The sequence below is a fragment of the Lagopus leucura genome, unplaced genomic scaffold (genome assembly GCF_019238085.1).
Source record: "Lagopus leucura isolate 7727_CA_CO unplaced genomic scaffold, USGS_WTPT01 Super-Scaffold_100021, whole genome shotgun sequence".
Classification (NCBI taxonomy): domain Eukaryota; kingdom Metazoa; phylum Chordata; class Aves; order Galliformes; family Phasianidae; genus Lagopus; species Lagopus leucura.
Genome location: NW_024962274.1, coordinates 4,239,542 through 4,311,630, shown reverse-complemented (window position 1 = coordinate 4,311,630; position 72,089 = coordinate 4,239,542). Strand labels below are relative to the sequence as shown.

The following is a 72,089-nucleotide window of genomic DNA, read 5'->3' as shown; positions in this document are numbered from 1 at the left end:
ATAAGAAATCTTCCATAGCCATTTTATTTTCAAAGAATCAGGCTAAATGTTACTGAAATTCTACTCTAGCTGTCTGAAAATAGTTTCTCTTTGGTTGCCTCTCTTTAATTTATCCTCAGCTCCAATAAGAACAGAGCTGCCACCCCAGTCTTGTTATTATGGGCGCGATCCAGCCAGTGGCCGAGAGGCCCCACACTGCTCAGAGCCGCTCATTTCAGGGGATGTCCAGCACCTTGCACTGCTGAGCACGGCGTGAATCACTCAAGCTATATTCATCATGTCTCTTCCAAGCCATCCAATCCGAAATCACTTTGTTGCTTTCGCTCATTCATGATTATAGCCATGAACAGCCCAAATGAGCAAAAGATTAATAGTGCTAGCAAACATTTCCAGGGTATAATCAGCTGTCGACCCATAATTACTCAAAAGATCGAATGAGTGGCTTTGAAATTACAAGGAGAGTTACATTCCTGCACTGAGACTGAGCAGCAAGACATGAGTGCCCATGAAAACCCATGCTACGATTTTTGTCTGCGGTCCATTCTCCGGTATTTATGACATGCTTGCTCCAGCCTCAAGGCCCCATCCTGCACTACTGAAGTCAGTGTGCACCGTAAGAGAAAAGTATCCTGCTGACCGGGCCTTAAGCCAGACCTTCTGCACTGAGGGAGGTCTTAGGCATCTGGCCTAAGGCCAGGTCTGATCCCCATTTTTTGCTTTCATTGCACTAATTTGTACATGATTTATGTAAGCACCAAAAGCTGTAAATTAAGCCCTGCAGAGTGCATCTTGTAAACCCTGCTGACCAGGGTTGATCTTGTAAAAACTTCAGTTCCATGATCCCGTAAACAGTAAAATGCTTTGCAGGACTTCAAATGAGTGGTGTTGAAATGGACAGTTAATCATAATGAGTAATTTAAAGGCTTGCATTTGTTAAAGTTTAGGGATGCAGAAAAAAATATAATTGAAAAGGAGCTGACATTCAAGAGAACGGGCTTAAAGCAAAGAAGTTTTAAACATTTACTGTGGGATGAATAGGAACTGGTGGAAAAATGCACTTATGAAATTGCCTGAAACTGGGAGTCTATGTGAGCATTTATGTCTCTGTCAACAAACCATCGTAATGTAAAAAATGTTCCTCTGAAATAAGTCTGTGGTATTAAACAGACTGAAGAGCATCCCATGTGTTCAGCCAGTAGGGGAGGGCAGGTCACTATGTGTTTTCCAAGAGTTACCCTAAAGCTCTCTTTTCTTTTGAGATTTCAGAAGCCTGGTCCAGTCTCCTAGAGTGGCAATTTGGGAAAACCGCTGGAGCAGGGAAGCTTCTCCCACAAGTATTCCCCTAAGGGTAGACATCAGATTTCATATTCTCTGTTACCGGAATGGGTTTTGGTCTGATTTTCTTTTCCTGACCCTGCCCTCTGCGAGTTTTATGGCTGTTCTGCCTGTCCACAGTGATCTCATTCTCTCCAGCTGTCTTATTTAAGGTAAATAGAAACTGCTGTCTGACAAAACCTAGTTTTGACAGGTAGGTCTTTCTGAGTAGTATTAATAAGTAATTAAAGTTAATTTAAACAAAATTGGCATCAATTTAGCCTTATTTCCTACTTCCTGTGTGACCTAAATGAGGAATCCCAGATGGCCCCAGAACAACTCCTGGCAGAATTTCTGCAGAGATGAATTTGAGAAAGACAGGAGATGGGCTGGCAATGATTTTGCTCTGCTAGAGTGCCTTTGCAGAAAGCCTTCAGCCTTCCAGCCTTCAGCAGGCATTGTGTGACAGGCTGACCACAGGAAAGGTGAGGAAAAGCTGAGAGCCACAGGTCTTACTTATTTTAGTGCCTCTCTGGTTGGTCAAAATACCATATGTCTTTGCAGCACACCTCACTCTTTTGCCTTTTGACAAGAAAACTTTTTATGGGGCAAGAGAGTTGGCAGCCAACAAAAACACATTGTGGAAAAAAATATATATATATTTACATGAATGGTTAAATACTGCTACTAGGAAAGTTGGAGACCCTGACACAAGAAAGCAGGCAAGAAGATTTCATGACTGCAGCAGTAGGAGAATATGCTTTTCTGCTTAGAAACATTTAGGAGCTAAATTCTACGTTTGTGGATTTTTTTTTTCCCTGTCATCTTCTCCATCTTTCATTACATATGCACATAGTTTTATAGTTTTATTTGGTAAAAGGAATTTGAAGAGAAGGTGTGTTCAGGTAAGTAGTAGAAAAATATTTCTGCAGACTAGGGTTTGCACAAATACTAGTGTACATAAGCACTGAGCTCCACTTCAGAGCAAACCTGAGATAGGCATAGATTCAAGCCTTTAATTATTAAATGAACAGGAGTGGCTGAAATAATGATTTAGGTTCCAGGTGGTGTACTGTGAACACACAAAAGTACAGATACCTTTTTTTGGAACTGGCAGCTTGTCTGGGAGGCACACTGTGAGCAGAAGCATGGTTCTGGTGGATGCAATCTGCTCTGCATTCAAGGCAAACAATTCATAGTTCAGTGTTCACCTGTCCCCTGTTCAAGGAATGACAGGAATAAATGGAGAAGTTCCAATGGAGCCTCAAGAGGGCTCTTTTCAAAACTTACAATTTTAATTATATTTTAGTGTATCATTCAGCAGGTGCCAGAATAATAGCCACTTTGAATCTTTGAAATAATTTCTCAGCCTTCAATTTGTGCTGCTTTCATTTGGATGCTCAGAAAGATGATAACTCTGATGATTTGTCAGGTTGGCTAAACCTGACATTGGCAGTACATTCTGCTTCTTTAATCTGGGCTGTAGGAGGGTATTTTCAGAGATGATCTGGCTGCTTCTCTTGCAGATAATCCCAGGCCTGTAATGTACAAGGCAACCTATAGATTGATTCTACATTAGGGAATGTGATGGAATGAAATTCCTTTCTATTTAAAGAAAGCTAAACAGCAACTCCCTCTAGAATGGAAGAGCACCATGATCACCGGCAGGAGTCACAAGTAGCCCAGCAGCAATCTCATTTTGTGAATGGCTGTTCATAAAATCACAAGCAGGATTAAGAATGTGTTATTTTAAATTAATTAAAATTGGATGCAGCCTGAGAATTACATGTTGACAAGCCTGGGTCACTGTTTTTCTGCTGTTCCTTCTTCCTCTGGCCATCCAGAGGATATATACAGTTAAGAAGGCTGCAGCCAAAATCACTTTCAGAATGAATCATAGAACTGACAGAAACTTCAACCTAATATTGTCCTTGGGTAAGCTGTGCAGACAGATTCTGCCCCAGGGTACTTAAATGAGGAAGCAAAGTTGGTAGGCACTGAGCACGCATCTCCAGCACACTCCTAGTAAATTGCCAGGTAAAAGCAATCATGTTGTCATAGCGCAGAAAAAGGACAGATACAAGTATTCTTGTATAATCGTATGCATAGTGTTGCCTCTGAGATGTATACACTTTGTTAAAGTGTAGCCTGATAGCCAGAAGGAACTAAGGAAAACCTTATAGCCTCTGTATGGGATTCTGGCAGGCAGCTACCTAGCAAATTATCACCTCCACAAAACCCTTACTTGCAGGAAAGTCTTATTAACATGACTCTCATGTTGTGCTTACATCTCCTCTTAGAATGTAGAACCCTGCTGGAATAAAGCCAGCAAAACTCAGGATGGCTCAGCTGCAATGCTCCCCACAGATAGTGGGGAGTATTGACCTTAATTCTTTTATTTGAGCTCCCAGAGTGGGATTTGTACACCTGAACCAAAGAAGGGAAAAAAAAGGGCTGGAGGGTAACACTGTTCTGGCTGCACTGCTTGGAAAGACTAAAAATTTGTATTAACCACTAAGTGGTTTCCATCCAGATAGATTTGATACAAATTATAAAGATATACATCACTTGCAGAAAACATTTTCATATCATTTCTGTTACATATATTCTCAGCTTTGAGATGTTGCCTCTTCATATTTGCCACTAAATATCTTTTTTTTTTTTTCAAAAATCCTGTGTATCCAGAGCTGTACTAGCACTGCATTAGCCTTGTCTCAAGATATACGCCTCTTTCAAAAGCTCTGAGGGTCAGTACATATTCCATTCTCTTCATTTCAAGACAGAGACACGTGACTGTCTTCAGCTCAGTCCCCTTTTGTCCTGCATTCTCTTGTGCTCTGCCAGCTCTGTATGGAGATGACTCAACTGGTGCTCAGAAACAGCAGCATTCATTTCCAGGTCTTTGGTAAATGCATTGAAAAACGAATACAACATTTCCAGTCATGTGGCCTTCATCTCTTTTCAAGATCCTTCTGAAGTTGTTAGTTCATGAGATTCAAGAAACAGGTCCCAAGGCTATATATCACTTAATCATATCCCTCTGGCTGGAGTTTTGTTTTTGCCAGATGGAGTGTGTGTACCTAAGTGGAACACAGCTCGATGGAGTTGTTGGATCTAGCCTCCAAGGTCAGTGCCATCTGAAGGATTTCAGGCTGCCAGATAACATAAAAGCCATGGTTTCTGCTTCTCAAAATAGAGTCCATGAAAGTCATTTTGAAACTGTAGTGCATGCAAGAAACTAGGAACTATTATCAATGTTTCTAGTTTGTCAACTGAAGGCAAAGTGTTTTAATCCCACCCACCTAGATAGCACATTGATACTATTAGCCCGTGGGAAGCTTTTCAAGATAATAAAAATCTGTAAGTGAACCCAATCCTTCAGAGAGGAACATTAAGGCATCCCTGTAGATTATTAATTTTGTTACTGCCATCACTGTGGTCAGTTCGATAGTGCTTGCCACAGGAAGAGCATCAGACACCCTGCACAGCATTGCAGCGGCAGTATGCAAAAGCACACTTAGCAGCAACCTATCTAGCAGGGGACTAACCATCTGAATGATGAAAAATCTATTGCTAAATATTTACTGAGACATGGGGGCTTCTCAAATCACTATATAAAGATACTGTGAAGTATTAGTATTGCTACAGGCTGTACACATTACCTGGTTTGAAGATTTCACCTCCCTAGAGAACTACTCTGGCTTTCCAAGTCAAAGAGTAGAAATCACTTGCTCACAAAACAAAATATGATCTTAAAATTGTACCATGCTTGAAGCAGCTGCTAAAGCCAGAGAAAACATTATGATTCAATTTCCAAAGGAAAACAAAGGTAAGATAAAGGCTGAAGAAAATCCCCTCTAAATCACAGAAACCCAAGAAAAATCATTTACTGCTTTGGGCAAAATCTCAATTGCAGCCTCTTTTGCTTGTTGGTATCTTGTACATGCTTTTCCAGATCAGGGTCAGAGGATGAAGATTCCCACTGTTTCAATAAGAGCAGGCCATTTAATCATGCTCTTCATATCTTCCTTCTGCTGCTCATTAGCATCCTGGCTTGCTGCATGTCAAAATGCATTCGCTCTGTTGAGTTATTACAAATGTTTCTCCACTTTCTAGGATTTAGATGGAAAATGTTGCAATGTTTATGCTGTTGGAAAAGAAAGTAAAGACATTTCCCCCCCCCCTTCCCCCCCCCCCCCCCCCCCCCCCCCCCCCCCCCAAAAAAAAGGGGGGGGGGGGGGGGGGGGGGGGGGGGGAGGGGAGCATGTGATGAATTAGATAGCTCTCCAACATAATTCTAATGTTTTGTTCCCCCTATGCTCTAGGACTATAATTGAGACATCTGATGGTGCAGCTGAATATAAGCTTCCATAAACAAGCCCTGTACATTTGAACACAACTGCACGTAGGCTATCCACACACTTTTTCCACTCTGGCTGTTCCTTCCTGCAGGCAATTGGGGAAGATATTTTGGCCACAACTCCACTGTAGATTACTCCACATTTTAGTCTGATTGGAGTGAGGAAAAAACTACTGGTTAAATGTTCATGATTTTCAGCCAGCAATCCCTCTCCTTTAAAAGGAATCATCACTCCCAGGCTGACCTCCAAGGCAGAGCTCTGCTTGCAAGAGTGTATACCTTTTGACAGTGAATTTACTAAAGTGATTGAATTTTTATTGGCTCTGATTACTTTTGATCCAGTGCAAACAGAGAATACTAGGCCAGGATTTGCTTTACTATCACGATTTATATCATTTACTATTTCTTTTTGTCCCAGAGAAAGCTAACCTTTTTCCCAAGGAATTTCTCTGAAGCAAGTCACAGAAGACAGCTGTTGCCCAAGCACTTACAGGAAAGATAGATTTACATTTTATTTGGATTTTTAGGAAAACTCTCCTGTCACACCATACATCTCTATGACTAAATTAGGTCATTCCTTTCCTTTTTGCCTCATTGCATTGCAGAAGAGAACAGTAGTGATCTATCAGTCTGTCATCATGCAAGAAGGTTGATTCTGAGTTTGTCCATTCACTTTAAACTCCACACAGACTTCAGTCTGTGATTCCCATCAGCTTGGGGCTCCATAAACAAGACATGACTGGGCAGAGAAAGGCTTTGATATTTCAGCAAGTAAACATGTAAAAACACCTAATTTAGATGATGAGTGGTTGATAGCAAGAAAGAGCAACTCTCTGTGATATGGTCTCCTCCTTGCCCACTGAAAAATATTTGGCAGTCAGCAAAGATTCAGAAGACAGTTATCAGCAAGGGTTTGCTCTTCCACATATATTGTGCCTGAGATGGCTGTCCATGACAGGTCACTGGGAGACAGCATTCATCACTGTTCAAAGCACTACAGCCATGCTGCACAGCACCATTGTTCTCTTCAGGTGCCCCAAGTCTTCCCCTGGCAGCTATGCTATAGGAAATCCTGTGCCTTTTTAGTATTAACAGAGGATGCAAATACTGCTTTCACATAGTTGATTCCTTTAAATGTCTTCAATAGATTATAAATGTATGGAATAAATTTTTAATTTTGCACTAAATGTCATCCAGGAATCACATACATACACTTCAAAGTTCCCTTTTGCACTGCCAAATGCTTAGTTATTAGCAAAGGACTAATGGAACTCAGCTTAGTTACTGCTCTACAGGTACATGGATCTCCAAGAGAGAGGCCACTGTCTAACTACATCTGCTGAAATCATTAATTCAAGTGTCATTATTTAGAGAATTCCCTGACACATGGAAATAGTAAAAATCTAAGATGTGGGGCTAAAAGGAGTGTAACTTTCATAATTCTATTTGCTTGCTTTTATTATTTTGTTTGTTTGTTTTTTGTTTGTTTGTTTGTTTGGGGGGGAATCATAGTTCTTATATTCTGATGCAAGAAGAGGTATTTGATTACCTGAATCAAATGAGTTATGTTAACTCATTTTGGCCCTCAGCTGACTAAACTGTTGATGCCATGCTGACAGCCTGTCAGCAGTCACCAGCTATTAGAGGCATGTTGTGGGAAGACATCTGCAAATACCTTATCAGTACAGCCTTACCTCAGCAGCAAAAAGGACACACAACATCAGTTCTCATGGCCTGACCAGCATGAATATGCCATGTTCTTCCTCCTGGATGAAGAGAGAGCACTTTAATTGGTATGAATGGCAGGTGGGTAGCTCAGGTGGAGAGGAATGTAATTGCCTCAAGGAAAGGATGAAGGTCCAGGAATTGTGACAATTCTCTACATATCTGTAATCAAGTAGCACCAAAGCATGTCTCCAAGGAGAGCGCTCTCTTGCTCTCTTAAGTGTCCCAGGCTGCAGCTTGATTAATATGTAATTCCAAGCTCTTTTACTTTTAGCAACATTCTCCTGTTTCTTATCCATTGACAGCAGGTATATTGAATTTTTAAATGGTCAGATACTAATCTTAAATTTATATTAACTTAAAATCCCTAACTGTGCCTAACAGAAATATTGGTGTATCTGGGTCTGAGCTGAGGCTAGGTGTACTCTGGGCTGAGCAGTTAATTGCCTTTGACTTTGCTGAGCTCAGTAGTATTTTGAGGTCAAACATATTTCATTAATGTTTACACCTCATTACCTCTTTAAAAAGATAAAAACTCAAGTTTTAGTGCTTATTTCTGTTTGCAAATTCATTTTCAGTTTATCTGACAGTGAAAGCATTTGCTGAATTTCACTACGTAATTACTGAATTGCTAACTCCAAGGAAAAAACTATTTGCTGTAAAGATTCCATATTTGCAGCTTAAGAGGTGCTGATTAGTTCATGTTTTACTTCAGTACTTCTTGGTAGTATCAAATCATACATAACCACTGATGAATTTCATAATTTATTTTTCATAAATTTAACATGCACTTTTGCATAAACTGCTTCTGCAATTTAAGGCCATAAATTGAGCACAGACAGCGAACATAAAGTGAGTTGATTTATTCAACAGAGCTTTTATCTTCCTGTCTCTTGCTCTTTTCTCTACGATGGAAATAACTATTTGCTCTTTTCTTTTTTACTTTTTTTTTTTTTTTTTCGCCCAACAGGAAAATATGTGCTGCAACACACAGGTAAGTTCTTGTTCATTTCAATAGCTGGCTTTATTGCTTGGTGCATTTTAATGTTAGCTCACCACCTCTCATGGCCTTTCCAAAGTTTGTTCAGTGGAAGGAGAGGACGGGGCACAGTGAGCCCTTGTCTGTGTTGAACAACTTTGCTTGTATTTCTTTTCTACCCAGCCTGGCAACAAGCAGGATACAGACACAAAATGCCAGCAAGGTTAGCCTCAGTCCATTGAATGGCCTACATTTTCCAGGAGCCACACATTCTGCTTCCTGAAAAATGAGAAATTTGCTGAAACAATAAAGCCTTTTGCTCCATTGTACAGCCATACTCAATGGCATTTTAAAAAGAAAAAAAAATACTGAAGTCACTGTTGTGCATCAGTTAAAAAGCAGGACTGCCTGCAGTAATGGAAGACAACAGGATTTAGCTGCTAAGGTCTAGGTTTTCTGGCACACATACACAGCACCTTTATAATTAGGATTCATTTTGCCAAAGCTCCCTGGGTGAGGCATTGCTCTGTCTCATACCACGTGACTGGAAAGCCACAGCAAAACCTGGAGACAGCACTCAAGCTGATCAAGTGGCTGGGAAAGATCACTAACAAAATGTAAAGGGTGTGGAACTGAGCTCCTCAGTAGCGCACACAACAGCTCAGGTATGCGATGGGCTGCAATGAAACAGAAATCATAGAATCATAGAATCATTAAGGTTGGAGAAGACCTCTAAGATCATTTAGATCAACCCTCCATCTATCACCAGTACTGCCCACTAACCCTCAGTGCCACATCTACCCTCTTCTTGAACACCACCTGGGGTGGTGACTACATATCTTCCCTGGGGAACCTGTTCCAGTGCCTGGCCACTATTTTGGAGAAGTTTTTTCCTAATAACCAAGCTGAAACTCTCCTGGAGCAACTTGAAACCATCCCCTGTCATCCTATCAAAGCCACATTCATGCAAGTCCAGTTACTTTGGGAGGATGTGCTAATGCCAGCTGTGCCACATAGTTCCAGCATTCAGATGGAACTTAACAGTTACACAAAAGGGACTGTACTTTGGAGCAGGGTATCAGCTACAAAACATCATCAGAATGGCATCTGGGGCACACATAGCACAGCCCCATGTTACAGCTTCATGTACCATGTACCTCCCATCCAGCACGGCTGCCCCTGCTAGCTGCTCACCTCAGCAGGGCCTGATTGCTCCTCAATAAACAGTAATCAGTGGAGAAATATTGACTTCCTCATCTGCTTCCAGCTGCTCTGGTTCAATAACTAGGTCAGCTAAAGGTTAAACCAGCAGAAACACTAGCAGCAAGCTTAAATACCAACAAATAAACTAAAAAGAAAACAGCCATTGGCCTGGCTTGCCTCTCTCTTGTCCACTTTCCCAAGTGTTCATGGCCCCGGGGCTGCTCAGCCTCTGTCATGGCCATGTCTGGTGTCTAAGGCCCAAACTCACCTCAAAGGTAAGTCAATGCCATTATACCAGCAAAAAAACCAGCCTGACTCCTTTGATGCATGCTGCTATGATGCATTCATAACTTCTTGCAAAGCTATGAATTATGTCAGAAATCACAGCCCAAACCCAAATTCTTGCATGTGCTATAAGCCTAGTACAACTTTAAAGGCATTACACAGTTTTTGGCAGTGTGTTCTCACATACTTGCACATGCATTTTTTATTTTCCTAGTGGCACATCATTCCATTCGCAGCTGAAGACGTTTAAGCTTTGATGGGAAATATCTCGCTTTGCACACACATGCAGGGAATACATACTTCAGAGATAGTGTAATCTGCAGTTCTTCCAGAGAAAACCGGAGGGAAGCTCACTATGCCGGCCTTAGGCTTGCAGCTGCCATTTCCACGCCGGCACTGCCACCTACTGAACGCTGGGCTGCTTGTATCAGCGCTAGCGGGAAAACAATGGAAACAAACCTACCCCAAGTGGCGGGTCGAATGTCTTTGTAGAACACAGGGTAATGTTTCTCTGGGACAAAATCTGTAAGGTGTCTTTTTTAACTTGCAGATGACACTCAGGATTCCTCAAAATGATCACAGAAACAACGTTGGGAAAAGTCCTCAGAAAAATAAGTAAGTATCAAGACGCCTTACATTTTTTGTTTTGTATAAAGGTGGAGGTTTGGGGTTTCTTCCCTTCTTTTCCTTGCCTTCTATCCAGAACCAAATGCATAGAGATGACCAATCCACTGGCCCAGAGATTCTCCAGTGTTTGTGTGTGCTGGGGAGGTAGGAGGCCCCTGGGAGGCAGCTTTGCTTTGTGTTACTGCAATATTGCTGTCAGCAAACAACAGAAGAAAAGAGAGGATGATAAAAAGAAGAGAGCGTAAAGCATGACGTAACATACCTTTCCAAAAGGAGCCTTATACCAAATGGCCCATCAGAAGCTTTAAGTCTCAGCCTACTTGTTTTTAACTTCTCTACAATGCAACAACATTTAGTCAGCAGATGTACAAGTGGCATGAAGGTTCAGAAGCAACTTTTTGACGTCTTGGTCTAGGTTCTAAACTGTTGCTCAGTTTAGGAGGGGGACTGTAAAAAAGGCATAACGTGGAACAGCACAGCCAAATCCTAGAGTGATCCAACCCGGTCCATAGACACAGCATATATAGGCATGTGTCATGAAAGCTTGAACAGAGCTTACACAGCCCTGATACAAGACAACACCTCTCTCTGCTGGCTAGGTTCGTTGCTGCACCCCAGAAGGGCAGCAGATTTTGTTTTTGTTTATTGCTTATGTTTGTTTAATCTTTCTTACCTCCTGTCTCACTAATTCCAACATCAGGTTCCATTACATGATTGCTTTTTGACTGAATTGGCTTCTTCATCTCACGGTCTAGTTTACTCTCTGCGCAGCAGGTCTCTGTTTCCTTGCCCTGGCTGCACAAGCTCCCCTTCCTGTGAGTCCTCACAGGAAACTTCTTCCTCAGCATCTTCCAATCACCATTCACATTTATCAATTCCTATGTGTTTCTGTCACACAGCATTAGCATTCTTATTCATGCAATGCCCATTAGTAGTCAAATATTTATGCCATGACGTTTTATAATACGTTTCCTCGAACAAAGATTTTCTTTATCAACCCAGCATTCCCAATAAGCTATACCTGAAATACAGTAAATGATCTAAATTTCTTCAGAAGAGACGGGAAAACCAACTGCTTTTCTCTTTCCTGAAAAAACTTTTATTGTTCAGTCTCTGCTCCCATTCTCAGTTTTTCAGCATTGAGAAAAGTTATTCTCACTAGTAAAACCAAGGCGAAGTATGTAAGGCATGTATGGACTGGCTTTGGGTCTACAGAAGCACCTTTATAAAACTCATCTGAGTTCAAACACCTTTAGAAGACAAGCTGTAATACACTATACCTTTAAACAGTGGCCCTCCTCTCCTCCAGTTCGCAAAATTCTCTTTGATCAAGTAGCAAAACTCCAATTTTGTTTTAAGGCTTCGGAAGGGGTAGATGATTTTTCTTCCCTCTTTCTTATGATTTCATTTTCTGAGAAACCCAAACTATCTACACATTATTTTACTGAGAAACATCATATAAATTATGTTTTTCTCTGACATATAGACCCTAGGGTTTCATTAAGTGACTGCGACTTCTGAACAGCTGGAGATGAAAAACTTACAGGGATGATACAGATGGAAAGGTCATTAACAGAACACAAGAAATCCATCTGCAAATCTCCCTTTGTAAAGGTTTTATGTAACAGTTTTCTCTAACCTAGATGGAATTGAATAACATGCAGTGTGCTGAAAAACTTCTCATGTTTTCCAAAGCCTGGAATATGGATAGGGGATAAATCATTGTCTTGTTTGCGGTCTGATAGATGAAAGTGGGAATTTCTAGAGCCTGTTTTTTTTTTTTTAATCAAGTATGGATGCTACTGTGGGTTCTTCGAAATACAGACAAACTGCTTTTAGAATGATCGATTCTGCATTTAGCACAATCTATTTCAAAAATGCACAAACACACTTGTCTCTTGAAGTTCTTGAAAAAATAAATGAATAAGCATTCCACAATGAAATATCATTAGGAAACAGTAATAGATTATGACAGTGGTAGCATACTGTTTGGTGAACAAGAGAGTTATCCTTTGGTAGCTTTAGCTATGAATTCTCAAGTAATATTTTCATCCTCACAGAAAACTATTGTGAAGCATCTTGCAAGGCAAAAGAGCTGTGGAACCAGCACCATCACTACCCAGTTAGCCATCTGATGGAAAGTTCCTAGTCCAGTGGTCCCTGTGTGCTTTAATGAATCAAGACTGTAGTTCTTTCCTGTTATTACACCAGTTCTGGCAAATGTGTGAGGCTTAGCCAGGGTTTCTTTCTTATAATAAATATTTTCCCTGTATAGTTTGATCTGAGAGACAGATGTGATTGTTTTTGTCTAATTTTGCATGCAGCTTGGACTGAAGGTGTTTTCAGGCCTTACACTGAACATCTAAGCAAAGCAATGCACACAAGATCTTGAGTTACATGGAGGAATGAACATAGGCTCCCAGTTAAGTTCTGTTAGCCCAATGTTCCTAATACCTTGCTTATATTTGCATTCACTCTTAAAGTGGTCCCATGATATAAAATTGATGACAAGATGCTTTTCAGACAGTACTAGAAACAAAAGCCAGTGGCTTCTTCCTTTTAATAGTCTCCTCTAACTTCTAACTTCACTAGATTATTATAATTTTTACAGCGAATTTTGATAGTTCTGTTTCTTTAGATTACTTGTCTTTGAATGTATTTACTTGGTAAGCTGGAAACAACAGAATATCAACATCAAGCCAAAACTACCAAAGAAGTTACATAGAAAACGATCAGAACCTCTTTATTAGGCTGACTGCTTATATTATTACTGAACAAAGAAATAGATCTCTTTTTTTAAGAATTAAGTTTTTAATACAACAATTCCAAATTTATTGGAAAAAAGGCTGCTATATATTTCTATACATTACAGTATTGATCTGTACAGACAAAAGGTGCTTATTTGAATACAACGGTGTCATTAGATTACAAAACCAGAAGCTAGACAATAAAGCCTTTAGTTTATAGAAATATAATTACAAGAGTAAGAGGTCCACTTCTTCCACTTCTCACATTCTCACTGGAGCTCTGTAATCCACTGGGAAGTGGGTGGTTTATTTTCTTCCTTCTAAATACAAAGTTCTAGATTTCACTGCCACACTCCCGCTCGCTGTTGGCTGTCACCAATACTCTCAAAAAACATGAAATCCTAGGAAGGAAATAAAAAGCAAAAAAAAGGAAACAAAAAATCCTTTTAAAATCTAGATCTTGGTTGGTGGTTCTTTTGCAAGGTACTCAAAGCAATTCCCCCCAGAAACTTTACGTGATGAGAAGCAGCTGGAAGTACCTCTCTCCAACCTAATCCCTGAGTCTCTTGTAACAAGAAAACAAGGCACCTTGAAAACAAGGCATTCACAAAAAGAGAAAAAAGTGGTGGAAGACTGGGATGTTTATCATTATCAGAAGGCATGCTTCCTTTACTTAGGATTTCCATCCTAACTTCCTTTAGCCTGACTCAAGTCCCTTCAATTTTACCTCAAATTGGATTCTACCATAAAGGTCACTATCTTTACATATGGGAGACCCGTATTCTGTGCCTGAAGTCCTTGCTTCTTCATATTCCCTACTCTTCACCTACATCCTTGCACCTAAAAACACACAGTTAAGGAAAACTTAGTCCATATGCAGGGCAATAAAAGCTGGCAAGAACTTTCCAAACTCAGATGCTGCATAAGCCTGTTTCCTCCCTTTCTGGAGCCTGACCAACACAGGAAGAGTGCACTTTTGAAACAGTACCTGATGCTGAAGTGCACAGGTTAATTGGAAACACAAGCATGCTAGAGTCAGAGTGCTGACAACGATGGCATGAAGTCAGGTGTACTTTGGCCCCCACAGAAGTCTCTGCCCACAGAAACAACTCCTCTCAGAGCATTTAATCCTACTCATCTTGGTGCTTCACGTATTTCCAAGAAGAAGGATCAGGAGGAGCTGGATGCAGCACCTATCTGTCCAGTCCACCACCTCAGTCAGCTGCTCTGGCATTGGTTGGGCCTCCTGGCTAATGCTGTTCTGTACGTTTCTGTCTCACCACCCACATAAACATGCTTGCCTCTGCTTATGAGTCTGTAGAGTTGTCTTTTACAGGGTTTGTTAATCTGATTGTGAAAAGTTCTTCTTAATATAGTCAGCACTTCATGTAGCCTCGAATAAGCTTAATATCCAAAATATTCCCTCCAGGGTTAGCTTTACACACAAGAAATCCAGCAAAAGCTCTCAAACACTTTGAGAAGCCTATAATCAAAACCTTTATCAGCACAATTTAAACACTGAGATGAAGTCAGTTCATATTCAAATATCAGTAAGCTACAGACTTACGATAAGGAAGCAAGCGCCGAGCATGACAGCTTTCATTTTTACATCAAGGTCCATTGGAAATGAGATTCCAAAGTTATCAGTATCTGTAAATGCTTCTTTCAAAAACCCAGACCACTGCTTAGAAATCCTCCCAATATTAGAAGCCTCATCCAAAGTCTTCACCTGTTTTAACAGAAAATTAAAAAAGAAGTTGTTCAAGAAAGCTTTAAATTGTTATTAAATTAATGCAGTCACTGAATGCAACTATTGGTACTGAAAGACAAACCAGACCATCAGAAAGTCAGAGTGAAGTAACACAGGCATCAACTTAATTCTACATCTGACTGGAATTCAATGTTTTAATGGTATTGCAAGTCAGCTACTGCATGCAAACATGCACGCATGCATGTACACACACACTGTGTTGGGAGTGTTGTCTTTTAGCCAACGGAGTGAATTAGTACATCCTGCCACGCACCAGGAACAGCTCAAGGGAAAAGCAAACATTCTCTTGTTCCAAAAGAGAGGTTAGCCCTTTCTTAACATTGTTTCCTAAAGTTACAGTGTTCATAGTTCTATGAAAGTGTAATCTCCCAAAATAAAATCAGACTAAACTTGCTTCAGCAATTTACAACATCATTTTAAACAAAGTTTAATTAGTTTATCTACTAATTAATTTGTATGAAAATGCTACTGCATTAACCAGTATTGTTTTTAAATAAAAGCTGTAATTCTTCTGTCATTCCAGTGTATATTTTAGGTCCAAATTATGACTTACTTGGTTAGTGAATGACTATTAAATGATTGGATGAGTGGTTGTGGAAAATCATCTTAATAAACAGCTAATACAACTGATAATAACTTTTTTTTTTTTCCTGTTTGGGAGTAACACCATGGATTAAAAAAGATTTTGCTTCCAAATTTCCATTAAGAGATTCGCATGCAATCACAAGGAATCAGGTCTCAGATGAGTGTCTTTCATATGTGATTTCTGGAAGTTTGCCAGGCTTTTCCAGAATGATCTACCTACCTAGAGAACTGAATTGACTATATTAGCATTAAAAGATTACGTTCTAATTATTTTGTATATACCACAGTATAATTGTAATAAGAGAAGCAACAGACTACTATCAAAATACCGTTTGAAAGGAGATATATACAAACAATTCTTAGCATTACATACCTCAAAATTAACATCCTCACAACAGCTGCAGACGACACAAGGGCCACTAATTTTCAGTACATCCATTCTTTTCTCATCCTGAACAGTAAACTTGGGCAAGCAGGGATGCCAATTCTGGACAACATAACCTACCGGTGTTCCTGGAGGTGCCTGAATTTCTATCTTCAGAGGAAAAAGAAAATCCCCACGTGAGCAGTTTTTTATGCTTGAAGATATTCATTAGACAAAAAAAAACACAGTAATATGCAAACTGAACACAACTTATTCTTCCATAACAACCCAGCTTTCCAATGAAGCCGCACTAGGTTTTCTGCAAACAATTTCAGAAAGCTGAACACATATTCCAAAACCAATACGCAACTTCAACCTTCACTGAAATCAACAGCATACTCCTGAGCTACAGAACATATAAGCTATGGGTCTAAACTGCAAAGATCAATGTATGTGAAGGAAAGATTCTAAGCATCCTGAAAGTCAAGGCCTCATAGGGTGCAGCTACTACACATCTGTCAGTAAGAGCTCTGAGAAGGCTCAGATTTGAGACTCCGTCCATAATCATCACCTGAGATTCATTAATATTAAGGAAGATCTTATCCCTCATAGTGAGAAGTGACTCACCTCCTGTAAGCAGCAGGGGAAAAAACATGACGAACACCTGAGGGGTCTCTCCAGCCGTATCACCTCATGACCCAGATTGTCCATAATCTTTATAGTGAAAGGTCGTGCTGGCCCACAGCAGTTCCTTGTGCAGCAATCAGTGTCCTCTGCTGCAAAGTACACCCTTTGTCCCAATGAATTCTTGATTTCATATTTGTTGTTCGATTCCAATCCAATAAAAACTGAAAAAAGTAACAGAACTGTTAGTTCCTGAGGTGCATCTGCATGAACAACAAATAATAAAAGTACCAAGCTAACCCTAACCTACTGCTTGGAAAAGCCTCATTTGGAGACCATCAGAGGCAGCTCTGATAGAGGGAGCAGTGGGGAAGGGCCCTCAAGCAGAGAAGCCCAACAGAAGTTCAAAAAGGACAAGCACTACGAACATGGTGATATTGAAAGAGTATGGAGACGTCCATCAGTTCCCCTCCCTCCAGTCACGGGTGCCTGCTGCAAGAGCAAGCATTACCATTCCTAGCCACACAGCAGGAAGTTTCTTAGGGAACAGCAGAAGGTATGGTGAAGCAGAAAAGGGCTCCAGAGGGCACAGTTAAGTTCATATTCAGAAAGCCACAAAAAGGCCTCACAATCAGGATTCATAGCTAAACAAATATAAGATGTCAAGAGTCAATCATATAAGCCAATCTGCTATAAAAACATTTCACTTACTCTCAAGAAGTTCAATTTGCTGATGAATTAGTATCTGGTCAATCTGTTCATGGTTGAAAAATAAAACAGAATAAATAGTTAGCAAGTTGTAACTAGGATATACCAGTTTTAAGAAACGTTGCTTCATTTCAGAATACAGTGTTAATGTCAATACATTGTTCAGAGATTGATATCTATCAGTAAAGCTGCAGACATGACTCATGTCTCTCTCTCATTTTAGCAGAACAGTGCTACAAGCACCAGAGCAGATGATGGAAGCTGTACCAGACTGGTCTGGCTACAGGCATGCAGGTCTAACGTACTACTTTCACAACTTGGTGTGACTCCGTAACACTACAGTCTGAAATCCCCATGTCAGATGCCTGCCTCAGGAGTCTGCACAGAGAAAAGCAGGAACCATTAGGAGGAAATTCAAAAATTTTAAAGCAGAACCTCAGCTACTGCTCAGTTCTGAGTGAAACTAAGGAAACACCAAGTTTGGTATTGGTTTATTTTCTGAGAAATATGCACATCCATAAACATCAGCATAAGGCCTTTGTATTTACTCCAGTGATGACATAAACTACACTTTTAGAGTCAAAGGGTGTTTCCTGTGATATATACTGCAACATGGGAGCAATTTTCATTTTGCTGCGAACATTTTCTAAGTTTGTTACGTTTGACTGGAGACACTGAGAAAGCATCATGTAAGAAAGCAAGCTCATATATTGTGCTACAGGTGCCTGTATACGTATACATATAAATGTAATGCATCTTGACAAATTGCATTACATCTCCCAAACAGTAGCTTCAGAAATGGGAAAGATATGCAATTGCTCTGTGCCCACTGTCCTTCAGCATCACACTCAGAAGGAGTGGGTATCCCTCAAAGTGCTCTGGCCATAACAGGCACTTCCACACTCACACGTGCATCACTCACGTTACAAGAGGCCTCACACAGCAGCCTAAAAGCAGCAACTCATGCAGCTGCAGTAAAGACAGATGTGTTTTCTTGCTTTCTCCCAGGTGCAGGCTGCTTCTCAGGTGACCACCTGTTTCCTGGGGAAGGATAAAGGGTGCAGGTACCTGTGTGAGATATTCCAGTCCAGGAGGGCAGTTGGGAATAGGAGGAGGGATGGGCATCCAGATGGTCCCGGGAGGCTGGTTCTGGATGGGTGGAACAGCAGCTCCGGGTGGGTTTCCCATGGGATGTGCCTGATAAGCATAGGGCCCTGGTGCAGGAGTGCCTGAAGAGACAGGAGAGATGCAGTTAGGGAACTGAGGACCTTCAGAAGAAAAGAACATATAAATTATTTTGAACTACGCAGATTCTCATACCTACAATATATTTCAGTTAGGGATATTACAACTGTCATGAAGGAAGTTATGCCGGATTGGGATGCTCTGATCACACCAGACAAAACTAAATAAAATAAACAAATGCGTCTCTCTTGAGCATAGTATTCACTATACTGTTCACACGGAGATTGGTTACAATTGTTCGAAGGACTCCCTCCCGTGCGGCAGCGGGCCGCAGCACCTCCGCAGCAGGGAGCCCTGCGGCGTGCCGCCAGGTGGCGCCAGCAGCCCCGTGCCGGGAGAGCTCTGACGTCGTCACCAGCAGCTGCGGAACGGGAAGGGCGAGCTGCCCCCGTTTACCGTTACGGCAGGCTGGTGACAGCTCCAGACAGATACACAGTTCTGTATTTTGCTCAGAAGCACGCAGGAGCTTGCAAGGAGAAACCAGCATGAATACTTTCGTAGAAAGTCCGAAGACAAGTGGTTCCAGAGATGTTGCCTCATAGACCTCGTGGTTAACCTTAGCACCAGTGCCTCATTATGTTATAAAACACACTGGTTCACGTGAAAGGTGACGCTGCGGCCATAAACCATACAGCATGCAGGCGCGGCGTACAGCCCCGGAACAGCAGCACCGCCCACCGCAGATAAGGACCCACCCTCCTGCAGAGCTGACGGCTATCAGTGTGTGTTACATGCAGCATTCGGGTAACACAGCCACTCCCTGGCCCTGAGCACAGCGAGCACGTGCTCGTTCCTGGAAGGCTGCATACTCACAGAACTCGGATTTCCTAGCTGAAAGACGCACAAGGTTTAATGTACGCACAGCACAGAAACTTAAGCCAAACACTTTGCACTTTATAAATAATTTATGCCTGGAGCCTGTTAGATACTGTTCAGCTGATCTGGCTCTTCAGAAAGCAGTTTGCTGCCAGAGTGATAAGCTATTTGTGAGTGCTCTGTTCTGAATGGGGAGCAGAAAACGAGATTAAAAAGAGGAAATAAATGGAAGGTACAACCACATGCAAAGTACAGCAGCAGGAAAAGAAACAGAAATAGGATCTATGCAAACGACAGAACTTTGAGAGGAAAACAATCCTTCACTTTTGGATTACTAGAGAAGAAGAAACTGAAGAACTGAAACAACATTAAAAAAAATAATCTGATCATCAGCAAGAAGATGCCACACATTAATTGTGTTGCATCAGTAGCACTTCCCTACTAAGCTCACCCCCAGCAATCACTGAGGAACAGCTAGCATTGCAGACTTCCTCCACTGCTGGACTGCTCAGCACACATAAACATGTAACACCGAGAAGGAAAGAGTATGACTTTCCACAGGAACAGATATTAACAGAAACATTACAGAATTAATACAGAATTGTAAATCGGAGATGGCTGCTTTGATGGAACCTCCTGCTTCCCATGCACACCTCATAACCAAACAGCAGATCTGTAGCCAGGCAACCTACCGTAGAAGTTCCCAGCTGCATACTGCGGGTGGCCATATGGGGCCTGGTTTCCTGGTGCATAGCCAGTATTGGAGAATCCAGGTGCTGGTGCTGGGTTATTTGCTGTAAGAATGCAACATACGCTTTGAGTACTCCTCTCACACACGGGAAAAGGTTCCCAACACTGCCTTCTTTTTCAGAGTAGGTGTACAGAAATTAAGCTGCTGTTTCCTGAACAGCAAAATGAGCTTGTATTTTATCTATTGAAAATATGTGTATTAAAGCATGACATAATTCAAAGGGGTTCTGATTCTTAGCATGCTTTAAAAAGGACAGTTACTGCACTGTCATGCATATCACAAAGAATATCACAAAATAACAGAACTGGGATTTGAACTGTTTAGCTGGAAGCCACACCCAGAGGTCACCTAGCCAAGCCCTGCCAAGCAGGATCAGCTCACTGTCCATCTGCACCACAGGGACATTTGTTCATTCACATTCACAGGAAGCTTCAATGCAAAGAATTGTCCCGGAACTGACAGGCTGCACTCCCGTACAGAACAGACTGGTCAACTACAACTCCTTCTCCACTACATAAAACTTTTCTCCCAAGTTCTTCTTGCTAGTAATGTGCTAATTTGTCAGCTAACCTGCTGACTTCAGAGTTATGAATTTAGTAACGTTTATCAACATCAGCATGTAAGCAGAAGTAGCCTGTGTTTCAAGATGATTCAAGATTTGAAAACATTGTGTAAATTATTAAATTTTGACATTTGAATCCAAACATTCAGACATCTTTCCTAAAATTATTAGGCAAATTTATATCTAAACTAACACTGCCTGAATACTTAAGAAAGAATATTATCTTTACTATAACACAAGACAACACTGGCGTGTTTTACTCACCTTGCATTGCTACGGATCTGCTTGTAACCGTTCTGCAAAACAACATATTTATTTATTGGTTTTTGAATATACAATTTCACAGAAAGGCCACTCACCATTCTCTATTAATTAGCAGTAAAAGATATATGAATGTCTAAATTATATGGAACTGTTGAATTACAAATAGAAGCTAAAATAACTGAATATCTCAGCTTCCTCCTGGGCCAGGCCACCACAAAATAACCCTGCATTGCCTTTGCCTGCTGCACTCCTGCTTTGTGTATCCTGAAACCATGCTCAATTCGTTGGAAAGCATCGGTTATTCAACTGCAACACAGGATGACATTGTGCAACTATCCAAAGTCACTGTGCAATTCATATGAACGAGTATAACAGTAATTTCAGAGCAATTAGTTTAGTTATCCATTCGTCCAACAAAACCTGCTTGGGAAAATCTTGAAGCAGCTGCCACTAATAAACCTCCACACAATTTCACTTTTCAAGTAGCCCTGCTAGATATTATACATGAAGACAAAAATTGCATATATGATAAGAGGTAGGCTAGCACATGCGAGTGAGCATCCACAGCAGACTGCCAGCAGCAAAAGGGCCAGCTGTTTGCCTTTTTCTATTGTTCTAGGGCTTCCAAAAGGACTTGAATAAGCAAAAGAATGTAGCAAAACCTAGAGATATATTTTATCTGTTACAGTTCATCCAGCTAGTCAAGTTCAGCAAAGATGCTCATACAAAACTGGGAATTTAATCTGAAAGCAGTTATTGAAAGCAGCTTTATTGAAAGCAGTATTTCCCATTTCTCATTCTCACAGCAAAAGTTAGTATTAAAGAGGATGCTGAATGGCTGTGGGACAATGTGGCTTCCAGCTCACTGCCCAGCTTACACACAACATCCTCTTTGTTTAATAAATTAGTTTTAAAAGTGATCTTCTCTATATCCTTTTTCTTCTTTACTAGCATACCCTGCTAACAGAAATACCATGCTGCTTTATGTATTTTAATTGGATTCCAGTTCAGTATGTGTATAGATTTAAAAAAAAAAAAAAAAAGTAATCTAAAAAAACGCATCTTCAAAAATAAAAGAAAAAATCTGAAATAATGCATTAAAACTACTAATTAAACCTTGTCCTTGCTGATGATAATCTGGTGTGTCACATTTAATATATGACCATATTAAAATATACTGACAAAACTTTCAGCTTGTGGGAATACACAAATTCAAGGTGATTTAAATATTTACATAAATGGATCTTTTGCAAGTTTCAATCTATCAGCTCACACTGTGAGATGTTCTGCATACCTGAACTTCTGAAAAGTACTAAGAATTACAACTGAACCCTTTAGTAAAGGTCAAGCAGAGGCAGAACCATAGGATTTATTCAATAAAAAGCCTTTATATTAGCCCAGAGTATTTTCTCTCCCTACAGCCACTCACACACTCCTCTGTGTGACTGAAGATTCAGAAATACTTAGATGAGCTCTACAGCTAGTAAAGACTTTACAAAATTCACCTCCCATTTCATCAGACACACTAGTGTTGACATTTCTTTCACTAATGTTATTTCTCTATTGCTTTTATCCAGACTCCTGCCACCTGTGATTCAGCTACCATGTCACAGCACTGCCAGTCACACCTTGCTTTTCATCCGTGTGATTTCATCGATTGTGAAATAATGTAAAATTCTGAAGTACCACAGGAACAAGGAACAAAATCTCATTTTTCTCAATTGTGTTACACAATAGATTGTTCAGCCATTCTCATATGCATGGGGAAATTCCGACCTGGTGATGAAAACGTAGCAATGAGCAGACCAGTTGCTTTAAACCTTCCCAACCCACGTTATGCCAGGATTGTAAGGATCCTTCAGATGCCATGCTGGGTGCCACAAAGCCCCGCTGATGGCACATCCCTGTGGAGAGGACCTGGCTGGGGCTCTGGGCCTGCCCCACATTGGAGCTATTTGGGGTCAGGGCTGGGAATAGGACCATGTGCCCGGAAGACGTCTTCCGTTCTGGTCAAGCACTGCCCTTTCCTGGCTGAGATTCCCATGGTATTTCATAGCTCTGGGCTCACAGGGGATATAAATACCCTCCCCTGGTAGAGGAGAGACCTCTCAGGGTTCAGTTTACTCAGAGAAAAGCAGGAGTGATTTTGCTGGCAGGTTCCAGTAATGACACTCATGAAATGGTTTCTGGATCACTGGGAAACCTGACATTTCCAGGCAGAACCAGCCCTGCCACCAAGCAAAGGTGGAAGGGAACAGGCTCTGTGCCTTCAGGAGTGAAAGGGACCAGGCCCAGCAGCCTCACACACTGCCCATGCCCGGAAGCACTGTGCTGCCCACCTGCCTGCACAGCAGGAGCTCCCAGGCTTCTCCCTCTGCTCTGACGTGCTGCATTCAGGGCCATCCACAGCTTAAACTCTGTCAACCAACAACAACAACACACCCAACCTGTTCTTTATTTTCTCAAATCATTAACAAGTACCACAGAAGTGGCACTGAGGTGCAAGGCGCTGCATTTTTCCCTCTCGGGGAAGTTTGAGCCCAGGCACCTAAGGTCAGCAAAAAACTTTTGGAAAGGAAATTGTGGAATTATCTGTTCTGAAGGAAGTCAGAACAAAGCAGTTCCAGTTTAGAGAACAGTATGGGAACACTGCCCTGAGACCAACCCCTTTCAATGGGCCGCACAATGCCCATGCTGCTTTTCCACCCCTTACTCTTCTCAGAACTGCATTACACAGCCTCAGTTTCTAGATCTTACCCCGATGCACGTCTGAAGCGATGATGCACTGCTTTCAAGACCCCTTAATTCACTTAACTACAGGGCTTCTGCTTTCTATCTGAAAAGCGGCACTGCTTCCATTCGTGACCACCAGCTCCATCTCCAACCCAGCTGTGCACAATGCTGCCAAGAGCACATTAACACGTGTCCCCAGACACAAACACTATGCACAGTGCCACTTACAGACCCAAACAGGCCCTTTCTGAGAAAGCACGTGGTTTAGAAAACAGACTTGAGGAGCCAAATAGCCATAAGGCAAGCATTAGTTCACCCCAGCTAACTTTATAGCACCTCTTTCTATCGCTCACTATTTCAGACTGTTCAAACGCTGGATTTTAACCTTGACTGCTTAGACTTTAACCCTGTTTACCTAATTAAACAGGTGGGGTTTTTTTGTGGGTTTTTTTTTTTTTTGGTCAAAATTAACAAAATAGCTTTTCAAGAAGGAATTTAACGACCTGCAAGTGACACAAAATTATTTTCTGGTACAGTGACATACCTCCTCCCTTACACAGACCTCCCTGATCCCCAGGGCCCTGCATACAGCCCTGGGGACATCGTGCAGAGCATCCCGGCTCAGTCCCACCCGGGTACCACCGAGCCCCCAGTGCCACCAGGACCACCACGCACCCTCAGCACTGCCAGAAACGAGATCTCCCCATAAGCCCACCTTCGGAAGGAGTTACTGTGCCACTTCTAACAGCCAGCTATCCTCGAAGAGAGAGATTCTCTATTTTACCGCACAATCCCCCAGTGAAAAACGTGGCCCTTCTGATCATTAAGCATCCCCGTGACGAAAATACAGATACCTTCAGAAGTACCCGGAGGAAATCCTATGCGGCGAGCACACGCCCCGCCAGCACCTACAGACCGCTCCGCACTGCCGCAGCGCTCAGCGCGGCTCTTAGCCCAGCGGGGCGGGTGCGGCCGGGAAGCGCCGCCGCCCCCGAGCAAAGCAGAGACCGGCGCGGCCGGGAAGGGGCACGGCCACGGGTGCGCGGAGCCCGGCGTGCGTCACGGCCCCGCCCGCGGCTGACCTGAGCTCGGCGCTGGTGGCGGAGCGCGAGGGCGAACACTAAAAAAGCCCTGAGTATTTCTAGAAGGCCTTGCACGGCTCGAAATTTAAAGTGGTAATGGCTCCCTCGGTATAACTTCTGGAACTGAAGTAACGCAGGTGCTCTTTAAGGAGGTTTGGCTGTTCAGCTACTTGTTTCAAATGCTATTTGGCAAAACCAGCTGGTTTATGGGAAGCATTGCTCAGGAAGAAAACAAAATGAAACTGCTTTTGATTAGTGCTTATCCTGGATGCAGTTTGTGCATAGTTTCCCGAAAACTGAAAAAAAAGCTCTGAGCATCTTGAGTGGTTCTAACAGCAGTGCTTGGAGGGCAGTTATTGCACTCCTATACTTTGTAATTCTAAAGTTCAAGCTGGAATGGCACTTGGTCTTGCTGAACCAGGTGGGTCGTCTCGTCATAGGAGAAGATGAGGCTGGTCAAGCACAACCTGCCTTTCATGACCCTATGCTGGCTGGGCTTGATTCCCTGATTGTCTTGCACATGTCGTGTGATTGCACTCAGGATGATCTATAGATCCTGTAGTCCATGCTAGGGCTGCTGTTTTCCATCTATATATCTGCAAAGCAAGCAGCACTTAATCTAAAACAGGCACATCTAATTGCAGTAATTTGTGCATGCATGAATCCCAAGACTGCAAATCAAATTAGAATCCTTACCAGACAAAAGAGAAATGAGTAAACGAAGGTCACTTTGTAACCTTATATATTCTACAGCTGCCCTTTTCTATCTCCCAAAATAAAGTCTTCATCTGAATATTCAACAAATATATATATATATATATATATATATATATATATATATTATTCTGGCCATATTTTGAAATTCATCTAGACAATGGGCATGTCAGAGATTTGGGGATTTTATTTTGGTGGTTCTACCAGCTACATACAAATCTAATCTGGAGTTGTCATTATTCCGCATATCTGCACTGAGTCCACTAAGAGAATTAATACTGGACACCAATTTTTGTCAGGAACAGATATATGTATATTTTCATACAGTTGGAAAATCAGAAATATATGGTAGTATATGATAATATTTTTTCTTTACAACAGGAATGAAGTTGTTAGCTAGTTCGACTTACGTGCAAAGATTTAAATACTCTATTTCAACAAACATGCTTGTTTGACATAGGGATGAATGTTGTTTCCTGCATAAGGATGTCTTTGTCCTGTCAAGGAGAACAGCAGCATATCCTTCCTTTTTCTCTCAGACATTTTTCTGGAAGAAACCTACTCACCTGCAGGGGCAGAAGAAATATGCCATGTTTTACACAACACTAAGTAAATGGCCAGCCTGCCATACAGAACAATACCCAGCTTGTTTTCTCCAACTGAGATCACTGGAGTCACAACAGGCTGTCAGTCAGATCACATAGTGCCTCTTTATTTGCCCCAGAGAGCAGATTTAATCAGTGCCTTAAACATTTGAGAGAGAAGTTGGAATTGCTTCAAAAGAAGTGAGAAAGGCACCACGCTCCTTCTTCAGGTTTATCATGTTTAAGTGGAATTAAACATTATTTGTAGATTCCTGATCCCATTTTTGAGATATATTGCGTGCATTCAGAGTGCTTAGAATATCACAGCCACTTCAACCTCCAGTCCTCCTAAACTCTGGCACCTTGGTGGATCCTGTAGCATCCAGACCTCAACCCTGTTGATGAAACATGGCGAGAGTAACATCAGATCACCACCACTGTGTCAGGGATGAACATGTAGCAAAAAGCAGCTTAAATCTAAGCATATGAAAAATAGATAAATTACTATTATTATTTCTCTGGTATGGAACTGGGGCAAACAGATTCCTTCGCAGCAACAGCTGACAGACAGAGAAATGAGCCGATGTCTTCCACATCCCAAATTGTGCTCTGTTTTTGGTTCAGTAACTGGGCCTTGACTAAGATAATAAAAGATGTATTCACAAAACTAGAAGACACAGCTGACACAATAAGTCAGTATTAAAGATTTGTAGCTGTGGTAACAGGACTGTTAGCTTATTTGATTTCATTTAACAATGTCAAGTCAGCATCAAGCTTGCAGCCTGACTAATGACTTTCAGGTTCTCCTTTGAGAAGGGAAATGGAGAAAATAGTTTTAATACCATTGCATTTTTTGTTAAATCAACATTCTAGTAACAGAGTGGTATGGATAAGAATTCTAAATTGCTTGGTTCTTCCATGTTGACCTGCTAGGTGTCCACTTAGGCAGACAGGGACGGTCATTTAAACAGGGAAAGCAATTCCCAGAGTGAACAAGCAAGTGTTGGCATGCATCTTTTCTCAAAATGTTGGAACAGAAGGGGAAAAACAATAGAACAATGAAAGAATCAACACAACATACTGGATTTTGCTACTAAATGTTTTTCTGCCAAACCCATTTCTTACACTGAGGAGAAGGCTAAATGAAGTTTTGCTTCTGCCAGCCAGACAAAATTTTGAATGCCAGCATTGCAAATGAACGGACGTAAGCTGCTTTAGAGTAGGAAACCGGGATATAGAGTGGAAAAGAACAACTAGGCAAAAAGAAATACTATGCTACAGCTTGCAACATTTAGGATTAACTGGGATACTACAAATGTTAAATGCAGCTTGAGTAAATCCTGTTTTCTGCTGAAGTGTTCTTTATCCGGCAAATAGGTATTTATGAGCAACGTTCCCATAGGCATGATTTTTTACCTAAAAAGCATAAGTAATTCAGGCTTAAGAATAAATCAGGAAAGTCAGCTCCAGCCAGCTCCTGTTCCCTATCCTGCAGGCACACAGTGTGTGTGTCAAAGTGCACACTCCAGCTTTCCAGGCAGTCTAGAGCTGCTCGCATTTGTGTTTAAGCTTATTTCACCATCAAGGTCTTGCGTTTAGGCTCTGTTGTAGGCAGCCTTAGAGTTCCCAGCACTGACAAGATGCCTGTGCCCCTGCACGCTGCCCTGCTGCCATTCAGATACTTCCAGACCCAGCGTCCCTGCCAGTGCACGAACAGGGAATTGCAGCTGGTCAATTCTGTTAGGCTGCCTGGGGCCTTGAATTGCATTTACCTCCATTTTTGAAAGCCACGTGGGAAAAAAGCACTGCAGACAGCAGCCATCCACACCACAAGGCTGCATGGCTGCAGTGAATAGGTTGGTGTTAGGCATGAAGGGGTCTGCATATGGGTCTCCTCCACTGCCCAGCCTCACTTTGTTCCAGTACAACAAAGAGTATCTGAAAGCACTCAGCCCCACACCTGTTTTTATTTACAGTTAGCTAGTCTTATACATCCTAGCATTGTTTTTGAATTTGAGCTTTTGAAAAAAAAAACACTTCACTTTGACTTTTCTGTTGTTAAATAAATCAGGGGACGTTTGGATTAGAAATTTAGATATTAAGAAGAAATTCTTTACTTAGAAGGTGGTGAGGCCCTGGCACGGCTGCCCAGAGAAGCAGTAGATGCTCCACCCTCCCTTGAGGTGCTCAAGCCCCGGGCAGCTGAGCTATCGGGGGAACAGCCAGCCTATGGCAGGGTTTGGTAAGTAGATGGCTTTAAGATCCCTCTCACCCAAACTGGTCAGTGATTTTATTATATGATGTGATAGTTAATCAGGTGCCATAGGTCAGTAAGAGAGGTGCTGAAACATGGAAGAGTCACAAAGGGTGCTATTAGGGCTGTGCCATGAGGTACACTGTGCACTCACTTCTTATCAGCCTGAGTGTGAATTTTGCAATACCTGAACACATAGCCAGATGGAGAACAGAATGCACATTTTTGCATAAGTGACTCATCTGATAAGAATGTTCTGGCATCACTGAGGATTTCATTAATGAAGTAGATTAATTAGGAGGTTGTGAAGGTAAAAGAGACACTAGATCTGCAAAGGTTTATGATGCAGACCGACAGGTCAATTAAGAATGTTTCAAGGAAACCCAGGACAAGAACTAGGAGATACAGGAGGCCAGAAAGGGGAAAACATTGGAAAAGGAAAACAGATATTTACATCAAACATAAACTCTATTTAATATTAAGTCTTACTTAGATGTCAACATCAGGTACAGTGAACTCCCTTATCTCATTAATTACTTTGGATGTGGAGTAATTACACATGAAGACATTGTTTATCACAGAATCATAGAATCGCTCGGGTTGGAAAAGACCTTGAAGATCATCGAGTCCAACCACAACCTAACCATACTACCCTAACTCTAACAACTCTCCACTTGTTTATCAAAGCAGAAACCTCTCTCTCACTCTGGGACTGTTCTTTAGAAATCCTGAGCACAGTTTTCAGGAGATTTAAACTTAGTCCTATTAGTTCTTAAACTAAGAATGTCAGATTTGTTACTCACATTTCTGATGGACTTGATCAATACATGGTGTGATAAATTGTATTTGCCATCCAGTTCCTGATTCAATTCTTGAGTATAATAGAGCTGCGAGTCGTCAATGATTTTCTTAAAACATTTTTTCTTTCTTCATCATCTTCTCTCTGCGATATTTCTTAACTACAAAAGAGCAGAGTATTATGGCTTGAACAGATCAGCAGTGCACTAGAAAAATGACTTCACCAAGCAGATGTTTGTTCTGTAATAAATCTCTGCCATATTTTTTCCACTGAGCTTAAATTTTTAAGGATGTAATTAGACTTAACAAGTAGTTGAAAGCATTCTTTTACTTTTGCCATAAATATTTCATTCTCACCTTGTCCTTCTTCGCTCCATGTCCGCTCTGTTCTGCGATGGTCTCAGTCTTTCCTGGAAGTTACACTATTGTTTCACAATTATTCATCTTCGTCAAGTGCTTCTCTGGCTTCCCAGTCATTCCACCTTTCATAACACTGGGACAATGCTAACCAGGGTGGTGACAGCTCAAACTAAACACACTGTTCCTAAAACGTGCCAAACCCAGTTCTGACAAGGGCAGACAGAACAATTGACCTAAAGGCTTCAGAGAAAGCTGAGGCTGCTTGTGCAAGCAGGTCACTATGGGGTCAAGTCTGATGTATGCTGATTCTTTCTCCTAGCCATATAACTGCATCTTCTTATGCCAACAGCATTCCAGCCAGTTTCAGAGCAGGACTCACATGCACACAACTGTTAGAGGAGATGACTTTTCTGTTGAGAAACACATGAAAATCAAGGCAAAATGGCTTTCTGCCACCAGTTCTGCTTCCTGCAGCTAAAGCAAACAATTTTAGCTTACAAAAGCTTTTGTGACTTGCATATGTACCCTTTCTTCAGGTGTAACGCTTACTGGCATGCTTCATGTCAGCGTCAGCCCCAGGTTCTCCACTGTTAGGAACAAAGCATGCCAGAAGACACACCCTGCCCGTTTACACTGGCACTGTTCCCTGCAGTTCCTTTCCCATTTCCAGTTTTTTTCTGGTCTCTTACATTTTTGTCTGAATTGTTCAAGTTACTCCTTCACTCTGCTTGCTGGTATCTAGCAATTTCTGGCCAGGAAGTATTTCTGTATGGAGCAATGGTAGCTTATGTCTTTTTTCTTTTTTTTTTTTTTTAATACAAAACAACTGCACTGCAAGTAGAGCACTTACCTGATGTGGTTGTCACAGAGTGAAAAAGTCCCTGAAGTATCTCAGCGTGGAGAAACACACCAAGGTAACACACCCTGTTGACACGACTTATAGCATAGAGAGTTCAATGCAAATCTGAAGCTTTCAAGTAGACTTTGAGGCTATCAGGATACATGAGGACAGGGCTCTGATTCCTACAGAAATACTAATCCTTTGCCAAGAGAGAACAGAAGATAATGGGGATGAGAGGTCTCTGTTATCATTTTTGCAAGAGAGTGGAATGCAAGACCTAATTGTGAATTTAGCTTAATTTTCAGCGGCAATTCTGGAGATGCACAATCAGGAAGTCACCTACAGGTCTCTTTTCAAAGTGCCAAAAATTTCCTATCCTTTGAGTTAAAGGAATTGATGTACTCGGGGTACAATCACTGGGCCTGCATCAACCTGCCTATCTGAACTTTATTTTGTGAAAGGTTAGTATTGTGTTAATAAAAGAACATTAACAAATATGGAAAGGAAAGCAGGAAATTGTATCTAGCCTGGACTGTCTCAGTCCAAAAAATAAGTATTCATCTCTTTTGCAAACTGATTTCTTAGCTTCATGTGAGAGGAGTGAAGGAATTAACTACTGGTAAATAAACAAGTCAGTCTCATGGCAATTGCTAATGGGAGCGATTTGCTTTTGAAGATGCCATTCCTAAGAGAGATTGAATTTAACAAAACATCTTGCATTTCAGAAAAAACAACAAATCTCCTTTCACAAAATATGGACTAACTTTTCCTAAGGATCTAAAGCTTCAGCTCCCCCTGCCCCACCAAGGGTGCCACTTTTCAGGAAAGAAAAGTACACATAAAAACCTGTAGCTGCTCTTTGAGTTAAAGTAATATGCATGATTCTAACTTAGAATATATCATCCTAATTGAAAAGAAAGCAATACAACTAAGAAGAGAGTCAAATAGGAAGAATTATTTTTTTTTTTCCTCTCAATACAGGAAGCACTTACCTCAATTAGAAAACATTGTGTTGGGATCATTTCCACATTTGTCTAATTATAGAACAAGGAAATTAAAAAGCTTTTGTTTTTTTTTTGATTGTACAACATCTTCAAAGAGACATACTTTCATATCCCCAATATATTAGATAACGAGAAGATCTCAGAGCTTACAGAGATGCTGTGTTGCCACTCTCTTCCCAGGTATCGTTGTCATCTGGGGTTGTGGCAGTACTGGGGGTTTCCACCCTCTGCCCCAGGACAGCACACTGCAAGGCACCATGATGCTATGGGACAGGAACAAAGGTATTTTACCCATAGAAAGTCCCTGTTCTTCTAGGGAGCAAACCACAAAGCAGCTGCTTTTAGACACAGTACTTTGTTTCTGCAGAAGGTGGGGAGTGCCCTGGAATCAGAGCTTTTCCCTCCACCCGAGGAAGATAAAGAGATATTCCAGGTGCAGAAGATAGCTTTGAGGCTGACCAAAGTAAATGCTCTCTTTGACATAGACTGGCTCCTGCCCATGTTACCTCATGAGATATTTGTCATCTGTAATCCAGCTATAAAAAGCAGGCGATAAGAACAAGCCAGCATCTTGCACCAAAGGTTTTATATCAGGCAACAAAGAAAAAAAAAAATCTTCAGTTAAGGGAGAAATAAGAGGTTAAAAGTGTGTTGATCTTTAATCAGTGTCCTGAGTACACCTTGTGGTCTGTGAAAGCCATTCTATTAATGAACTGTTGCTGCCATCTACTGAGCACAAAAACTGCATATCACACAGATCAACACAGCAGCTAGCTATGGAGCAGGAAACTGGTCACTTGGCTGAATTAAGGTTTTGACTAGAACAAAAGTATTTCTGTATAGAAGTTCAGGACGTGCATCTACTTTAGACTGTACCTGTCCCTGTGGGAAGTACTGAATTCTTCTTTGGGGTTCGGAGCCACTGGGGAACTGAGAAATGTGAGTTTTGTAAAGAGCACCCAAAATGTGAAATACATTGCTGTTAGTAAGAAAGTTTGTACAGCTGCAGATTTTTTTTTTTTTTAAATAATGTTAATTTTCTTTGGTGCTATCACATCAAACTCCATCTTTGGTGAGCCTGAATTCTCATCCCTTATAAGTAGGGAATTTCTAGTTGAAAAAGTGCTGGCATTGGCACTGTATTTCTTCCAGGATACTGAGGGGTAGGACTAAGGCCAAGCAGGCTGCCAAGGAAGTTCTCCTTGGTAGGAAGAGCAGTCGCAGTCCCCGTGCTTTGCTTTGTCCAGAGACTGAGGCAGTTCTGGATCATACCAGAGGCTGCCACTGGGTTTGAATGGGGCATTCATACATACACATATGCAAGTGTTGTTGTTTGTTTGTTTGTTTCCAAGAATAAAGCAGACTAACACACAAAAACAGCAAGAAAAAAGTGCAAGAACTACAATTCCATCATCTGGTTGCAATATAGAAGAAAACGTGTGCAAGCACACATTGCTAACCTACAAGGACATTGATGGCCCTGCAGGTAAAGACAGCTCTATTAAATTCAATGTGAATTGGACATGTTTGTTTCAGAGATGTTTTTGGCTTGTTAAGGGATATCAGAAGGCTGGAGATTGGGAGTGAAAAGTGGCAAAGAACAAGGGAGCTGCTGGTCTCAGCAGGCACTGCATTTGGCTGTGCACAGCATCAGTGCAAGAGCATGGTTTGGTGTAAGAAGCAACACTGTGGCTGCAAGAACAGCTGCTCGTGTCTAAGGTAGCAAAGCCATTTCAAAGGATAAAATAAAATAGGAATCTGGTTCTTTTTCTCAATTTGAATTAGGGGAATTTAGGAGTGAAAGGACTGAATTCAATAGAATTACACTAGTGAGAAAAGCAAATTGGCGTCACCTGTGTCCTTCTGCAAAACCATATGTTTCCACAGGAGGGAGCTTCTTGCCCACGAAGCCCACTGCTAGCGCACAGGGAAAGAAAACAGCAGCGCTCCCCGGAGTTCTCCTGTTCTGCCAATCGTTGCCTGAGCCGCTGCTAGGAATTACAGCGAGAGCTGGTAGTGAAACGGTTAACAAATAATGATGATTGTCAGAGCTTGTTAACCGCAGTTATTTTCAAGACATATGTAAATGTGTATAAATACCTAAGTGTGGTATATAATCTAAAACATACTGTTTAAATCTATGAACGTTCCTGAGTTAATTTCACTATGGGAACGTTAGTTGCAGCTTCCTGGATTTACTGTGTTTGAATTCATACCCATGAACATTAAATTAAAATTAGTCTAAATATTTGTTGAGAATTAATCACCTGATAAATTTAGCTCTTTTTCATTGTTATGAATTATTCATCATCTCCTCTCCCTTCCGTTGATGTGTTTGGTTATTTACAAGAATTGAATTACCAGTTTGTGTTTCAAAATCTAGCATTCCAGGTGATTTGTAAGGTGTTCCCCTTGGAAACTGTTCTTACCACGAGTATTTTACGGTCCTTCTCTGCTTCTTGAAGAGCTCATTGAAGTTTTTGAGAGAAGCATAAGTAAGTTTATACAGGAAATACTTCGCAACAAAATGTTTTTGTTTATGTCTTGCATGTATATAATGAATGCTGGCCTCAGTCCATCAAACCAGCCTACCAGATTCCTCTGTAGGGTCTTCCTACCCTCAGGCAAATGAACACTTCCCCAAAACTTAGTGGCATCTGCAAACTTAGTGATGATCCATTCAATCCCCTCATCCAGATAATCAGTAAAGACTTGAAACAGGGCTGGCCCCAAAACTGACTCCTGAGGAGCATCTGAAATCAATGCCATTCACCACCACTTTCTGGGCCTGGCCATCCAGCCAGTTTTTTTACCCAGAGAAGAGCACACCTGTTCAGGCTATGGGCTGCCATCTCCTGCAGGAGAGTGCTGTGGGAAACAGTGTCAAAGGCTTTGCTAAAACCTGGGTAGACTACATCAAAACTCTTTCCCTTATCCAGTAGGTGGGTTACCTGATCAAAGAAGGAGATCAAGTTGGTCAAGCAGGACCTGCCTTTCATGAATCTGTGCTGGTTGGACCTAATCCCCAGGTTGTCCCTATTCATGCCCGTGTTGTCATGAATGCTTAGGAACAGTATTATGAAATACTGTGACTGCAGGAGCGAGCAGTTACGTAAAACTTACCTAACAGAGAAAACTCTTATTGTACAGTTTTACCATAGAGAATACCTGAGCTTGCCAAAGAGAAAAGATAATTCTGTTCCAAGGAGGTGTTTGCTCTTGGATGGCCTCAGACAAGGCCAATTGAGAAGTTATCAACCATCAGATATTATGAAGAGCGGGAAAAAAAAAAAAAAAAACAACTTCTAAATGAAATTCTTGAGTGGATAGGAGCACAAATTCTTCACATTAGATAGGTCAAAAGCTAAGTGATTCGTGTGCACATAGGGGACTCTCTCAAACCACACTGCCTGCCTTCAATACAGACAGCAAAAGTCCACATTTTCTGAATGGAGTTTAAGTTCCCCCATCTACTATTGGAAGCCTAATTTCTGGCCACAGCTCATTAAATAAATCTTTGCCATAAAATAAATTGCAAGCAAACATCCCTTCTTTCAACTCACTGAAATAGATACCATGTTGAACTTCCCATTGGGTGATGTCTTTATATTTGTTGCTTTCAAACTCAGTTTGTTACTATTAATTAAATAACAAATCCGAAAATGACTTCTAAAATTATGAAAAAGCTAAACCAAATCCCTCACAACACACCCTCATGTGGTTAGTAACTGGTACCAGCACTCACAGAGCATCAAAGAGTTCTTTAAACAGAGACTTTCATCAGTGACGCTGCAAGGCTTCGTCTAATCTTTCATGATTTCCCATGCAGGAAGATCAAAAGAGAAAGAAGAGAATAGCACTGTTCCTTTGGAACAGTGCTCTGTGGGAAAAGTATATGTTTAGCTACAACGCGTGTAAAATGTAAGTGGGAAATTATTATTTACAAGAGATATATTTTAATAAACAACATCATTAGCTCCCTTTCTTTTCCTATAAGGAACAAGGATTTGTGCAGTTCAAAATCATGTCCAAAGCTCAAGAGATTTCTGGAAGAAAATGAAAAAGAATTAGAAAGTATCTAACATATAAGTCTTCAAAGCAAGAAGATCAATTTATGTTCATTTTTACTTACTGAAACACATTCTGCATATTTTATTGTTTCTGTCATCTTGTTAGAAGCCATCCAGAGAGTTTTCAAAGAACATTAAGTCCTACAAGTAAACAAATAGTGAATGGTAACGAAAGTACAAAAATGCAACAATTAATATCAGAAGTCGTGCTTGTAGGCTTTTGTTACATAAATTAATTAGATTAGTCAATCATTTTCTATTATTCTGCCACTGAGCAATAAGAATGTCAGAAGACAATCCAAAAATCTTTAGTAACACGAGTTATGTTTTTAACCTAATAAATCCAAAATATATAGGTTGCTGGTATTTTAGAGCAGTGAATAATTTAAGTAGGCTTGCCCTTTTATGTATATTTTGTGTTGTACAAATCCTAGACGGCTGAAACCATTGCACATGAATATTAACATGTTAGCGTCAAAAGCAGCACAAGCTCTTTTTAGGCAATGGTTGTATGCCTTTGTAAGGTCACAGCCAACAGCAAGGACCTCTTTGGTCGCAGTCTGTCCAGTTCTTGACTACCTCTTGATTTTTCATACTTACGATGAGAAAGCATGCACCGATCATCACTGCCTTGATTTTCACGTCAAGATCTACTGGGACCTGGATCCCAAAGTTGGCAGTGTTGGTGAAGACATTGTTTACAAATCCAGACCAGTACTTGGAAATTTTGCCAATCGTCGACATTTCATTGAGGGCTTTTACCTGCACCAATTTAAAAATAAAATAAAATAAAAGGAATAAGCCTAGATGTAAATAAATCAAATACGCACAGATTATATCTCCACAGAATTAATGACTCTGCCCTGACATGCAGAGTACTCTATAGTTGTCAGGCTGTTCTTTTCTTCTTGTCGTTGAAATGCTCCACAAGTGTCAGATTTGCCTATAGGAATGGCATACAAGAAAGAGTCTCTCTTGCAAATTTGGAGACATCAGAATCTTCAGAGCTGACAGAAAAATGGGGGGAAGCAATTATGAAAGTTTACACCACTTTTGCTCTTCTTTCACAAGGATTTTTTTTTTTCCAGATTCAGATATGCTCCAAGTCACAGCAGCAGCACTGCTGTGGTCTGCTGTCTCCTACAACTGACGGATATGTTCTTGATTACAAATTCCTCACACAATAACAAAATTAGGAACATTACCTATTGAAGTCTTCTGATGTGGCTAGAAACACAGAAGTTCTCTTATGATTATGTAACTAAGAGGAAGAGCTTTGTTTACATCAGAAAACTGTTCACAGTTTTTTCAACAGTCTCTCATTCTCTTTCATACCCTAAGTATCTCAAAGGCTCTTCCAAATTATTTTTTTTTTTTTTTGTCCTGACAAATGAAGATAAATGGATGCAGAATTGTCAATCCCATCCAGAAGACATCTGCAGAAATCTGCATGTAGAAGTTTGGAACTCCAGTGCACGTGGTTGTGATTCTGTTCCCAAGTTATTGCACCATACGTAATGTCTTTAAGAGTAGAATGACAGGGTTTTTGATTAAAAATTTCATTCAAAGCAGCAAAACCATAAAATTCTTAACACTCATAAGTAACATACCTCAAAGTCAACATCTTCAAAACAGCCACAAGTTGCATATGGGCCAATTATTTTTAGTACATCTTCTTTACTTTCATTCTGTATTGTAAACTTAGGCAGAAACGGGTCCCAGTTCTGTACAACGTAACCAGCTACTGTACCTGGTGGGGACTGAACTTCTAACTAGCAAACAAAACAGAATAAAATCTTATAAACTAATTTTATATTAGCATATTTTTCCATAATACTTTATCATTTATGTAATTACAAACTATTCATTTAATGCAGTTGTGTATAATTTTACCAAACCATGAACGGGACATCTAACGGCGCTTTTAAATACAGTGAACAATAGAGAACTCAAAAGCTGCACTAGAAGCTATCATTTTACATCAAACGTAAGATTTCATAAAAGTTATACACTGTGGTGAAAAACAAAAAGCCTGTAATGTGTGAGTATCCCATAGGATATTTTCTGCAGTAATTGTGCTACCCAGGATTCTTTCTTCTGAAAATCTGGATGCAGAACTGAAAACGTAGGTAAAAAGTCTCTCTATAAAACATTTTCATAAAATAATATCTATGAATGAAAATCAAAATTAAGGAGAAAAGATCTTATTCTCGATAGGATCTGTTTTTCACTCAAAGCAGCTGATTTTTGCAATTTTCCATGGCCTTGGAGAGGTGGAGCCCTGACACAATACACCAGCTTCCCCTGAGAGCTGCTTCCCAGGCTCAGCCTGCACTGCCAGCCCCAGGAAAAGTCCCTCCTTCCCACTCTGTGCTTGCAGTGAGCGATGCACATCCACAGCACTAAGTGATGTCAGTCTAAGCTGGGTGAGCAGTGGCTCAGGGCTGCCCTAAACAGAGGGAGATCTGTGTTATCAGATGCAGGAGTCTATTTGGGATGCCCATGAGAGGCATGCTTGGCACGTTACTTCTAAATTACTTCTAAAAGGGCCTTGTTTATCAATAATCACTTCTAAAGGAAAGTCTTTGGGTTCTTCTCTCACTCAAAGTGTTGCATCAGCAAGTGCAGAAGCAAAAAAAGAAGCTGCCTCCATGCAGCCCAGGCTAGGTCACGGCTGGGAATTCCTTCCTGCCATCCTCACTGAGGTCATGCAAGGCTTAATTAATGCAGAGCACATGCGGTGAGATGCTGGAATAAAAGGCAATTAGGCAACACTCACCTCTTGCAGGAAGCAAGGGAACCAGCAGCTGTTGCATCTCAAGGGTCTATTCACTGTAATCACCTCTCGGCCAGAGTTATCAGCAATCCTTATGGTGAAAGACCTTATAGGTGAACACAAGTTACGATTGAAGCAACCATTTTCTTCCACTGCAAAGTAAACTCTTTGTCCCAAATGGTTTTTAATCTCATATTTGCTGCAGGTCTCTGTGCCAAGTATGGCTAAAAAAGCCAAACAAGTTGGATGTTACCTTAGCATAAGGTTAGATTACAAAGAGCCTCTGCCAAGACTCACCGAATTCTGCTCTGCATACATATTTACAGCTCCAATCTTCTCTGTGGTATTTACTCTAAAAAACTATGAACAGAGACTGTTTAAAAATTGTTTTTAAATGGTGACATAAAGAAAATGTATGATAATAACGAAATAATCATGTCAAGTTTTATTTTGAAAGAACATTTAGATCAAAGACTTTAATCTGCTGTAAACTGCAGTACGTATCACAAAACAGAATTCATACACTGAGTTTTGGTTTTGGCTTTTCTTAGTCTGTACACTGTGAAAAATACAAGGTTATCCCACTTCAATGACACAACTTTCACTCAGAGAGGTGCCCAAGAATCAGGCCAAAACTTCTCGAATAGGAGAAATACAACTGAGGAATACATTTTAAGGTGTTTTAATTGTTGAACATGAAATTTTGCAGAACCATGTAAATCAAACTATTATGCTGTATGTAATGCTTTCTGATCTTCCTTACTTTATTCACTCGTAGCACATTCATCATTGTTTAAGACAATAACCATCTTTCCAATCCATGGAAAAAATTGAATCTCTAGTAACTTTGAGGGAAGGATTTTAGGGCTTGGGCACTGTAACTTTCTTCTCTTCATCTCACCACACTAACACCATGCTGGAAGCCTAATGGAAGGTCAGCATGAAGCTGGGCTTGGAAGCCCTTTAGAGACAGCAGTAGTTGGAGCACAAGAGTTATTAACAGCATACCTTCAAGGAGCTCCACCTGCTGATGAATAATGATCCGGTCAAGCTGTTTCAAAAAGAAAGAACAAAAATATAAGCTAGTGGGTGTTAGAAGGTCTGGGGCTGCTGGTGATCACCTGTCTCTTTGCATTCCATTCCTTCCAGAGTTCCCCAAAGAAACCCTCTGCTTGAAACCATCCTCACCTGTCATTTGGTTACAAACTGCCACTTTTCTGTGCTTACTGTCCCTCCGACATGCTCTGCTTTAGAAAATAATAATTAGTATTGCAAAACCTTAATTTCAGCCTACCTCCCAACGTTATGTGACTTTTTAATGCATGTTCTATGTGACATTTTAGGCTTTGCTGGTTTCTTCTCCTTAAATTCCAGATGGGCATCAGACGCCTGATGCTGAATTTTGCCATTACTCACAGCTGAAGACAGAAAGCTCATGACAGACATCTGAGACCTGCACGTCACAGCTCTCCAGCATATGTATATTTCACAATTGATAAATATTGTCTTGTACACATTCAAACTGTTGTAGCAATTTATCAGTTCCAGTCATCTCCTGCAGCTAGTTCAGACAGCAAAGAAAAGCTGGTAATAAATAAACTTCCAGATCCCTTTCATTAATCTCTAAAATGTGCATGCCAGTAATTGAAATAATAAAAAATATTTGGACTTAAAAATCTTCTCCCAAGAAGCTTTGCTGTTTGTCATTTAGATTTCATGAGATATGAGAAGCCTTGGAGCTCATGGGAAGTTAGTGCAGAGCTCTGCTGATGAAAAATGAATAAACAGGTTAAAGATGGCAGAGCTATTTTAATATTTTAGTATTGATTTTAATATGGATTTCTTTCCCCCACACAGGCTTTCACGGAGGAAAGAAAAATAATGAGCTTGAACTGCTAAAAACTTTAGTGATTTTGCGCTGCATACCAATTTGTTGTGAACAAAGCATAGGCAATGTTTAGCCAACAGGCAGCACCATTTGTTTGACTTGTTTGTTTTGCCTTGTTTCTGCAAGGCAACCATTCTGATGCATCTTTCACTGAGGCACTCGTGGATTAAGGAAATTCTGCGTTTGCATTTGAAAGCATGGAAAGCCCTTTGCTTTACATAGGTCTCAGTACTCTTGAGCTCTAATGTGCTAAAATTCCTTATGCAAAGCTAACTCTTAGCATTTAGTTTTGTGGGCATTAAATTTACAAAACATCAGTCTGACCAAGTCTAAACTAAGAAGCTTCTTACAAAACTGGTAAAGCCTGAATTATTGCACAACACAAGGTTGAGCTGCTTGGAAAATTCTCAGGTCTCTTCTATCTATTCCTTCTCTGGGCAAAGGGTGATCCATCACTTTTGAGGTGGATCCCACACAATTCCCAAACTACAGCTTCAATCTGGAAGTTAATCACATTTTTTCGGGTAACCTGTTTTGTAGTAAATTATTTAGAGCGTCACTTTTGTGATGATTATAGAAAGCAAATTCAGCAGGGCAGAGGCAGTTTATCGCCAGGCTCTGAAGCACCTCAAAGAGCCAAACCCATCGCTCCTCATCCCGACTGACTTCAGTGTGCATTTGCATAGTGACAGATGTTTTCTGTTCCTCTCACCCAGTGCTACACGCTGTGCCCTAGAGTTCCTGTTTAGCATAAGACTGTGGGGATCTCTATGAGATTCACTGGGGCTGGATCCTGCTTTCAGAGGCAAGTATGTTATGGCCTTATTAAGAAATATATTCAACTTTCTCAAATAAATCTATCCAGCTATCTTCCCTGCTCCTGCTGGAGATAATCCCAGAACCTCATTTCTATTTGCTATCTTCTATTTATTCACAGCCACTTTCTATATAACCCTTCTTCTGTTGAAATCATTCTTTAAAATAATGCCTTTTTTTTTTTTTTTTTTTTTCCCCACAGGTTGTTTTCTCTTCCAGGGATGACAGCTGTCAGAGTTCCTTCTCTGATAGAATTTTATTTTTAGATAAAAATGAAAAAATTGCAGTCCTGTTTTAAAGCAAGTTCTCTATTCCCTGTGCCCTTTAGATGGCACTTCTCTGTGCCTGCTCCAATTGGGAACCCACATCCATAATGCGCACAAAACCAGAAGCAAACATGGTATGCTCCATCAAAAATCCCCAGTTCAGCTAGAAATACTTTCCACCATTTATATGAGAGGTTCTGCCTGCAAGTTCTGGTGCAGACCGTGGGTTTCCAGGACTTCCTCTGGCCAGAAAAGGGGACACTGAGGGCCAGGCTGATGCCCTACCTTCACAAATGCAGTCTCACAGGGACCCAAACACACAAGGACCAGGAGTCATCTCAGGAGTGAACTGAGAGTAATTAGTAAGGGCTGCAGCACAGAGACATGGTTATTGAGCTGAGAATGAAGACTTTATGTCAGATGTAATCCTTTCATAAAATGGAGTAATAGAATTTGCTTACCCACGTTGTACAGATAAAGGTAAGGTGTAATTCGTGTTCATGCAGAAAGCTGAATGTGTTACCTGCCAAGTATTGACTATCACAATCACTTTTCAACTAAAAAATGTAGCTCCACAGTCTGTGAACAAATGCTCCTGTAATTGACAACACATATCATTTTGTGCACAGGCTCCATGAAATGAAAATCATAACTCCACATGAAAGATGGTTTCTGAAAGGTCTCCCACTTTTGTTAACTGTCTTATGTTCCAAATAGAAAATGCATTCAATTTCTGCCTCTATACAAAACTACAGAAAAGCATATTTTAAATACAGCCCTCAAGTCATGCATCAGAATCACAGCCTCATAACTACTCCTCAGCTCCCTCTTCTCTGCAGTACACTGTTTGGTCACTGCCCCTTTTCTGTCTCACAGCCCAAAACAGAGGTGCAAGTTTGCAGCTGCTCAGGCTTTCTCTTGGTCAACTTGAGAACTTGCTTCTCCCTCTCAGCTGGAGATCACTGTCCTTGTGGGCACGAGGAATTTGCTCCAAAGACCTCCATGTTCCTCAGGGAGAGGGGTGTGATTCCCTCACACACTGCTGGTTTTAATCAACCAAACAAATTCTGAAGTCAGCCAGGAATTTGGCACTGGTTTCCCTTAAGGAGCTGGAAGGAAACTGGAGGGACAATGAGAGGGGTCATAATATGACTTAGAAAAAGTCCTAGAGAGAAGAAAATCATGTCTGGGGGCAAGGAGAGCTGCATGCACAGCAAATGGATTTCTGCAGAGATGAATAGCAGCAATGAAAGAAGAGCTTATAATTTGTACATTCTTTATCTTATAGTAAATGTCAAACAACAGAAAAGCCTCTCCATATCCAGTTTCCCCTCCCCAAGAAAAAAACCCAAACACTCCCACCCCTCAACTACCAAAGGAGTCCATGATGAAACAGAACAGTTCCAGCATTGGGAAAGATTCTGGACCTGGTTCAGGTACTCCAGTCCAGGTGGTAAGTTATGCGTGTGCGAGGCTTGCTTCCAGGGGCCTGCAGGCTCAGCAGGCTTGTCCTGCTCTGACAGGTCAGAAGAACCAGGGAGGTAGTCCTTAAAGACTGGGTTTGTTTGTCCTTCAGATTCTGCAGGGAAAAAAAAAAAAAAGAAGAAGAAAAAAAGAAATGAGCAGTGCCAAACAGCAGCCGCTAGAACTGGGACACCAGCATCACATTCTGCCTGTGCCTATACCAGCATCTAAGCTCAGATGAGCAGCAAGCACCTTGGCCGTCTGCTGCAAGCTGGTCTCAGTGCCAGCACCTTCCCACCGCTGCAATAACACTGGCTCTGCTCGTGCAGCACGTGCCAGCTGCAGCTCTCAGCACATCTATGGTAAGTCCTCGCATTAACCAAGCCCCTCCGCCTCGGCAGCAAACAATCACCAAACCATCTTTATCTCCTATGTGACAATACTCAGGCATAGCACGGACTGAGCTCCAGAAGGAATTTTGGGTTTAGGTCTGAAGCTGCCTTTTGCAGTTGTGTGTTTAATTGAGGTCCTTTAGCTTTATTTGAACCCACTGTGGCTGATTCATCGTTTAATCATATTTTGATCTTAATTTGCCTTTGCAGCCACTGCTTTCCTTCAAAGCCAGAGACCACAGGAGGAAGAAGAAACCCCTTTGAATTTGTAGCTGGCTTTTAAAAATGTATAACTGGCAGATAAATATTTTATATGCTCTTCTGCATCATTTTACCTCACAGGGTTCTGTTACTGCCGTAACTCTTGTTGTTACATGAAATGCCACGAAGTGGCCGAGTGTTAGTGTTATTCTCAGATAATAAAAAGGAAAAAAGACAACAAATTGCAGTTCTACCTGTCAAATTTTAAGCTATACAAAAATCAAACAGTAAATGCATTAAATATTGATGACAACCTAAGCTACTTTGAGGCTTTGTCTATTTTCATGGCTGCTTCCTACTTCATTTACAGTGCGGGAGAACTTAAAAGTTACGACATGATGCAGTGAGCAATCTGCAGAGGTGCTGGTTCCTAACAGAAACATATTACCAAGTTCCTTCGTTATGAAAACTGTATTACAGAACATGACTATTTTGTTGCTCTTGTTAAGTACCGTGCATTAAAATATACAGAACCAGATCTCTTTTACATGGCTAAATATAAGCAAAACATATACTTTTCCCTTCGGGGAAAAACGTATATTCCAAGAGTACAACAATGCTCTAAAATCCATTTCCTGCTGCATAACTTCTAGTGCTATAAATACTGAAATGTCTGAAAGTATTTGGTGGGGGAATAAAGGGATAAGTATTACTTTGCTGGAGCTCCCTGGGCCAGCATCTGCCTCCGTACGTCACACCATGGCAATCCCTGTGGGGTTGCATTCAGCTAAGAAAAAACAGAGTTGTGTCCTTCTGCTTAGCTTTTGGATTTGACTGCATGGAAAAAAATGAATGCTGATGGCTTGTGAGAGCAGCGTATTCCCGTGTTTATCTACAGCCCTGAACAGCCAAGCACTGCAGCTCAAAGACAATACGTGACAGAAATTAACCTAGAAAGAAGTAATCTGGTTGCATTCATTTATTCTTCAGATATTTATTTTTCCTGCAAAACTCTAGTCAGTTTTGAAAGTGAAAAGCATTTGCTGATTTCATATTTTCAGAGTGGAATAGGAAAGAAGTGCGAAATCTGTGTGAATCTTGGATCAGAATATGCCCTTCCCATGCAGACCATACTGACAGGTTTAAGCACAAAGATATAAGCACCATTTCCTGACTGAATGTAGATGCAAACATTTTGTAATGCACTTTATTCAAATAACACTCCAGTATAGATTTTAGTCTCCTTAGGAGCCTCTTGAATACTGAAAAATTAAAAGAAGCCCAAACAACCGTGCTTTGGCTGCTGTGGTTTTAGCCTGAAACTCTCATTTCATCAGACTGCTGATTGCTGGAAATGTACAAGACTGTAGTTTTCTGTAAACATGATCTAAAAATAAGGACTATAGATGCACTTACCTTGAGAGGCCATGAAGCTTCCTGAGTTACTTCTTCAAAGGAAGCCAGGTTAAAAGAAAAGGCTTTTCTTGTTGCAGCAAAGAAAAAAAGAGCACAGCATGCACAAAACTTCAGAAGGTGTCTGTCTACTTCATATCAGCTTACAAAGAACTGGAGGAAACGTATTGCCTTTCTCATGTTCCAGAACACTGCATTTTATGTCGATGGACAACAGGGGGAGATGATGCTAGCAAACAAGAAAAACATTATTCATTTCAAGTCGTTTGCACCAATGGAAAGAGGAAGAAGTGTTTTGTGCATACAAAGAGGTAAAACTTCGATGTACCCACTGGGAAACAGAACGCATTAAAGCTGCAACTCCACTTTATAATGTATGTATGTATTCTGCGACTATACAAATTCTGCCTTTATAATTCAATATTTATGTTTCGATTTCTGCAGGTATGCTGCAAGGACAGAGGAGATGTTACCTGCATCTTCCCACTGCTGGCACCCACACAACACATCTCGTGCTCGGAACAGAATGGGCTGTGTGGGCTTTTTCCCTGCACTTCCCTGTGGGGCTCAGTCTCCCTTCCTCAGGACTTCACCCCCGGGAACAGCTCCATGCAGCCCCTCCACACCCCTTGGGCTTCACTGCTGATCACTGAGAAGTGCTTAAACAGACATGGAAAGCAAAACAGGCTGTCTGCGTCCTGCTGCGGGCGAGCATCGTCCATGCCAACACGTAACGCGCAATTACCCGCATTGCACCGAGAGCAAAGAGGGAGGAGGGAGGATAACCTTGACTTACCAGCTCGTATTTCTACCTCGAGTGCCCAAGTCGCCATGGAGATCATGCACATGTGAGCCGCAGACAGATATGATGCATGGCTGCAAAATGGCAGAGCCTAAGCAGAGCGCACGGAGGAGCAGGGCGAGGTGTTGGGGAGCATTTCTGCTCTGCTGCTGTGGGTCCTGACACTTGGGAGCAGTCCACAGAAGCACACCGAGCAGATTTATATCTCTGGAGGGCGCAGCTCAGGGAGATACTGATGAGGATCTCTGAAAGAATACGTGCAAGAAGGAACACAATTTGTATTGAGTTTATTAGTAAATGCAAAGCCCACAGTGGAACATGTGAAAATTTGGCTGTGTAAAACTGCCTGGGAGCTTGTCATTGGGCACTGAGAAGTCACGGAGCAGTGCAGCCCTATTCACAGACATGGGAAATTTGGTTGCTAAACAACTCTGCACTGAACAAATCCTTTCAAATTGGGAAGAAGTTTCCCATCACAGGAGATAAAGACTAGGAATGACTAGAAGTTTTTGCTTCTTTCTCCTTGTCAAAGATGTGCTTCTTCAGAGCAGAAGATCTAACCTGGGGAGCAGGCACAAAGCTCCAGCAAACTCCCTGAAGAAGAAAGGGAGAGGAAAAGCCCCAGGTAAATATCATAAACTTTTCAAACGTAACTTTGAAAGTGGTGGATGAAAAATTTCAAAAGGCAGCTTGGGTACAACAGTCACCCAACCTTAACAAGGAAAATAGTTTGCTTTGCCTCTCGGAAAACCACTCCAAAAACATCCCAGTACTTTTGTCAATGCATAAAACAAGAGAAGGGCAGTTGGAGAAATGTGCCCAATACAAAAAAAAACCCCACATGCTAAGAGATATATACTGAAGAAAAAGGTTTCAAATATTCACAGAGCATTTTCTGAGAGCTCCAAACAATGCTCAAGCCTGTCCCCACCAACACACTGTGCCTGCAGCGGGATCCCTGACCTGGACGGTGGGCAGTGGAAAGGAGAGCAGAGCTGAGGCACATGTGTGGGCTCTTTCCAGGAGCACCATGGTAGCAGGGACAGGTCCAGATGTGAGCAGGAGTCAAGCTTCAGTGTTCCGCTGCTCATGAAATTAACATTTCTCTGGAGTGTTTCTGCCCCAAAGAACTCATTTCCTGGCATTATTCACAAAATTGCAGTAAGTGGGTAATAGGAAGACATAAAACTTGGCTTGAAGTATATTTTCTGTGTTTGGTTGGTTTTTTTTTCATTGCTTTCACAAATTTCCGTATCTTTCACAATGCCCCCTTCTTACCTTATTGTTTTAGACTGAAACAATCATTCCAGTAGATTGTATCAATTGATTTCTGCAGGATCTGAAAACGAATCCTGCATTGAGATAAGTCTTTACAATTAAAATTGTGTTATTTAATCTCAGTTTATTTTTTTTTATTAAGCACCCACATGTTGGTCTAAATCTGCTCCAGCTGTGATTAAAGGCAGCCTCACTGAGGACTGCAGGAACAGAAATCTTAATCGTATTTATCCACAAATGCAGCCATCCTTTGGTGCTATTTAAAAACACATAGGGAAAAACTACAAGCAAGGGAGGGACATACAGACAACTAATCACATACAACTAATTCTAGCTGACTTTTAAGGAATTCCACAAGCTGAATGGCAACACCCAATTTCTGCCAAGACACTGAGCTCAGCCTTATCGCCCCCCACTGAAGACATTGGGATCACTGCCTACATTTGTTCTACTGCAGGGAGACTGAATAATAGGAACAGAGTATGTTCCCTTCTTCTGGGTGATGGTGCTGGACACCTGCAACACATTCATGGGCTGTGACCACCAGGCCAAAGTGCTGGGAGAAAAACAGGAGACAGCAGCAAGGTTTAGAGTATGAGAGAAAGCTGTTTGTTTCTGGAGGTCAAGGCATGCTGTGCCATCCAAGAGCAGACTGCAGGGTTCTTGCCTATTCACATCAGTTCAGTCTGCACTGCCAGCAATTCCAGAGCTTCCTGACTGCTAGGAAAAGGAATAACTAATGCCAATTTAAATTTTAAGTTTCCTTTCCCTAAAATATCTATTGTCACCAGCTTTAATGCTTTACATAGCTATTTTCCATTTTTATAGGAAATTATGTGGCCTTCCATCTTTCTTAGATTACCCTTTAGCACAAGAAGAAACACTGCGTGAGTGCAAGAATCAAATGTGACTGTGCAGTAAGCTCCAACCTGCAGATTTTTACATAGTATTACACTCTGCATTGAAAAATGTGTATTAGAAATTTTAATGCTACCCCCAGCACGTGTTGATGTGGGTCAGAATCCAAGCATGTTAGCAAACCTAGATGCCAGCAAATACAGTAACCAACTAGAAATTTGTCAAGTATCTTCCATACCCATATATTGACCCAATATATGGAAAAGACTGAGCTCAACAGCAGACCCAAATATTTCAGTTTGAATCCTATTAAACATGGTTAAGAAAATGTGACCATGAAGATGTTGGTTTATTTAAGCAGACTGATGTGATTTAAGCAAAAATAAGTTAATAAATGGGTAGCATGGAAGACCTAAAGGTACCTTGTACCAAACTCCTTTAGAGCACGCTCAGTGTTCATTAGGTGCGCAGCTCTGGCACCCTCTCAAGGGGTGCAGCTATTGTAAAATTATCAGTAAAATTAAAATGACACATCGTAAGATTATCTCCACTGCATCTTTAGAAAGTCACTACTCAACATTCTAATTCCAAATTCAAATTAAATCAAATGTGGGTTTTTTTTCACTTTTAGGAGGGAACAGAGAAGAAGAGAAAGGGATAAGATACCCATAAAATTGAATGACATAACAGTAACTCTATTAGGACATCAAAATTAATTTCAGTTTCCCCGAGGTATCTTATTTTAATTAATAAATTCACAATCTTGCTCTATTAATTAGAATACTGAAAGAATAATAGGTTTCAGACGAACTTATTTTTAATAAAGCTTTTCATAATGTAAAAAGAATAAAAGGAATTAAGGACCTCATTCAATTTTTCTTCTACGTTTAGTAGCAACATTTAAGTTTTTTATCCAATGCTACAGCAAAACTATTGCTCATATTTTAAATTTGAAAACCTTTGGGTTTTTCATTCACTGTTTTGCTTACACTCTGACTATTGAAGGGATAACAGTGGCCTGCTTACCAAAAAAAATAGTTCTTGTGGGATAACAGTTATTTTTATTTCTCATATTATTGCCTACTATTAAAGCTGATAAGCCATGGATTTTTAAAAGTCCTTCTTTACTGTTTACTTTATTCCAACAAACTCACAAAACAGCACTTACAAAATTCTACAAGCTTCTCAGATGGTGTTTTGCAGCTCGGGTTACCTGGGCCATCTGATGGTCACCAAGGCTGCCATGCTAAGGCTCAAATCACACTTTTACGCATGCTAATCCACTCTTCAGCCCAAATCAGCAATAGATATGGAGAGCTGAATCTTTTTCTCCCTAAATTGTTTTACGTTTCTGTCTTTTTGTATCATAGTTCACTCACTGGTGGAAAATCAGAGCATTTCCCATTTTTTCTCCGGTTGCCAGAAGTGATAAAGATGTACTTTAGATAACTGTGAAGCTCTTTTCAGATTTCTGTTACATGAAACAAGAAGGGAGAAGAAAACATTAGCTAACTCCCAAAGGTTTAGGTTAGCAAAATAAGAAAAATTCTGCACAGGTGAAATGGATGCTCACCTTTTCAGAACTGTTTGTCCTTTCACTTAGCACACTGAGGTGTGTGGCATTGGGCTGACGGTTGGACTGGGTGATTTCAGCGGTTCTATGATTGGTTACCGAACCAGAGCAAGAGAGGCCAGCAGTAAGTTATGCACAACTTGTCCAATTGGTACATCTGAGTAGCATTTTGTTTAGACAGGTTTCAAATTGACAGGCTGAATATTTTCCCCACTTTACTGAAGAACAGAAGTGCTTTTTTCACACAGTAATCATACTAATTTATTCTAATACTTACATTTTAAATACAATAGAGAGGGGGAAAGTTAGGATACGAAGAACTAGAAAAATTTAATGAATCATAACAGCAAAAAATGAGAATAATCAAGTATTGGATGAAATTCCGTTCTCACTTACTCCAGTGAAACAGTTCATTTCTGGTGACTAGGATATGAATGTAGTCTCTTCTATATTTTTTTAGACAAAGAATTATACATTTTATAGACTCTAACATTTGGTTAATGGTTACTAAATCTGGCATTTACAGAGACATTAGGAAAGATAGTATTTATTTGCAATTTTATTTCCCTCATAGTGAAAGTGGAATCCATACAGCTGTACAAGGAAGATGATTAGAATTGCTAGAAATGAAGGCCTCCTGGGAAAAAAAAATATCAATAGCATAGTTTAACTACATGAACCATAATTGCATTATTAGCTCTGCTGCGTGCTACCACAGGAAAGCTAATGACATGATTCTGAAGAAGCTTTATAGATTATGGAAAACTGGATAACCTCTTGTGCTCCCATTGACAGCACAACTCATTTGAGATCCCTGCCATCACGGGGATGAAAACTGCCTCATTTTTCACAAGCCTCTTGAATATGTATTTTTGTGGAATTTAAATATTAACTGTACATACACCAGTGGATGAGTAGCCAAAATAACAAATGACCTTTTGTTTAACCTTAGCTGTGGCAAATTTAGCAGTGAATTCAGTGGGTGTCGGTCCTTGTCCAATAGATAAGCAGGTGTTGCAGGAGAAGGGAAGGAGAAGGGGCACTTCCCACTCCAACATGCACTGGTACTGAGAGGAAGCCAGGGGATTCATGCTGTAATCTGTTAGTGAAGTGAACCTCTTGAGTTCTAAATACACTTTCTGCTTAATCAGCCAACTTAAGTTTGCTGAAGCTGCGAAGTGATTAATGGTATACCTACTTCTGCTTGAAAGGGCTGGCTTGCTGAAGGAAACACTAACTTGCTAAATGAGGTCTTCTAAGAAGGAAACACAAGGACACGTAGCTGTGAGGTGTACAAGATATGGTGGATAAAAAGATCTTACTCGCAGAAGCTGTTAGAAAGCAGTGCTGTATGAATATCTGGAATAGCTTTTGAATAGCTTTTTTAACTGAGTCTTGAGGAAACACATGTTGTTGGTGGTGTTTTTTTGTTTGGTTAGTTGTTTTTTGTTTTTGGTTTTTTGTTGTTGTTGTTCAGGTTTATAGTTTCTACTGTCAAATTCTGCTGGCTTTGCTTATGCGTGGTAAAATGTTGCCATCAAGTGGCCATTCACTCAATTACAGAGCATCCTCCCACTGGGGCAGGCATTCAGCTTTCCTCCATCAGACCCCTGGCCGGTACCTAAATGCATTGCCCAGATGCTGCTGGCTGTGCCACCACTTGCAGTCATTTTTTGATCTCGACTGCCTTCAGTCTCCAAAAAGGAGGAGGAGAATCAGAGCTCCTAAATTAGCAGCATTTGACCTCTTTATTAGGAAAACCTAGCCAGCTGTTTTTCCTCTGTAGCTGAGGAACTCTGATTCAGCTGAAGGAAAGTAGGGAAGCATTCCTCTTACTCTTGTACATACTGCTTTGTAAACCATAGGGGGCATTATGTTACCGTGGTTTCTTCTAATATATCAGTTTGGGATGATACTCTGTTATCATCAGATTCATCATTCTAGATACCCTATATTTATTTGCATAAACTCAATAAATAAATGCAGAAATTATACTCCACATATCCTGTTTTTTAAGATATCCTTTGCAGGACCCAAAACATGGGATATCCACTCTTTCTTCTTATCTGCAACTTAATTAAGATCTGTTTACATACTCTAACATATATAGATCAATCTGTAATATGTGTCCCCCAAAACACAATGTTGAGTGAATGTACAAAGCAAGCCATAGACTAATTCATGGAAAGAGATAACAAAGCAATATCACAGCATGAGAGTATTTCCCCTTACTGTTGCCTTGAGAAGAGCAGCACCTCCAATGGTGGGAAGGAGTGGGATAGCCCTGATCTACCTGTGTCTTTGAACAGCACAAGCAGGAGAGCCTGCAACCTGCAACACAGAATCACAGAGGTATAGAATGGCGTGGGCTGGAGGGGTCCTTAAAGACCATTCAGTGCCATTCCCCTGCTGAGGGCAGGATTACCACACAGTATCGGGCTGCCCAAAGCCTCATCCAACCTCCAGGAACATTGCTTTTCCTTTGTCATCTCCTTGCAGCCATCCCTTTGACTCTCTGTGACCACCACATGTGAGCACTCACCACCTCCAGCACAAACTCCAGGGACTCACAGCAGGACACACTCTGGGTGGCTTTAGGCAGGAACACACGTTTGTTCCTACACAGTGATCTGGAACATCACTATCCCTGTTCTCTTCTCCTACGGCTGTGTAACCAGCACTGAGTACAGCCCTGTACCATCAGTGCTTTCAGTACAACCTTTCTGAGCCTGCACTAGAGCTGGCTGTACAGCACACAGCTGGGTGCCATGTCAGTGTGTGGGGAGGGTTAATGTGTTAATCGACACAGCTGCTTCAGGAGTCCAGTTTAATAATCTTTGCATGCTTTCTGCAGAGACAAGTTTTTGAGGGGTCTTGTAAGCAGCAGAATTAAAGACAGTTTCAGAATTCGCTCATGATTTTTGTTAATTGGAATTTTTTTTTAAGGGAGCAAAAAGGAAGGCTTTCAGATGAAATGTTCTTTGGGACATAGTCCAAAGTTAGGTTAAAAAAAACGTACTAATCACCAACTTTGATGCTGAACCTAAAATCACCTTAGACTTCAGTATAATAATAAAATAATAATAAAAAAAAAGGCTGACTGCCACCGGAGAACAAATCCACATCTATTGTAACAGACTTCCCTTAGGTTAAAGGTCATAGGGGACAAAAATTCAGCAGATTTCTTAGATTGATTTAACAATAAATATTTAGACCCTTTCAGAAAGAAGACCACCCCTTGAGGATGGAAATCTATATTCTGCGCAGCCTCAAGAAATCTCCACACCTCCTTGTTCAAATAAAGACTTGCAAAAACACAAAACAGAAGAAATGGACAAAATCAAAAGTACGAGATTGAAACATGGCAGGAGAGGTGGGGAAAAATAGAAATAGCTGCCATTTTTAACAACAATCTTGAGAAAAATGCATGTTTTTATTATTCATAAGCTCATCATTAATTATAGACTGGCATTCTAAGGAAAGGAACAGGAGAGTATAATGAGAAAGACAAGCACTCTGTAGTAAAACATGCTTTCCTGCCCAGCTTCAAGGAACAAACTAACCATTTGCTAATGAGATGGCTCCCCCAGCTGAGAACTGAACTCTATTTTGTTACTTTGGAAAAAGTACCTTTGTGCTGTACCAGCCAGTTCCCCTGTCCTTTCAGCTCGAAACCGCTCAAACACATAAACAAGGCACCAATATTCTTTGGTCCATCTCCCACAACCCGCTTCAGCAAAAGGTGCTTCCAAGAAGTTTCTGCTGAACAAGGATAAAGCCAGCTGCATGCTTCTGTCAGCCAATGTTGCCCAGTATCTCTCACAAAGGTAAGGTACAACTTCTTTGACAGTTATTTCAATGATTTTCATCTGTCTCACAATGCAAAAATGTGATGCAGTACTGAAAATGCAGCAGAAAGCAATCTCTGGCTTGCCAACTAAGGACATCAGCAAAGTGCTGGTTGTACTGCACCAAGGCTTAAATGAACGAAAAAGGAGAGAGTTCAGTGCTCTTGACACCTACAAAAACATTATCAAGAGAAAGAAAGAGAGATGGGGCCATCTAATAGTATAATATTGGAAGAATACTTGCATAATTACAGAGCTACAGTGACAGCTGCTTACAATGTCCGCTATCACTCGCTGCAGGTGGTAATTTATCCATAGGTTTCCTATTCATCTGAATGGAAAACAGCAGGGGGGGGCCTCTTGGCATCTCACATAATGGCAGACACTTTAAACAACTACCACGCACTAGGTCCCCTCTCTAATTTTGGGGAAAGGATACAGACTCGCCTGTTGCCAAGTGCCAGTTTTAGGGCTCTGTATTCTTTATCAGAGATGCCACAGGACAAATAGGAGACAAGCAGGGAACTCCAGCAAACTTATGAGAACTGTTCCTTATAGACCTGATTTCCCTTAAGATGCATTCTCTATTGAGTGCATTTTCCAAGAACTGGTAAAGTAGAGCTGTGCCATTTAAAATTCAGGACTCTAAAATACCAGCGAATGTGAAGACAACTGTTGGTAGTTTGAAATAATCATATATGTATGAAAAAGGCTTCTTTGTTATTTTATTTATACCTCAATTATGTCACTTCTAAAAACACCGTTTGGAAGGAAGGGCATATCTCAGTGCACATCCCTTCACCTCCTTCATGCATATGAGTATACAAAATTCACCTCAGGGTCAGAAATCAAATGGTTATTATGGCTTCAGAAGGAACATCACATACTCAGTGCTCTGCGGTGTCTCACAATACAGTCTCTTCATCTCTTCAGTTCCCATCCACTCTTTATTAATAAGCAGTGAGCTCAAAACAGAGCACGGCTTTAATCCTGCACTTCCTTTGAGCAGGATGGTGAGCACTCCTCTCTTGCTTACAGCCTTCTCTTAGTGGTATATTTAATTCTATTTGCTTTATTCTTTTACTTCCATTTAAGAGTTTATATTTTCATGTTTCCCTATGTGTTTTAAAAACTTGTTGAACAACGTTATCACAGGTGTATTGCCTTGGTGTTGCTGTGCTCTAACAGCACCCAACCACAGCCCATACTCCTATCATTCCCAATGCTGTGTGGGACAAGCTGGAAGATTCACTTTGCCACTTGTGCAGCTGGGTGCCATTCATGAGGTGTTTCATTATTCTCACAGCATTACCTTGCATCGTGGAAAAGTACAGAACTATCATTTGAATTGGAGTAATCATAGGTGTCATACTTGCCGCTGTATATTACATTAAGTTAATGAACTTTGGGAGACACATTCGAACACGTTATCATGATCAGCCCAATTCATTTTAAACTGTATGCCTCATTTCCATGGGCTCCTAGTTTATTTTACTGAGGATAGGGAGTATGCATCCTCTGCAATCAACTCAGCTCTTCCTTCCACACTCAAATTATTACTTCTGAGAGACAGGCTGATGCTACAGAGGAAACAAAAGCATAAAAGGAATATGCACTTAGTGTGAACAGCTACCAGTAAACTCAAGATTAAGCTTCTAAATATGAAGGAAGCAGAAAACAAGGTTTTGCTTGCCCTTTTGCTTCCATGTTTGTCACAGGGAGGCTGAGACAGCTTGTGCTGCCATCCATCCATCCATCGGTGACCCCCCCAGCCCTGTGCCCACCAATGGCTGTTGCAGTGGGAGAGACCCTATCTCTCAGCCCTGGGGCTTCATTTCCCCACCTTCCTTCCCCATACAGCCCAATTTGATTTAAAAAGAAAATAATCACAGATGTTTTAAAGTTAAAATTAGCTTGAAGGAAAAATGAACATCTCAAAAAGAAAAAAGAAAGGGTCACCACTGCAGTGCTTTCTCCAAACAATCCTTTCCAACAATCCTTTCCAGTTGAGTAAGGAACTCTCCCATCTATGCTTTCTCTTTTTACTTGTGCAAGAGAACAGTAGACAGAAAGCCTTATCCTAGCACTTAGATTTATGGGCAAAAAGTGTACCAAAAACAATAATTAGCAGGGAAATAAGTCCAAGGTGCTTAAAGGGCAGCTCTAACATACACCATATGTTTTTTCTGAACTGGTGCATAATTGTGTATTTTTATGTTATGTATCTCAGATGCTCATTGCCAGAAATCTCTTCAGAGCTCTGCTAGGCCATTTCAGAGACTATAATGCTCTTTATCTTCTGCTTTTCCTTTTCCTGAAGCTGTCAACAAGGCTTATCATATTTATTTACTTCACTCATTTGTCTTTTACAAACCCAGAGAGCAGCAAGGATTTTGAAACTTTGAAAAGCCTATATTTATATAAAATATTTATTAAAAAATCAACTGTGCTTTAGCTCCGTGCTCCAATAAATGCATTTACTTATTTATTTTTAGCAGGGAAATGTATATGTGCAAAGTATGAAAACCTCAGCAGATTTTAAGTGCTCTTCCATTAGACAGTCTGACTCAGGTCCACTGTACCACAGAACCAGCAAGTAGCCCTAACCATCATGTGCATGCTCTGCTCCATCTAAGACTGTCTGTGAAGATGACTAAAACCTGCAGGTTCTGATGATGATAAACATCAACATTAACTAAAGCTGACAGATGTAAATCAGCCCATAAATTGTTTTATTCAAGATAATAGCGATAATGTTATCATCTATAAACATTAAAGGAATATATTCACCTTTTTACTAAAAAAAAGTGAACAAATAAAGGACATTTTCTGCTGGTTTGCACATGTGCACATTAATGTCTCCTCCTCAGTAGCCATTACCTCATGAAAGAATGGACAATTAAAGCTGAAATTCTCCAATACCCTTTCTGATATGGATCACATCTTTCTATTCTGAAGATAACCAGACATTGCAAAACCCAAGAACACTGAGTGACCTCACCTTCCTGTACGCAACTCCCAAGTTGCATGAAAGCTGAAAAACATGCTATATTATGGAAGAAATGGTTTTAGATGTAGAGCCATGAGACTGAAAATACAAGTCACAAATACACCAAATACTTGAGAACCTACAGCGATACCAAAATTCATGTTGCTGTCAAGAGCTGCCATCCTACAGCTTGCCCAAACGATCTCATGGTGAGCAGATTACTGCTCACCTTACCAACAAGGCTGCAAAAGTTCCTATTCTTTAAAACGCATTATCTGTCTCCCCACCCTTTTGAAAGTTTCATTCAATAATCAGAAGAACGACTTGATTGGAAGACAGTGGGTGGATAAGAATAAAAAATATGTATTAAAATGGATGATGTAAATAATTAAAACCACTTTTCTATGTACTGAAGGCACAGAAACCACAAAGATGAAAGTGAAGTGGCTTGTTTTATTAGTTGCCTAACCAATCAATACCATCCGTCAGCAGCAACTGTATAAACACATCCTCTCCGCAAAGCCTTTGTAGAGCCACCTGCACTCTGATCCACACTGAACTTCAGTGACATTTCAAACATTCTCATGAGAAGTTTCCTTCGTTCAGTGAATACAGCATAATGCATGGCTGAACAAATTACTGGAACATATGCAGTGGTAGTTCAGGATTTTCAAGAAGTAGTTTAAGGGTGCTTTGTTTTAACATTTGAAACCCCCATATTCATTTCCATCCATGTTCCAACTGAATTTCCCAAAACCTTTGCATACTTTGCAGTCTGACTCACAACCAGCTAATTCCCTAGCCACTGTAAATCAGTTTATCTGCCTTGAACTCAGTCAGAGAGGAGGATTCAGCCAGGATGAGGATTTCAGGCTATTGCATTTTAAAGTTTCCTTTAAAGTGTCTTGAGCTATTTATTATTGAGTTATGAGGTTTATTTATTTTTTGCAATGTTTGACAGAGTCATAGGGAGTGAATTGTCATTGCAGTACGCAGGTGGTTATCTGCACAATTCTCATTAACAGTAGTATTTTTCTTGGGATTTTGCAGTGCCAGTCGAGCTCATCAGTCCTAACTTTCATGCTTCTGCATGCACAAACCAGAAGCAATAGGACACAAGAAAGGTGAAGGGAAATTACTGTGCCAAAAAAAATACTGATTTCATTTGAACTTCATAAACTCCAAGCAATGTGAACCATGATATTTAATAACATATCATAAAAAAATTCAGATAGTCTGCTCTCAGTCTTGCAGTTTGCACTGTGGAGCTTACCCCTTAATATAGACTTTGAATTTAAATATCAGAACATATTAAAAAGTCTATATAAAAGATAACATTCTACCAAAACAGAAGGTCTATTTTCCTCTTTGAGACTATTGAGCATTTTTCTGTTTCTAAATAACAGAAACACAACAACCCACAAGCACTCAATGCATGTACTTATCAGGCAAAAACAAAAAACAGAACACACTGCATCACAGTTTTCTCCACCCGTTTTTTCCAGAGTGCTATTTAGTTTTGCTGCTTCATTCTCAGAATTTAATCTAAAAACTGGATCTAGAGAAGTTACACAAGTGATATAAGTAGTATTTTTCTATTTTTGTTCTCCTTGCCTGCCCAACCACACACATGACAACACTACCCTCTGGATTCAGTAACATCTAACTTTTTCTATCTCCACAATATTGGGAGATTCCTCACTATCCCTTCCGGTGGCACACGTGCTTGATTCTCAGGTGCTAACACTCATCATCATTCATCAGCATTTGGTCATATTGCATCTTAACATAGGTGACACTGAAACACTAACAGGAACATAGAAGGAGCAGAAATCTAAGAGAACACGAACAGATCTGCAAAGCATTCATGTGAAACTTTCAATACTTCTTTCTTCTATTACCATCAAAAGAGAGCATTCATTAGTGAAACTTCTGCCATTAAGACCAGGAGAAGAAAACCCAAGCAGAAGCTAACTCTGAAACATTCCATCAAATGCTTGCCTTAGGTGAGTTACAGGAAGTACTAAAGCAGGAAAATGGGTTGAAACATTAAAAGTGTGTGAGAGAACTTATTTTTTTCTAGCAAATTGTAAGGAATTCCTTCCAATACTGTGAGATCACCAGGCTCCACACTGCCTAGTTAAGCAATCCTATGCCTTTTGCTTGCACAAAACTTTCAGTGCAGTAACCACCTAATAATTCATTGCTGGATGTGTCAAAAAACTGCAAAACAGAAAACGCTATAGGCAGAACATGCAAAATCTCCTCATAAATCAGTAATTATCTTCTCTCAGTGCACTTCCCAGAACAGAAGCAGCATTACTGGAAGCACAGGCCAAACAAATACCTCAAATTCTAGTCCTTACCAAGAATATAATACAACCCTTTTTTTTTCCTCCCCTTTTTTTTTTGTTACTGAAAATATTGTGGAAACAGCTTATTCAAGTTCAGAACAGCCTCTTTTGGTTTGGAAATATCTGTTCTGTTTGGCAACTTTGGCATCAGACTTTGCATTCACTTTGCATACACAAACACACATATAGAGTCTGGATTATTTCAGAAACTGAGTTGAATACAGAAACATTGCTGTCTGCAAGAGGTATTGTTAACTTTCCACTGTACAGCTGAGAACACTGTCCAAAATCATGTGGTCTTCTAATGAAATAAACACCGGGAAATAGAACTAAAGGATATTTTTTGAATGGAACAAATTCAAATATTCTGCTACCAAGATCATACACTGTACAATATAAAAATATGCCTTAAATGATCACATCCCATTGTAGTATAAATCATTCTGAGAAAACATTTTTTTCTGTCACCTTGCCTGACAAGCATTATGTATTTTATTTGTATGCAAGTGAATGGCAGTTTATTGTGTCCCGGAGGATGAAGTATTAATGATCATTTGCTCCCTGCTGTGTGGCCTGTCATAATTTTGCAGCAAGATTGACAGCAGTAACAACCAATCAGTATGTTAATACTCACCTGGCACTGGCTATTCCATCCATTTTAACCAAGGGTCTTTGCCAAATCCTTAGGTAATTTTCATTAAAAAATGCAATTTCTGATAGCATCCTTAAATTGCTAGATAGAAGCAGACTAAACAAACCATATATTTCTTTTGTGTAGCATTCAGACTTCTATCTCAGCAGGTGTCTTCTAGAAAAAAAGACTTCCAATCTGAAAGCCCATTTTGGTCAGCAAGAATCAATCTCTAAAACATTCAGCAATTTGTTATATCAATATCTTAACATGGCGAATTCCTTGCAGCATATAAGAATTAAATCCGGCTCTGACAAGTAAATAGAAGGCAGAATTTTTTAAAATGATGGTTGAAAGTCAAATGTCAAAAAATCCCACAGATTTATACAATGTGATGTCATTCATTTCTCTTTTCTGCCTGCTTCATTTTGCCTTGAGGCTTGCAGGAAAAAAAACAAGAAACAAAAAACACAACAGATAAAGACAGTTGTTACCAGCTCTGACACACAAATAACCTCACATTTTAGTAGTCATTTTGTATCATACAGCACTGCAGTAGACGCACTCTGCGCTATTAAAAAAAGTTTCAGGAAAATGATTTCTGAGTGTTTGTGAGCACGCGGCACGCATGATCACAGGGGGGATTAGTGGATCCTGGTATTGACAGTCAGTTGCCATAAGCTTCCCTCAACCCCAAATCAAGACCTGTGTCTTTCCAAGCACCTACATTTTATTCTTATTCACATGGAAACAACGCAGAGTCCCAATAGCCTTGGAATTAGCCTGAAAACAAAATCCTGACAGGAATGATCCTTGGAGACACTGTGGGAGGGAGAGAGCAAAAATGAGAAAAAAATCCCTGACAGGTGCACATCAGCTTGAGACAAAACCCTGCCTGCTCGGTGATAAACAGGCTGTGACAAGGTGCAATGTGCCTGATGGACCTTACCTGCAGAGAGCAGCGCTACCAGCCACCTCCATGTTGCGTGCTTTCCAGACCTAATGGCAGTTAATATCACTCAGGTGTTGCAGCTATAATGTTTTGATGTGAATTAAATAGATGCATTGCATCAAAGGCACTCATATAAATGGAATAAGAAAGGAAAAGATACTTGTTTGCTGCCTGCTGTTCTTTATATGCAAATCTTAGTATATTACATGGCAACATACTTGCCTTCCATAGCCACATAAATGTTTTACTGTTATATGAGATGTTTGCAATAAATGTGATTGATGATGATTTTTTTTTTCATAATTGCCTATTAGAAATACACTATTTTGGTAACAAATCCTTTAGGGATATCTCAGTTACAAAACTGAAGCGAATGAGAGGTACCTGCACCAAGAACTGGGTGATGCTGCTAACAAATACCAAAACGCACCGTCAATCTGCCAGTTCATTTTACTCATGCATTTCTTTAAGCTTGTTAGCATCCTTTCCAGGTTTACTGAATTTTGCATTTCAATCAGATACAAAGATGTATAAAAATACTGCTACTGTACCTTAGGGCAGGCAAATAGCTTTAAGCTACACACACAAATAGTCACAAGGGTGAATAGCTATAATTATATTGGAGTGCATCCAAGAAATCAGCTATTCTGTTTATACTTATTGCCTCTTTGAATTTATGTGCTCTTCAAGCAAACATACTGTAAACTGATTTTAATACTAAAACTGTTGACCTTACTATTGCAGCTTGTTGACTATTTTTCATGCAATTGCAGATGTGCTGAAAAAGATATAAGCATCAGGGTAAACATTTACAGCAGAAACACTCCTGGGCCATTTACAAATATTATTGGATATCACTAAGATTCAATTTAAAATACAAGACTGTTAGGAAGATCTTTGGCCTGTGATTTTAAAGCCAAACTCTGTCCTGAGCAATTTTGAAATTGGCAGAAACATACAAACAAAATAAACCAGCCCTATTCTTTTGATATACCTAGTCATTTTGTACCATCAGGTATCAAGATTCCTTCAGCATGAGCTACATCTGAGGGTGGAAACAGCTGCACAAATCTCTAAAGGTTATACATGGATTTGCACTCATTATTGGCCCGTGGAACACATTTGTCAGATGTTTGGCTCTACTGCTTACATCATATCATACTTCACACACAACAAATGAGTGGCAGGAAAGGAGGAGCATCGTTGTTGGCATGAAGACTATGAATCACCTTCCAGAAGAAAAGAACTCTTATTTGATATATACTCACTTCACAAAACATCAAAGTAAGGATGTATAGACAAGCTCATATTTTGTCTTGCCACTGAACCTTGCCCAGGACATTCTCCCAGTTGTGGTTTTGCCTCAGCTTTTGATGGAACTGCTCAACGCTTTCATTTTTTTTAAAATTAAGCCAAACAGATGGAATTCTCTCTGCACTAAAAACGTGTTAGTGCTGACGAAAGTGTATCATCAAATCATTAGCACTGCCCACAAAATACCAGTAACACGTCAAGAAAATCAATGAGTGAACATAATATTCACTAAGTATGTAAATAATGATGTAGGACAGAAAACCTTCTGCAACATTAAGTTGCAATAAGTAATACAGGATCATCTATCAAACTTTTCAAATACATATTTGGATCAGTCAATTCCTATTTAAATTACAGCTCACAAAAACAGCAATTGCAAGCTAGTAAATGAATTGAACCAAACCCAGGAATTATTAGTCACAGATTACCATAACAATACATTTTTTCTAGGTTAATTCAATTATGAGGAAATTTGTCCAATTTTTTGCCAAATAAATTAGATTTAACATATTAACTTGGGAAGACATCAAAGGAAATTTACTAGGTTCATTAGGCTTAGGAAATTAAGTTACAGAAAATTGTGCTTCCTTGTAATAGATTTAAGCAGCAATCTTTAGCAGCCTGCCAAAGATACACATTTCTCATACAAGTAGGTATCTTATAACCAGAAAGAGCCCCTACTTCTTCACAGCACGTGCAGTCATGAATTGGGAAATTGAAATTCTTGTTGTACTTGTAAAGGATTCTAGAATATCTAGAAAATTGAGAAGAATGGCAAAAGAAAAGAAGTTAACTACATCCACACAAATCAATCACTTGTGGGTAATGGTAAGCAAGCATGCACTGAACAACAGAAAAAAAAAAAAAAAAAGGCAGAAAAATGCACCCTAAAGTGCAGAAAGATACTCAAGGCTGGGTGAGCACGTGTTAGCCCTCACCCAGCAACATGGGTCCTTAGCATCAGTTTGTAAACCACCAATGCACCTGGCACCTGCCTGTGTTCCCTGGGGCCATGACAGAGGGGTTTAGCCAGTCCAACTCACTCAGCACCCAGACTGTGGGCTCTCTGAAGCCTGAGATCAACTCACAACCGAGGCAAAATCCTCATGGTAACTAACAATACTAATCAGAGTACAGCAGTAAAAATTCACAGGCTGGGAGTCTTGGGATATTTTCTAGTAGACTGCAGGCACAACCACAAAATTTACAGTAACTTACACCATACTTTGAGTGTTCCCACTATGCTATTTTTGAGAATCTTCCAGTAACAAGCTAAGCCAGGTGTCCACTACATCCTCTCCTCTCCCCTTTCCCCAAATAGAGAATTGCATTAAGGAGAACTGTTTCATAGAAACTCAGTTGTGAATGTGTTATTTATTTCCTATTGAAAAAGAGCAACATGAACACAATGAGAACTCACAGGAAATAATTTTCTTGACTTGTAAGGGCTTGAACATCAACATCTCTGCCAAACAGACAAAAAAGGAAACCTGACCATTGCCTGGGCACATCCACAGCTGTGACCACCCAGAGCTATTCCTATTCTGGGTAGGCCTAGAATTTTGGAATCCTAGGAGAAACAAAGTGATTACACTATTTTTGTCACTTTTTGTCTGCTCAAAGGGTGCAATACAAGAGACATTAAGAACTCTCAGTCTAGCTCCTAACTTAAGGTGGAAGAGAGGAATCTGAAGAGCTGTCTCTTCCTCCTGAAAAGGAGGGCAAACCATGTGGGAAATTACCTTCTGGGACAGCACTGTCAGTTATCGTGAAACTCCATTCTAGAGGCACAAAGGTTTTTTGAAAAGCATCACTGTAATTTTTGAAAATTCACTTCTGACATGAAATTTAAACAATGGATTGAAAGTTCTGATTGATCTCTAAAATCCAAGTACCTTTCACCCATCATTCTCTATGTCTTTTTCTTCAGACAAATTGCCTTCTGTTATTGCTCTCTCAGTCAGCTAGTAGGTAATTTGATTTGCAGAAGAATGCACAGAGGACTCTAGTGGCTTATTTCAAACTACTACTGGTACCAAAATAGTGCTCCAAAGGGCAGTCTCAGCTCCCAGAAGTGTTTGTCTAAGTATGGCCCTGCAAGTACAAAACCAATAGCACTTCATCAGATACGCAATTATGATGACATTTCAAGAAGTAGTGCAAGCCATGGTTTTAAAATTCTTTATTCGGTAATAACAATAATAATTTGATGATTGAAACATTCTGGTATGTCATATTGGCACTTGGCATAACTGCTGAACAGACAGAACAATAAAGCTGTGGTATGTGAGGGCTCTTTTCCCTGCCTCTCCCTCAGTACTATTTCTAAATTCTGTTTGTATTTTCATTGCTGTTTTCATCATTGCCTTCAAATGCAGACTGCCAGACATAGCCACTGACATGCTTGTTGATATCTATGAGTGCCCACTTGAGGAGATATATAGAAATGGATGAGCTTTTCTGGCTTTCCTCTAAATTCTGGAGTTGAAAGCTGATGTTTGAGAAAAACTTGAGAAGTCACAAAGTCTGTGGGAGAACAGGAGATTAACCCTTTTAATTTTACTTACAACTGTCATATTCTCAAGAAGAGCTTTTTATTATTATAGACCGTCTACAAGGCTATGATGCTCTTGCAGAAATATTCTTCTAGTTAAAAGTACTTCACCATTCTAGAAAAAAGTATTTGGGGTCACTAAACTTCTGAAAGTAAAAGCAATATGAGAAGAGGTTCCTCTAGGATGTTAGCTACTCAAGACAGTATGAAAGATCTAACTGGTGTGTAGCTTGTTTCTTTGTGCCTTTGTAGATTGTTTCTTTGTGCCTTATACCCTAAAATATTCAGAAGAGTCAAAATAACACAAGCTGCTTAGCTTAGCTGCTTAGAATATTCTAGGACATTTAACTCTCCTAGGCCAAAGTCAAAATGGATCTTTTTAGTTGATGCTGATACTAATTTCCTATATTTTTTGTCCTCTGTCTGATGACTTTGTCTGACTTATCTACTTGAAAGGACAGGGATGAAACAAGTACCTGGAACAAATATAAGCACTGTAAGGGCTTGTATAATTCATTAGTGTCTTGTGCTTGGCTAATGAGTGATTGACAGAGATCAGCACAAAATGAAAAGAATTCAGCAAGGGGCTGCATTTTGAACTGGTCTGTATTCTGGAGATGGGCATGTAGAAGCTGTTCAACTATAAGATTACTCTGTTAAGTGAAGATGGACATTTAGGTGACTATCTGGACCAGCAGATCCCTCCTTACATACTGTAAAGGGAACAAGACACTTTAATCTCTCAGCTTGCATCACATGTAGACTTCTTAGCATTTTCCTTAAGGGACCTGGTAACGAGGTCTGTTATTTTTCTACCAAGATGTCACAAGAAGGAACAGACTAGCATGCACTATCTGCATCCCTGAACTGTGTGAAAAGCTTGCTTTAAATCACTTTAAACACCAACTACATCCCATACAAAATATCAGTTCTACAATACTTACTCCTAAAGCTTGTACAGCTGGGTCTTTGACCTCACTGGAGCAGATGTTGCAGATGGCTTAGCATATATTTTCAGGATCCATGTAAAAGTATGCTATCATATTCACTTCTTTATTATTGTTCCTTGCAACAACAGTGGTTGGGTAGGGAGAAAAACAGCTCCTAAAGATTCAAAGTTTCTGAACATTTTAGAGGTTTCTTAGAATACATATTGTGGTCTGTAAAACCATTCTTCGCATTTGATGAATATGCCTACAAGTCACCATCTGGAAATTATCAAAATTCACAGGAACTAGAAAATATATACACAGTGTGGTTTCATTATTCCCTACCCTCCTGCATCACCTCCCATATTTAGAAAGACAGAATCTTTTGCTTATTTATTTTTAAAAATAGTTGAACAGAAGTTTAAGCTCTCAGAAAGGATGACCAGAATAGAATGACCCAAACAAGACAATAGTGCTTTTCTATCCTTGGCCATCCCCTCCCCCTTCCCAGTAGCATGTCCCCATTACACAAACAAATGCCACTATCCCCACATGCTAAGGTACAGGCTGTCTCACAAGATACTCTCATCCCTGGTGAGCTCAATTTGACAGTTTGCCCATGCAACTCAAATAATCTGGGGCCTAATGAAGGCTTAGCTTTTTCTCTAATTATCACCTCTTTATTGACATGCATTGGGAGGCCTGAATCAACCTCCCCACTTCAGAGCTCTGCAAAGCATTTTCTGTCTTTTGAGGTTTACAGAATACCTGGTATTGTCATTGCAAAACATTGACTAAAACAGTGAAAATATAATTTCAAATTGGGGTTGTCTTTTACCAGAATAATTTAAAAAACAAACAAACAATTTTAACACAGTTATTGTAGTCCTGGGGGGATTGATTTATTTAAAAAAAAAAAAAAACATATAACAACTCTATGGCTTCCATGGTTTGATGCCAGTAGAATCATAAAAATAATGTCTCTTATACTTTTTAATATGAGAATTCTCATTAACATGATACATGCACTATTACCATATTCATCACAAATTTGGTGCCAACAATTTCCAGAGTGACTTCCATACAAAGGGTGATTGAAGAAGTAATAATTGAAATAAACATTAGCAAAGACAGTTTGATTATCTATAACCAATCCCAATAACCACTGCTTCCTATGATATCTTCAGCATGAATTGGCCTTTTCTACCTGCAAGACATTTTTCTATGAAACTTTTAAAATAAAGCATTAAAAGCCAAAACAGTTACTGCAGATTAAAGGATAGAGGGAAAAAGTTTTTCTTAACAACTTCTATTTTATTCTTTAAGGAAAGACTGCATATTTCAGGTAATACGCAAAGAATAGCTTTGCTTAAGAAACTATCTCAAGGTTCTGTAAATTTTTAACAGTGCCCTTTATAAATGTTTCAGGGGCTATAGAAATGAGACAAGCCTATAAGAAGTTTAATGGGTCCCTGTTTAGCCATTTGTAATGGGGATTTAACTGCTTTGTTTGTTAGCTTCAGCCAAGGAAACAGATTACCTTCATCAAGTACTAATACTCCAGAGTCAATCTAAACTCTGCTCAGCTATGGAAAGGTATCATGGGATGTCAATAAGTTTTATAAACACTAATCCAGCAAACTTGTCAGCTGCTTTATAAAAAAGTTACACCTACATCCAAGCTCCAAGTTCAACATTGGTCTTCCATGTCCAAAGCTTTAAAAATGATAGTGGTGGACCACTAGGGGCTCATTTCAAAATATAAAATTTTCCAGTTGCAATTGAAATCTTCTCAGTGAAAGGAATGCTATTTGTGCACCAGCAGGCTAAATTCATGTGTTAAGAATTAACAAAACAGTAAGTTCAAGTCCTCAGTAATGACAATCACCACTACCATCATAACATTCTCCTCCCAGTATGCATAGAGCTCAGTTCACAAAAATGAAGATGTTACCAGCAGAGGGTAGAACTACCTCCTAGCTCATCAGGTCACCCAGACCCCATACGACAAGCCAGATGTACTGCTATCTCTCCTTGAGACCAACTCTGCTGCCAAAAAAATCTTAAACCAGTACATAGGGACAAGATGGAAAGTATATCCTGGCCTCCTGGGATTTACTCTCACAAAGACGACACAGAAGCCTTGCTTTGCTCCTTTCTGTAAAGAAGGGGTGCATACTGCATATATTTTATCTGCAGTGAGAAATAAGGAATAGGAGCAACAGAAGGAGAGTTGATATCCTTGACAGAAGAGTTCTTCAAGGAGAAATCAAGACAATCCTGGTTTTTGTTTTTTTTGGAATATGAATTACTATTTCTCCTTCAAAAGTTGTTTGTCCTCAAAGCAGGTGGAGGAATGATTTGTAAGCAGAAGTTTCTTTCCTGAGAGCAGCTAATCCGTTTGGGATGAGAGCAGCACTGGGTGCTCAGCCAAGTCCCCTGGGCAGCAAGCTGCTGCCAAAGCTGTGCCTGCCAGGACTGCTCCCAGCAGAAGGCATAGGTCCTGGGGCAGAGCAGCAGCACAACCTACTAAAACCCCGGTCTGCTCAACTACTCGTTTTCCTACTGACTTCAGAGACTTGGTAGATGCACCTCAGCAAGCTAATAGGCTATCAACATCACAGCACTTCAAAAGATGGAGCCCAGCCCAAGAAATTTTGTGGTACTGCTACTTGTGCTATGCATAAAAAGCGTTTCCTTCCTCCAGGGCTTTCAATTTAGTACCTTTTATGACCACTAAAAAAAAAGACAGAAAAATGAGAGAAGGAATATCTCACGTGCTTTCAACATCATTTCTGTCCCCCTGCCTACAGCAATTATTTGCTAAATATTTCTGATGCTGTTTTCTCAGAAAGTTTGGGAATCTGGAGCAGATTGCTGTCATGTAGCTCTCATACTTACTACACATTGTGTGTTTGATAGCAAATATTCCTATAAAGAAGAATGCTTACTGAAGGAAAAATTATATGAGTTATATATGATTGGCATATGGAAAAATACAAACAGAACACTATTTGCATAAGAGTACATTAAGAGAATTTCTTTTATGTTTATTCAACAAATGTTTCCTAAAAGGTTTTCCTCCAAACTAAGCAATTTAATTTTCTTTTTAATGTTATTCTCAGTGGTTATAAACTTAATTAGCTTCTTAAGCTTCACATTTATTTGCATTTGAGATAAATGTAATCTGTTCTTAGTATAACTTTTTGAAATCAAAATATGGACTAAAAAGGTGCAAGTTTGATTAGTGGAATAGATACTATGGCAAGTAATCATAGCAATGAGATGTTAATTGGTGTCTGGGTGGTGCTATTCATAGCAACAATAGGCCATAATAACACCCGGTGTCCTCTACTGCTCAAGAGTATTTTGCCTTCTCATTTATCATACTGACAATTATGTTGTTCTTGAATTTCCTGCCTGTCTTAAAAACAGAAAGGTATATAAAATGAGTCAGGCACCTGAGACTGTTTGAGGCAGACAAATTGAAAACATACAGAAGGTTTGCTGTATCTCATGTTTGTTTCTGGAAGTTAGCAGACTAGAAGCAGTTTAATTTTATTTTTTTTTCCCCATAAAACACAGTATTTTTTTTCCTATAAAAAGACCAAGATGAGTCCCAGGTACAGCCATTCCTTTCTTCAACATGCACACTTCCAGGCTCAGCTTCTGCCCAGCCCCTGGGCCTTGTGGCCACAGCAGTCCGAGGAGAACAAGGGATTCAGCAGCTCTGGAAAACGTACCCACTGCCATCTCCTTTACTACACAGTAGTACATACTTTTCAATTTTGCTCATTATCTTAAAGAGAATGTAAATCCTTTCTGTATCTTCCCCCACTTTCATGTGTGGGATTTCCAATTACGTAGTCAAATATGCACTTACCTACCTGTACGTTTGTATGTAGTCCCCCTTTCATGATATTTATGCTATTCTGCTTACCCATTGAAGATTTCTGTATCTGGGTAATTTCATTCCATTGATACTTCTGTTTTTCTCTTCCTACCAGAAATCTGGGATTCACATTAACTACCTTCCTTCTCATTTTCTACTAATAGCATGCCCCTCAGTGAGCCACCCATACTTCTGTCAGAAGCTTTTCTGTTTCCCTTCAGAATTTTGGTGTTTAATTCATCTGCCAGTTTGGGAAGCCACTACAGAGATAACAAAAGTCATGGGAAAAAGAACGAACTATGAATGAAAACTTGGAAAAGGAGAAAACAGCTTACTTGCTTATTATTAAATGAGTGTCAGCTTCACACAAATAAAAAAATAAACTAAGGTACATAATTCCAGCCTGAGGCATAAAGGCTGTTTGGTTACATTATGGACTTCAATAAAAATACAGAAACCAAGAAGTTCATCCTATTTTCATGGGATAAGTATCTTTGATAGATGGAAATGTTCACATACCGAAGACATCTAAAGGCAATATCACTCTCCAATTACAATGAAGCTCTATTTAATTTCATATACAATGCTACTTTCAATGTGCTTTAGTTAGCCTCTTCTCTCTCCAACATACTTTGACTTGCAGACAGGGAAAATGCAATGGAAAAGTAGGAAAGAAAATTTTTGCTCTATCCCAAGAAATGTTAGACTAACAGATGGAATAGATTAAATCTGCTTATGAAAAACTCACCCCTAGAGTTTATTACCTGGCTGTACTTCACAAACACATTGCAAAATCTTTCATGTGTATTCCTATGCAAATAAACAGCTCTGCATGGCTAAGTACATTTTTGTACAGAAATCTTTTGGATTTCCAATGAAGGCATTTTGAGATCAGCAGATTTCCACTAAGGAATAAGACTGATGATTTAAATCTGGTAAACCACTGATGTTTGCACTGGTGAAACAGCTTTAAATGTTAGAAGAAACAAGGTGGAGAGGATTCCTCTTTTCTACTTTCATTGTTCTTCAATTTAAAAACAAAAAACAAAAAACAACAGAATAAATCATTTTTAGAGAAGTTGAATCCAGAAGAGTCACAGTAATGCTCTCCATACCTTTGACTTGTTATTCTCAGAGTAAACTTAAAGTGTTAAATCATTTTAGCAATTATTGTCAGAGAACAGTTTTCTTCAACTTGGAGGCATACTACCCTCATAGCTACAGTCATACATACAAAACAATCTCCTGCCAAGAAACAATTGACCTAGGATAGTTTTCACCACTTCTGTGAACTGCCTGAAAGCAAACAACTCCTGCATGCAAAATAGGCTCCTAATACCCTGAAATTGATTAACTAAAACAATTACAATCAATTAACATTCTTCAAACGGTTGCTGCAATTCAAAGAAAGAGCAAAATCAGCCAGGTGACCTTTAGCATTAATATATGCCAGAACATTTACATATTATGTTCATACTTAAAAAAACATAACTTCAGGCCCTGATTCCAAGGTGAATAAATAAAGCTGAATATGGTGGAACAACAGGAAGCTCAGCAGCTCCAACCAGCTGTGGATGTAGCACTCCAGCGTGCTCCAAGAGAAGAGTGCATCAAAGGAATAACTAAGAATTCAATATCAAAAACATGAAAAATGAGATAGTGAACTACAATTGCACTATGCAAAAATATGGAAAAAAATGAAGGCCACAAAAGGACACTCAGCAGATTGAGCTTCTATTCATCCAACATTCCTCATCAAAAAAACTTCTGAGCATGTATGTCCTTCATTTTAAGATATGAAATATTTATACATATATATATGTATGCAATTTATGTATAGTTTCCCCACACATCTGCTAGGCTGTGCAAATTGATTATAATAAATGATTAACTGTGCCTTACATTGCTCAGCAGCTGACACAGCACAAGGCTGGTATGTGAGCACCACTCCAACCAAGCAATAAGGATGTCCCATGAAGCTACTCTTGAATTTCTTGCTACAACCAAGCAGCAAAACAACTTTCTTGACTGCACAAAGAGAAGAATCAGTTCCCGCCCCAGAGTAAAGGTGGAAGGTAATGTTTTTTGCATAGCAATCTGCTATGAACAGGCAGCACATCCCCAGTACAGGAAGACACGCAGGAAGATGTTCAGGAGCAAACTGAGGGTCAGCACAGAATCGAAGGCATGTTGTACTTTGTATGATCCTATTTGTGCCAGGGCCCAAGAGGAGGACAAAGCTATAGTAACCAAAATCAATTTACTCTGAATGAGATATTCACAAGAGAGAAGGGATTGCAGTTATGTGCATTAATAAGATACTTTTAGCTTATTAAACTAAGCCTCCCCCAATTGTCCCTTTGTAGTCAAGCCATCCAGCTCAGCAGCTTGCACCTATTACCAGCCAAGTTGCCTTAATACGACCTTTTATAAGTCCAAAGTCTCTTTCAAAGCATCTTAGATAATTCTGCTATGAGAGAAAAACCAAAGTTGAACAAAGAGAAGCACAGGCCTGCCCCTGCCCCAGAGCACACTGCAGACTTAGTAACTGCAATGTTACAAACCCAACACACCAAATACCAGATCTCTTTTCCTGCTTGAAGGATAGGAGCATAATTTACTGAAAGAAACGATCAATTGATCCAGTATTTAGATGTGATCAATGTAGATATACTGCAAAGACAGACAGGACTAACACGCATGCAGTTCAGAGAAAGGAAAGCTTATGAACTGGTCTTTCATCCTTACAAAAGGCTTTGTATAAGGCCATGTATAATGACTGAAATGTTTTTTATTAGCTTTTTATTAGGCTTTCCCTGAGAAGATATCAGCACTAAAGTGCAATGTCTGGCCAAAACCCACTTTATATGTGTAGAACAAGCTCTTAAACTCTCCATAAGACAGTGTTGCCACTGTTATGTATCTGTTCTCATTGCAAATATTTTGACACCCCATATTATAGATTTTCGTGACAAGTGATGTTACTGTTTATGGAGATAAAAAAGCAAGCTAGAAAATTTTCTTTGAAGATCTATATATTTTAAAGAATTTAGTGTTTAAATTACTTATCAGAATTCTGCTGGGTGTTATATTCCTACTTTAAAATGTACTGAAAATTTATTCCTTTCTATTAACTTTTGTAGGGCTTCTAAAAAAGAAAATGCCCCACTATGTTTCCAGTATTAGTTTTAAATCATGATTAAATATTAAAATAGTCTTGAGCTTTCCTCAGAAATAAAATGATTTGTGCTAAAGGTCAAAACTCACTGAACTAGAAGAAACATTACAATTAATGGATAAAGGAATTTCAGCAAGATTAATGGCCACCAAGAACTATAGATTTGTTACAAGCTTATCATTGCTCACACTGATCCTGGGTCTTCACATTTCATTTTACTGGCTATCCTACTTGCAGCTTTAACCATCCGTATCTTCATTAGCAAGTGAAATATAACATACTTCTGTGATAAGTTTTTCTCCATTTCTATCAAGATATACTTTCTTCAGGAATAACTGAAGTTAGCCTTAC

General features: G+C 40.1%; 2 protein-coding genes across 6 annotated transcripts; both read right to left on the bottom strand.

Annotated features, from left to right (window-relative positions):
* Positions 1-13,296: 13,296 nt before the first annotated feature.
* On the bottom strand, positions 13,297-29,550 carry LOC122183891 (phospholipid scramblase 1-like). 5 transcript variants are annotated; one of them, XM_042878322.1, is made up of 11 exons: positions 29,453-29,550; positions 29,101-29,256; positions 25,870-26,438; positions 20,931-20,962; positions 20,046-20,147; positions 18,361-18,521; positions 17,296-17,338; positions 16,588-16,808; positions 15,970-16,131; positions 14,808-14,969; positions 13,297-13,641 (listed from the first exon to the last, which is right to left on the bottom strand). In XM_042878322.1, exons 3-11 carry the CDS (start codon positions 25,902-25,904, stop codon positions 13,582-13,584), a joined length of 978 nt encoding a protein of 325 aa, XP_042734256.1. In that variant the 5' UTR covers positions 25,905-26,438; positions 29,101-29,256; positions 29,453-29,550; the 3' UTR covers positions 13,297-13,581. The 5 variants fall into 5 exon arrangements, with proteins under 5 accessions (XP_042734256.1, XP_042734257.1, XP_042734259.1 ...); XM_042878323.1 differs by having other exon boundaries at positions 25,870-26,025; XM_042878325.1 differs by lacking the exon at positions 25,870-26,438.
* Positions 29,551-35,309: 5,759 nt separating this feature from the next.
* LOC122183931 (phospholipid scramblase family member 5-like) lies at positions 35,310-45,628 on the bottom strand. The gene is made up of 9 exons (XM_042878410.1): positions 45,383-45,628; positions 44,590-44,815; positions 42,544-42,695; positions 39,155-39,197; positions 38,150-38,370; positions 36,981-37,142; positions 35,971-36,132; positions 35,433-35,511; positions 35,310-35,346 (listed from the first exon to the last, which is right to left on the bottom strand). The coding sequence occupies exons 2-8, from the start codon at positions 44,600-44,602 to the stop codon at positions 35,473-35,475; spliced, it is 792 nt and encodes a 263-aa protein (XP_042734344.1). The 5' UTR covers positions 44,603-44,815; positions 45,383-45,628; the 3' UTR covers positions 35,310-35,346; positions 35,433-35,472.
* Positions 45,629-72,089: the final 26,461 nt, after the last annotated feature.

Coding starts and splice junctions, on each gene's coding strand:
- LOC122183891 (XM_042878322.1), bottom strand. CDS start 25,904: ATGTTTGTTGAAATAGAGTATTTAAATCTTTGCAC. Junction 17,339..18,360: donor GACTGGAATATCTCACACAG/GTACCTGCACCC, acceptor AACCATGAACAG/ATTGACCAGATACTAATTCA. Junction 14,970..15,969: donor GTGAGGATGTTAATTTTGAG/GTATGTAATGCT, acceptor CTGTTAAAACAG/GTGAAGACTTTGGATGAGGC.
- LOC122183931 (XM_042878410.1), bottom strand. Junction 39,198..42,543: donor GACTGGAGTACCTGAACCAG/GTCCAGAATCTT, acceptor TTTTTGAAACAG/CTTGACCGGATCATTATTCA. Junction 38,371..39,154: donor GCAGGTGGAGCTCCTTGAAG/GTATGCTGTTAA, acceptor TGGCTTTTTTAG/CCATACTTGGCACAGAGACC.